The 72,089-nt window shown below is 38.3% G+C and overlaps 1 protein-coding gene and 1 long non-coding RNA gene across 2 annotated transcripts; one reads left to right on the forward strand and one right to left on the reverse strand.

Annotated features, from left to right (window-relative positions):
* Positions 1-13,775: 13,775 nt before the first annotated feature.
* LOC114025383 lies at positions 13,776-46,622 on the reverse strand. Its single transcript, XR_003567018.1, has 3 exons — positions 46,546-46,622; positions 15,431-15,540; positions 13,776-13,853 (listed from the first exon to the last, which is right to left on the reverse strand). It is a non-coding gene; the product is annotated as an uncharacterized LOC114025383 (long non-coding RNA).
* A 16,742-nt stretch (positions 46,623-63,364) lies between these two features.
* Positions 63,365-64,862, forward strand: LOC114025382 (non-structural maintenance of chromosomes element 3 homolog). The gene has a single exon (XM_027838821.1). It carries the CDS (start codon positions 63,462-63,464, stop codon positions 64,464-64,466), a length of 1,005 nt encoding a protein of 334 aa, XP_027694622.1. The 5' UTR covers positions 63,365-63,461; the 3' UTR covers positions 64,467-64,862.
* Positions 64,863-72,089: the final 7,227 nt, after the last annotated feature.

Genomic DNA, 72,089 nt, shown 5'->3' on the forward strand with positions numbered 1-72,089 from the left:
TGCCTAATAAAAATTCAAGTGAAGCAGGTGGAAGACCTAGTTTTAAAAGGTTTTACTGAAGGATACAGGTCAGGTGCTAAGGCAGTTTTGTAATTCATATTCCACGTGGTGTCGAGCTGGTAGCATGACTAACAATGCAGCCCCTGAACACAGAACATGACAAGTGTTAAAATGAAACGCTGTGGCAACCAATTCCCAGAAAACTTGTACGTCTGCTTTTCTGCTTTGAAAAATAAGGAAACTGAAGCACAGAAGGAAAGAAAGTCTTCTTTCTTCATTGTTCCTGTAGAACCACCAAGGAAGCGACTTGAACATCTTGAGTATTCTTTGTGTGAGTATTTACTCCAGAAATCCCTGCTCCAATGTCTGCCTCATCAAGGCATGGAAATGCCCCTAGATTCTCAGAGGCTATGCCAGTAGAACATGCAATCTGGAAGATTCTTCCATGATGGCAGTTCTCCAAGGATGACCCCGCACAAGAACTATGTAGATTATACTTTTCTTTCTCTAAGGAACAAGTGACTTTGCTAAGTAATAATAATGATTAAAACAATTAGCATGTATATAGTACATAGGCACTGTGCTAGGCACTTCATAAATATTATCAACTTTGATCCTCACAACAACCCAGGGAAGTTGGTGCTATTATTATCTCCATTTTATAGATGAGGAAACTGAGGCAAACAGAGGTTAAGTGACTTGCCCAAGGTCATATAGCTAGTAGATGGCTAAGACCAAATTTCATCTTCCTGACTCCAATAGGATGATAATAATAATTATAACAATAACAACTGAGATACAGCAGGATAAAGTTAAAAGCACTTTACATACATTACTATCTCATTTGATCTCATAATAACCCCATTATGGCAGGGATTATTTTACCTTTTTTATGTCACAGATCCCTCTGAGAGTCTGATGAAGCCTGTGGGCTCCTAGGAATAATGTTTTTAAATGTATAAAGTAAAATACATTGAATTACAAAGAAATCAATTATATTGAAACAAAGATGCAATTTTTTTCCCACTCAAACTCATGGATCCCCTGAAATCTACCCTTAGACCCAAAATTAAGAACCTGTGCTGTAAGGCTGGTACCACAGGTATTATTTTATTCATTTTACAAAAGATGAAACTGAAGTTCAGAAAAGCTAAGCAATTTGCTCATGGCCACATAGCTAGTAAATATCAGAGGCAGAATTTGAATCCAGATCTTCCTAACTCCAAGTCCAGCATGCTGACTACTACGTTATACAAGAACTGTATAGACTATACTCCTCTTTATCCAAAGAACTTTTCTCTATCAGGAAATCACTTTTGCTCTTTATGTGGTCTGATGCTCAGACTCTGGAACTTGGGAACTCCCAAATTTCTGGATATCTATAAGTAACTCCCAAAGCTGGTGCTATACAGGAAACACTCCTCTGGCAAGAAGAACCCCAAATTCTCCCTGTTCTACACAGGAGTTTGAATTGATCATGAATTATACTTTGGGGCCATGTGTAAGGTCTACCTCTATTCTATGCTTCTGGTGCAAGTTGCCATCCTTTGCCCCTAGCAGGACAGGCAGAGAAATCCTCTACTCCCCATTCTTCCTTCCTGCTCTCCTTTCTTGCTGCTCTACAAAGAAGCTATAAGAGAAAGAGTAAAGAGGAAGTCTTAATTTAAAAAAATGATTCAATAAAGCAAAATGTTGTCTTAAAGGATCTCTTTCAACAGGAAAATATCAAAAATCATACAAAATTCCATGAAATATCTAACAACAGCGGTAACTTTGTTCAACAATCCTCTAATTGTTCATATTAAGTGAGGCATAAATTGGAAAGACATACACTCACCAAAAGCATTTGCCATTGTCATGGATGATATCCAGTATAGATAGAATACTAACACTCAAAACAGTTGAACCTATCCAAAGAGGAAAAGGAAAGTGGATAAATAATGCATGTCCAGACTATATCTAATTAGATAAATGACCAATAAAGCTAGTTTGTAAGTATCATAACCACTGCTGTATGGCAGATACCAGGTAAGTAACATTCAGAGTAATTGTGGATGGACAATAAGCTTGGACCCAGAATTCAACATAAAGGGGAGAATATAATAAATAATTTAAAACATCAAGATCTCTCTGAAACAAAGGTAGTTCTTTATAATATGATCTTTTTTTTTGAAAATGTTTTATTGATGCTCTTTTTTCACATTGTTCTCACTTTCCAATGATAGTTGTTCCCTCTCATTCAATCTTTCCCTATGACAAAGTAAAATTAAGCAAAATAAATCCATCTAATGGACATGTTTGACAAGGTAGTCTTTATCTTGTACCTTGTAGTCTACCACCTTTTTATTTACTTATTTTACTTTAAAGTTCTCTGAAGTCATGATTGTTAACTGCATTGATCAGAGTTCTGAAGTCTTTCACTGTTTCTTTCTTTGTTTATTTCCCTTTACAGTATTATGGTTGTAGTACAAATTCTTCTTCTGATTATGTTTTCTTCTCTCTATATCATTTCATATAAGTTTTCCCAGGTTTCTCAGAATTCTTTATTTTTTTTGCTTCTTAACACTGCAATAGTATTGTATTACATTCTATTACAGTTTGTTTAGACATTCACCAATAAATGGACAATCATTACTACTTTCCTTCCAGTTTTTTGCTACTGCAAAAAGAATTACCATAATTAATTTTATATCTATGGAACCTTTACTTCTACCTTTAACATCTTTCAAGTATATGCCTAGCAGTAGTATCACTAGGTCAAAGGATATAAAATCAATACTCTTCTGGTGATGCTATGTGGCTATGAATCATGCAATGCCACAGCTTCCAAAGAGTTAAATTATGAGTCACCTAAGGTACATAGTAGGCATGAGTAGGCTAGAACATGTTGCCAAAGAAAACTTGGACAGAAGCAGTATAAAGGTTATCAACAGAAATGTACTACTAAAAAGGTAGGCTGGTAGTAAAAACGAGGTATGGATGACTGGCAAACATCACTAGTATACCCCTCAACTCCACATTAAGAGATCTAAAGGAAAGACCTCATTCTGGGTGGGTGGAACTCTTGTGGAAGATTGACAGGAGAACAAAGACAAATGTTCACATCATGAGAAATCAAGAATGGGTTATGACCTTTACCACTGTAAGGAGCAACAACATCAGTGAGATCACAGATCCCTTGAAATAAAAAAATACTAATTGACATTTTAAGGAAACCTATATTGTTTTCCTTTCCAGTGAGCCAGGGAAAGGAAACAGAGTTTTTACTGTACTATTGAGTCAGTTAATCCAGAGCTCACTGGTTTAATTTCTAAAGGAGAAAGTGAATTTTAAAGTCAATTCAAGTATTGATATCTTCTAAAGAAATCAATGAAAGGCCTCATGATCAAAGTGTGTAAGAGGAGGAGCTGACCAACTGATGCAATGCACAAAAACACTAACAACTATACAGAATTTGGCAAGCACTTAACAATTTGCTTTAAAGGTTTCATTCAATATCACCTCCCCCTCAACTACAATCTCCCTTCTCCCCTCACAGACAAAGAAAGTCTAATAATTAGTCATTCAGATGAAGTATTTAATTGACCTTGTTAGAGTACAAGCTTGTAGTTCACAGGCTCTTAAATAATTCACAGAAGCTATTTGGAAAACTAAGCTGCCAGTCCAGTGTGTTGAAATACAATTTGCATATAAGATGATATATAAAATAAAAGATGAATATAATTACTACCACTCCCAAATAATGAGTAAAGACCTTTGAAAAATTCTAGAAATAGTGAATTAGCAGACTCAAGGTCCACCAAGGAATAAAAGAGCCCACCTATTCTGTATTCATTACAGAATAACCCTGTTTGTTGTTTGAGGCTGTGCCTACAACAGGTAAAAAATGGTGAACAATTCCCTAGTCTTACACAATACCTCAGAAGTAATGACACTACATTTATGTGAAGTTTGCCATCTTACCTTTCTTTGTTCCAAAGCAATGAGATTAAAGTGATTTCAGTGATAGAATAAATCAATCAACAAGTATTTATTAAGTGTCTACTATGTGTCAGGCACTGTGCTAATCTTTGGGGATATGAAAACAAAAGTTAAATAATCACTGACCCCAAGGAACTTATATTCTAGGGACAGGAGACAACATGCAGGAATATAAATATAAATATAAATTGAAGATACAGGATAGCTAGATAAAAATATAAACTTAGGGATTAACTCAAAAGACTTGGGTAGTTGTTTATATTTTTCACCCTTTTTGTTCTTCCTATGTGGACTATGCCAATAATTGTGTATCTTGTTGAGGACAGCCTGTATTACTTTAGGACTTGCAGTCATCCCCTATACCCATTTTCACATGGATAAGGATGGAGATAAAGACAAAAGCAGGTCATCACCCTCTTTGCAACTCCGTTGACTTTCCCAGGATCACAGGGCCAGGCTATGTCAGAGGCAGGACTTGAACCCATGTCTTCCTGTCTCCTAGGTTAGCTTTTTGTCCACCACACCAGAATGCTTCTCCTTTCACAATGAAGTCATCAAAAATCAGAGTACATATTGATTTGGTTTGAAGGATCTTGTTAAGTTCTTTACAATTTCTTCTCCTTCATCATCTTCTATAACATGTTTACACATAAACTGCAATCATCTTCATCACGGTCATTTTTAATATGCTTACCACAAGAAGCATAAAGCTAATAGCCCATGAAATGCTCCTTGATGCTTTGAGAAGCACAATGAAAATCCCACCAATTCTTGTCTCTCCAAGAATACCTCTAAGGTAGTCCTTTCATTTAACTACAATTTCCTCATGTCGTCTGACTTCATTAACAAAAGAATGTCAATAATGACATTTTTCATAATAATCCATCAAGGAGCATCTGAATTTGTTAGTCATTGGATAAGTATCTCACATTTAGAATTATATTAATGTATAGACAATCTAAAAAACTGTGATTCCTAGAACTCTTGCTTCCTTTTCTTATACTCTTATCACTGTCACTGCAGAAACAGATAAGGATCACACAAGACTGTCTTTTCACTGGCTTTCCGCAGTGTTTAGCACAGAGCCTGTAAACAGTAAGAACTTAATAAATGTTTGTTGACTAAAAACAATTTTGTATTTTACTTTGTTTCACAGGTCACCATACTCAAAGAATTCATCACCTAATTTCTCTTCACTACCTCATAACTTGCTGGTGATGGTCCTTTCAATACTTAGGTATTCTAGTTACTTGAACTGCAGAGATAGTCGATAGATAGTTATCATACTCAAAGCTTTCCCATGTTGGTAGAACCTGAAATCCACTAAACTTTAGTGTTATCTTCACTACATTGAGACTTATGAGTTAGGACGTTTGCATATCATTATACAATGTGAAATCCAAGATGATTCTCTGACCTCTTGCTGAAACTCTACAATGATTTTTAGATAGAAAACATGACCTTAAATCTAAGGCTTTACTTTGGGGAATAAAGAAAAATATATTTTAAAAATTATTTCATTTCACACAGGCTGCAATTCACATCAGTGAAAGAAGTGTCCACACAGATGAGATCACAGAATTATTGAAGTATTGGACAAAACAAAAATAGGTCCAAGCCTACAACCTTCAGATGTAATTAAGATTATAGATTCATTGAATGTTAGGGCTGCCAGGGACTTTAAAAGTTCATCTAACACAACCATCCCCCTTAACAAACGTGCCCATTGCACTCATTTGCCACCTTTGGAATGTATGCCATATGTTACCAACCCCTGCTTTATAAAGTTTCTTCAAGTGAAGTGGAAGATTGCCATTCAGGACCAAAATATACCTATGCCATTAATGTAATTCCTGGCAGATAATTAAATTAAAAGTAAGTATTGGGGGCCTGAATTATCCCAATAGATGCTTCAATTTTTTAATTTATACTGTGTAAGTTATATTACAAAGATAGCTTTTGATCTACTTTAATTTAATTTTCCAGTGCCTTTGCTTTAAAACAAACCAAAAAAATTAATCTTAGATTACATGTTATACACAATCATTAAACACCCAAGGCCTTGGCATTCTTCAGATACAATACACTTAGACATAAAATTAAGAAGCACAGCACAGTTAATATTTATGCATTTTCCAGAGTTAAAGTGACTGACCAGGCAAAATGAAGGATTTTCTGATGGCATTTAACTTTTGTCATATGTTTTAGCAAAACTTTTTGAGGTAGTAAAAATAAATCCAACATTTTCTTCCTTTTCATTTCTCCTCTTTCATTTTCATCACATTTTTGTGGAAAATAATTTGTACTAAAAGCTTTGAAGTTAGACTGTGGCTTATAGGATCCTGTGATCCTATGATGAGGTTAATAATACAGTTTATTGTTTCTTTAGAAGGTAATATGCTTATGTTCTTCATCTTTGTCTCTTGGAACCTGGCTTTCTCTCTCATGTTTTTCTTTCTTTTTTTTTTAATTTTTAGGCAATTGGGGTTAAGTGACTTGCCCAGGGTCACACAGCTAGTAAGTGTCAAGTGTTTGGTCTGAGGCCGGATTTGAACTCAGGTCCTCCTGACTTCAGGGTCGGTGCTCTATCCATTATGCCACCTAGCTGCCCCCTCTCTCTCATGCTTTTCCAGTGATCCACTCATCTTCCTCATAAATTACATTCTTCAATCTTGCACTCTGATTTTTTCAGTGAAGATGCAGAGTGCTGTTGTGGGAAAAGCACTGGTTTGGGTCCTGGCTCTTCTGCTAACTACTTGTATAACCTTGAGTGTCAGCCTTCCCTGATGCTTGGTTTCCTTACCTGCAAAAGGAAGAGGACTGGAGAGCTAGAGATCTCTATAATCTCTTATAACTCCAAATCTATGATCTGATTGGAGGATTTTAAAAAGTCATTTCCTTCCTCCATCGCTATGCCCAGCCCCACAGCCAGTCTGAGAAACAATGAGAGATTCAGGATTAGAGGGAGATAATTTTGAGAATAATTTCAGGAAAAAAATAAAAGTACATTTAGAAACACAGTTTAACATTGCTATAATCATATCATCATCATGTCATGCTGATCAATTTATTAGTTGTCAGGGTTTGTCAGGCTTTAAATCTTCTTATTAACTATTGCTAAATCAAAATTTTAAGTAAATAACAACAAACACGGATAGAACGGCCTGTCCTGGGATTTAGGCAGACTTGGATTCAAGTTCCAACTCTGATTCATTGGCTATATATATGAACCTGATCTAGTTACTTAGCATCTACATGAGAAATCACTGATCTGCATTGGCCTGACAGCTTTAGAGGCAAAATGGATAGAGTGCAGACTTGGAGTCAGGAAGATCTGAATTTAAATTCCATCCCTTCTCTGGACCTCAGTTTCCTCATCTGTTAAATGTGGATAAAAATAACATCTATCTCACAAAGTTGTTGTGAGGATCAAACAAGATAACACTTTGCTATATGAATGCTATTATTGTTACTATCATTATCATTTTATAATGAAAATTATCAAAGAACTGTATAACCAAAAGAAAAGATGGGTTGGTCACAAGGAAGGGATCACAGATGAATAATCAAAGTTCTTTGTTTGTACTCCTACATTATCAGAAAAAAAGTGAGGAGGGCCTCTAACATGATGGGTAGATCCCCTGTGGTCAACTCTGGGAGGACATGGATGAGTAGGCATAGATGAGTGATGATCTGGATCACTGGAAGCAACCCCTGAAGCAGTAGGATCACAGGTCTGTCTGAGCATTTTGAAAGTAAAGTTTCCTACAATCATGAGGAAAGTCTTAAACTTAAAATTCTTATTCTTCTTTCATCTACACCAGAAGCTATGAACAACCTGAATACTGGTATTTCTAAATATTCTTTAAGAGATACTGCCCTAGCATATCCCTTACTGATTAACCACCATATCATATTAATCATTTCAAGCCAGTAAACATTTAATCATATATCTTGATTACAAATTAAAGAGAAAGCACATTGTAGGAGATCAATTTTATATTGGTCCCTCAAGGATGGAATTTATGTCTGAGAGTAAAGAATTAAAAAGGTCTGTAGTTATAGTATAGACAAGATTATTCATTCAGCAAAAGTTTTCTCTTCATTTACCTGTCTCCTTATAAGGAAACCAGTTACTACTGTAATATAAACTTAAATGGAGACTCTTTTCATGCTGTTAAATAAATAACTAAATATTTTACTCACATCAGTCATATTTTAAAACTAATATGCAAAATATAAGTAGCTATCACCACAAAAATCTAGCATCTGCTAAAAGGAGGTTGATACTTTTTCTAAAAAAAAGTTTACCTTTTTTTTACATCAATTATTTCTAGGTATACAACCCCAGCTGATTTTTGTTGCCACAAAAGGTGTTGCCATAAATATTTTGCTATATACTTCATCTTTGCTTCTGTTTTTTTACCTCCTTGTGTTATATGCCCAGGATTGGGATCTCTGTGTATAACAGGTCAAACAGTTTAGTCATTTTTACAATTCTACACTGTTATCCAGAACAGTTGAAAAAAATCACAGCTCCACCAACAGTGTATTAATGTCCCTGTATTCCTTCACCAACATTGACTGTGTCCATTTTTTGTTACTTTTGCCAATTTTTAGGATGTGAAAGGAAACCATATCAGCTATTTTAACTTGTATTTGTCAAATTATTAGTGACTTGGAGCACATCTCCATATGGTCATTTATAATTTACAATTCTAATTTAGAAAAACATTTGTGCTTATCATTTGACCCCTTATCTATTGGGAATGCTCATAGTCTTTCGAATTTGTGCTAATTCCCTATAAATCTTGGATATCAAACTTTTGTTGATTTTTGATGCCAAAAATTTTTCTCACTCAATTTCTAAAAAGACCAGTCCTTCAAACAAGAGCCTAATATGCTTCACCTCCTAATAAAAGTCTAGAGCAGCACTTCTTAAACTATTTAAGAAGCACTGAAGGGGTCACAAGTGGAAAAAGTTTAAGAAGCTCTGGTCCAGAGCAGGAGGGTTTGTGAGCACCTAGAAAGAGACGCAGTTACCACTAAGAGTTCTCATGGGTTCATCAAGAATAAGTTATCAAGACCAACTTCATTTCTTCTTTAGACAGGTTTATTAGACTGGTAAATAAAGATGATATCATTGGTATAGCATACTTGTAATTTGGCAAAGCATTTGAAAATCTCTCCCAATACCTTTATGACAACATGGAATGAGATGAACTGTAGAGTACAGTTAAGTATATTCAAAATTGGTTGAACAATCAGAGACAAATGGAAAAGAACTCACAAAGTGATGTTCCACATTGCTCTGTTCTTTTCAATATTTTTATAGATGGTTTAGATGAAAGCATAAATGTTATGATTATCAATTTTTCATATAACATGACACTAGGAAAGATAACTGCTTTGTGGGATAACAGAATCATGGTCCAAAAATATCTCAGTACGCTAGTATGATGGGACAAATCTAATAAGACAAAATTCAATAAGGATAAATGTAAAGTCTTAGAATTGGACTGAAGGACTCATTTATATATAGGATGGGAACACATGGCTGGATGATGGCTCATGAGAAGAAGACCTGGGGGATTTTATGGACAAGTTCAATAGAAGTCAACAAAGTGAAATGGCAATCAAAAAAGCGAATACAATCTTAGGCTACATTAAGACAAGCCACGTTCCCAGAACAGAGGTGAGAGTCCTGCTTCACTCTACCCTACTCAGACTGCATCTAAAATACCTGTGTTCAGTCTTGGATACTATACTTTAGGAAGGATATTGACAAATTGTGACATACCCAGAAGGCAACCAGCTCTAGACTGAACTACTGCAACAGCCTCCCTGATTCAAGTCTCTCTGCTCTAATCCATCTTCCCCACACCTACCAAAGTGATGTTCCTAAAGTGTATGGCCAACATTGGAATTCGTTTCTCAAAAAATTTTAGGAATTTTTTATTATCTCTGGATCAAATATAAATTCCTTTGTTTTGCATTTAAAACTCTTCATAAACTGTCCCAAACTACCTTTCTGGCTCTAATATACATTTCTTCCCTTCACACATATTAGGGGTAGGCCTCATCCTGGCACCGTATTAGTCTAGGTTCCATACTGGATGACATGAGGTCATTGCACTTAGCTTCAACTTTGGTAGACATATCTTCCTGCTTATAGAAACCTATCTGGTCAGCATGATAGGGTATGGTGACTCCTATGGTGTCAGGGCTTCTACCATGTCTGAGAGGCCTAGACTCCTTGAGCTTGGCACTTTTATTCCTTTGGTGACCAGAAAGCCATGTCAATATGGCCAGAGGCTAGCAGGGAGCTGTGTCAAGAGAGGCAATTAGGTCCTAGGGACACGTTTGTTACTTTTTAGGGAAAACTAACCCATGACAACAACAGTAAGTGATAAGGGGCATGAAAACTAACCTGAACCATATTATGGGGCACATAAGGGGAAGACAAAGGAAATCTTGCTAGGTATTAGTCCTATCACAATTCATTCTATGATCTAATCAAATTGGTCTTCTTACTGAACTTATACACAACACTGTCTCGTACCTTTGCACTTGCTGTCCTCCATGCTCAGAATGTACCAGCTCTGGACCTCTACTTCCTAAGGTCAGTAGTCTCTTTCAAATTTCAGCTCAAGTAAATACCTTGAACATGAGGCTTTTCCTGATCCCTCAGCTGGTAATATTTCCCCACAAAAAAAAAAAACTTTCATCTTTTTTGTGTCTATTTTGCATATGCCTATTTATATGACTTACAGGGGCCATCCCAAAAAGTGTGTATGTGCCTAGAAGTCCACTAGAAACTTTCCGGGACTCCAGAGATAGGGTGATTCAGTGCTTCTGTCCTTTGGGAATGACAAACTTTCTGGTTGCTTCTAGCCCTAAGGTAAATCAGTGGGGAAAGGGCTTTGTGTTTGGAGGCAGTCCTCTTATTGGTTGTTGAACAGAAAGAGCTGATGACTCAGTGAAAGTGACCCAGGGATGAGCTGGAGCCAATTGAGCCCACTGTTAAAGTTTCGATGTGAGCATTCACACTTTACTACAAATCAGGGCTTGATTTATTGTTTTGTTGATTATCTAGACTTAAGAAAGTGTTAATAATGCAGATCAAACTTAAAAGTATGTGTATCCTTTTTTTTTTTCTTTCTTCTTTTTCTTTTTTTTGAGAGCCCAATTGTTACATTTACTAGCACACTACTGGAGTGACCCCACTCTCAGCACTCTTTGTCTGTTCCACCTTCATATACCTAGGATACGAAGTTGCTTTCGTCAACAGGTAAGGTAGGGGTACTACCTCTGTCCTACACCTCAGCTACCATGCAGCTGTGAATAAATGGCAGATAAAGGACATAATGTGCCTAGAAGAACCTAAGCCTCAGTTTGGAGATGCCTCTTTTTTGTTTGTTCTTTCCTGATCTTAGGTGAATTAGTATCTATTCCTGGATGGACATGTACAAGGTTGGATGTGACCTTGTGAGTTTGAGAGGTCTTGCATCTCTGTCCACCTGCCCACTAGGCATCTTAAACTGGATGACATTTTAAGACACAGACAACTTAAACTCAACATGTCCAAAATAGAATTCCTTATCTTTCCCTCCAAGCTCTCCCCTCTTCCCAACTTTCCTATCTACTGCTGAGTACACCACTATCTTTCCATCAACCCAGGCTAGCAACTTGAGTGTCATATGTGACTCCTCATTCTCACCCGTCCATGAGCAATATGTTGCCATGTCTCACCTTCACAGTATCTCTGGTGTACTCTCCCATCTCTACTCTGACACTGCTACCACCCTGGTACAGGGTTTCTGCACATTTCTGCTGGACCACTGAAAAAGTTTTCTGGTTGCCTTCCTGCCTCATGTCTCTCCCCACTACAATCCATTCTCCACTAAGCTGACAACATGATCTTTCTAAAGCACAGAATTGGTCATATCACAAACTCCCTTACTCAATAAACTCTAATGGCTCCTTCAGGAACAAATATAAAATCCCATGGCTTTAAAAGCCTTTCCACAACCTAGTATCTTCCTACCTTTCCAGTCTTTTTACACTTTACTCTTCTCCATGTATTCTATGATCCAGAAACATTGGCCTCCTGGATGGCCTCACTTATCTCCTGATGCCATGCTTTTTTCAATGGTTATTCCCCATGACTGAAATTCTCTCTCTTCCATCTCCACCTCTTGGCTTCCCAGGCTTCCTTTAAAGCTCAGTTAAAATCCCACCTTCTGCAAAGAGCCTTTTCTGGTTCTTCTCAATGCTAGCACCCTCTTCTCTCTGAAATAATCTTCAGTTTACCCTGTATATATCTTGTATATATACAATTTTTTTCAATGTGGTCTCACCCATTAGACGGTGAGCTCCTTGAAAACAAGGAGGGGTTTTGGGTTTTTTGTTTTGGTTTGGCTTTTTGCCTTTTTTATATCTCCAGTTTATTCTGGTGGTAAAGGTGAAGAGTGACATTAAGTGCCTTATAAGCACTTAATAAGTTCATGTTGACTTGACTTTTTATTCTGATGAGGTTTAGATATCAGCCTCTCAGCAGATTGTAGCAGTAGTTATGTTGTTACTGAATCCTATTTTTCACTGCATGTCATGAGTATTTTATGTCCATTAGTATTTATTTTCTGTGCATGAAAAAATATCTGTCCCATACCTGATTTATATTGTATAATGAATGCTTTTTAATTCCCACTTTGGAAAGACACAGACATGAGTCAAAAAGAACCTAAGCCTTAAAATAACTTTTCTCTGGGGCTCCAAGGTAAGAGGAATATAATTAGCCAAAGAATGTGACAAAAGAAAAGCTAGCCCCACTCTTTTTAGAGGCCAAGCTTCTCCCAAAGTGAACCTACTCCACACCACATGCATGGGTCCAGAGTAGAAGTACTTGTTAGGTACAGGAAGTGAGTACGGTACCCTAAACACTTAGGTCCAGCAGTAATTTGTTAATGTTATTAGACATGTTACCTTCTTGGAAGGAGAGACAGTTTCAATTTCTTCTTTGTAGTCTATTGTGCTTAATGCTGATTAATCAATTGATTGATTAAATCAGAATGGTGAGGGTGCCTGAAACCATAATATACAAATGTTGGTTGAAGGAACTAGGGATATTTATCCTGAAGAAGGGAAGACTTAGGGAGGATGTGATAGTTATCTTTAAGTATCTGAAGGGCTGTCATGTGGAAGAAGGATTAAACTTGTTTTGCTTAGCCCTGGAGAGCAAAACTAGGAGCAACATGTTGGAATTGAATCAAATTTCAGTTCAATATGAAGGGAAAACTTCCAAACAATTAGAGCTGTCAAAAAGTAGGATGGTTTGCTTCAGGAGGCAATTAGTTCCCCATCAGTATAGGCCTTAAAACAGAGGACAAATGACCATTTTTCAAAAGTATGTTGTGGAGAGGCTAGCCTGCTAAATTGGATGAAATTACATTGGAAGAAAGGGACAGGTTGGGAAGAATGTCAGAGTTAGAGTTGGAGGACATGGTTTTGAATGCCCTCTCTGTTGCACATTACCAAGTGACCTGGGAAAAATCATCTGATCTCTCTAGGATTCTGTTTTTCATATGTAAACTGAAAGATTTAGACTGGTGTTGCCCAATGGATGTAGTGATGGTGGGCAGTTTGGCTGAGAAGCACTTTCCTCCCTCTCTTTGGATTTTGGATGCAACTGATTCTCCCTCACTGTCCAATGTTCATCCATCGGGACCACCTCTAAGTGTGACCTTTTTATAAAATTCCTTCTTCTAATGACTTTCCTTTCTCTTACCTGGGGGCTAGAGAAGACCAAAAGTTGAAGAGTGACATGCCTACTTTAAGTTCAAAAGGTCTCGATTTCTTATGGCTTCCTTTTTCTGCAAAGTTAGAAGGATTAAAATAAGAGAATTAACAAAATTCATAAAATGTTCTGAGCCATCAAGAAATTTGTTGAGTGCCAAGCTAGGACGGTATTCTCTTAGCTGGTTTAATCCAAAGCACATCATTCACTACTTCCTGTCCCACCTCCCTGACCTACAATCCCTACAGCAAATATACTAACTCAGGATGCACTAAAAAGTATTCTAGATCTATCCAGAACCATCACTAAAATACAAATATCCAGTAAGGAAATTTAAACAATCAAAGAAACACTTAATGGTAACCATTGTTGACTTTATGTTGCTGTTGTTCAGCCTTCATTTTCAAAGAGAATCAATGACATCACAGGTGTTGTCTTCACTTGTACATGAATTGGATTTAAGTGAGGCAGAGTTTATGCAAAGTCATCATCCTCACCCCCTCTTCCAAAGTCATTGACGTCCAGTGGTAGGACAAAAGATGACTGGCAATGGGCCAAGATGCAATGGACGACCTTGGCTTCAGCCACCTTCATGGTAGTTGAAACAAATTGTTCTTATCCATCCATTCTGCTGGAGGAAGTCTTTATGTGCTTGGGGGGGGGGGGTAGACATCCCCCTAATTCACTGAGGTATTTGAGGCCTGTTGGTTCCCTTTAACCTGGTTTAGCCCATCTGCTGAGATGGTTTTACTGGTGTGTGGCTGCTCCACATGCAGCATCTTGGAGCCATGAGTGAGAGCTGGGTGATGGGTAAACACCAAAGGTGGATGAGCAGGGTTGAAAAGGCTCAGCGAGCCCTCACACTAGAGGTGCTGGTCCTCCCTGAACACCCTATACACCCTGACTATATGTAGACAGCAATAAAACAAAAAAGAGGAGAAATAGGGAGAAAGTGGTTCATCATTAATTGAGTGGTTCCTCTGAGGAGACAATTCTTTTATCCCTTGTTGGTTTATGTAATAAGCCAAATAGGGAATAAGAGAAAAAACAAGATTCAATATGGTACAAGGCTGAATAGGTATCCTAGAAAGCATCTTCCAGGTACTACTACCATCACCACTCTCATCTTGACTCTCTCTCTCCAACGATCTCTCTTCCTTTCTCCAAAGAGAATTAAAAATTGCTGCTACAACAGAAGACTGTTCCCCCTTCCCACTCCAACTGCACAATAGCTTTTGTCTCTACCTAATCTGGGAAGAAATACAACTGCCTGGCTCTTTAGCAACTTAGCCTCTCCTCCCCCAAAAGGTGGTTAGACCAAGTTTTGCCTAAAAAAATCATTACTCTAGACTCTAAGGTCCCTTCTAACTCTAAATCCTATGATCATTTCCAACTCTTTGGACAGACTATGCTGTCAAACTCTAATAGAAATGGAGGACACCAAACCATAATAAGGATCCCTGCTGGCCACATATTGACTTAGAAAACCACATGTTAACATTATTTATGTTCTCTTGTATTTTTATTTATTTTGTTAAATATTTCTCAATTGCATTTTAATCTGGTTCAGGCTGTAGGCAGCAATATTTAACACTTTTGCTCTATATTATGTCCATATTCTTGAGGATTTATGCCATGAGTTTAAATGCTTACCTGCTAGGTGCATAATCTCTGTATAATTGCTACAGAAGTTGTTTTTCTTCTAAGAAGTCTTGGGATGGAGAATTTTGAATTTGTCCAAGATTGTAGAGTCTGTCAGGACGCTGAAAGATCACAACATATGACAGACAGCTATTTAGACAGTTTTTCCTCTTTGGCTTTGCTCCCCCTTGACTCTCCTCTTAAACTTCTGATGATAGGTAGTGATTCAAGGAAGCAAAAAGAAGTGACCCACTATCACTTTATATTACAAGTGAGTAAAGGTTCAGATACATACAACTACTGCAGAAATGGTACCAACACCATTTATTTGCAAGCCTCATTACCAGCCACTTTCCTTTTCTATTCCTTTCCCATTCTCCAAGTCAGCACTCCATACTTTTGTGACATTTTTCTTCCTTCAAAGTTGACCTCTGAAGCTAATTTTGGTCTCACTTGTATAGAAATGGAAAAGAATATAGAAAATAGAAAGTGGCAAAGAATAGAAGGCCAAGAAACATGGTATAAGTTGCTCCAAGCTCCATACTGGACTACAGATTGATGTCATCATAAGAGTTAGAGGAGGAATATCAAACTCATCCCTCTAATTTGTTTTGCCAAAATAAGGTTTCTTATACATTAGTCTGATCATGCTACTCTTCTATTCAAAAATCTTCACTAACTCCATTTTGTCTCCAAAGGAAAATTCAAAGTATGTTTCCTAGCATTCAAGGTTCTGAGTACTATCTGGCACCAACCTACCTCATTACTCTCTCTTATGTTCCAATAAATGGTACTACTCTTTGATCCCTAAAAGAACATACCCTTTCCTGCTTATGTTGCTCCCTACACCTGGCATGCCCTTTCCCCTTCTTCACCTAATGAATTTCTGTTTTTTTTAAAGCCCAGTTCAAATGTCAGGTCTTCTGTGATAGGTAGAAAAGCTACTAAGATCTCTGCCTCATAGGCTGGTTTTTCTCTAAAAGGTTATGAAACCTTGAAACTTAATCAGTCAAGGAATACAGGTCTCAAACTGGTAACATATTTATTGGTTGCCTAAAGCATAAAAAGTCAAACTCACAAGGAGGTGGGGCTATTTAGGTTTGATACATTCCTCTGACCTGGTAAACCATCATGGCAAATGAAGAAGCAAGGGAGCTATGCCTAGCTGAATCAATGATGTATGCTTGCTGAATATTCTTTCCATGTTATTGTTAAGTAAACCAACTTTTGTCAAATGTTTGTCTATGAATGTCTCATTTTATTCCAAACTCAAGCCTGAACTTCTGGACTGTTATGAGTCAGGCCTGGTCATAATATTTTCCTTTATCATTTACATCAGGGTTTCTTAATCATCTTTTTTGTGTTATAGACCCCTGTGGCAATCTGGGGAAGCCTATAAATATCAGAATAATGTTTTTAAATGTATAAAATACATAGAATTACAATAAAAAGCAATGATACTAAAATGCAATTATCAAAGTATATTTTTTAAATTTACCGACACCTTGAAATCTATCCACAGACCCCTTTTGGGCCCATTGCCCCAGATTAAGGACCTCTAATATATACAGACATAGAATAATTTTATTCAATAAACATTGTGTGAAATCAGAGGCAGGAATGACCTTTCTTGAGACCTCTCATAGCACTTTGTTTTGTGACTCTCTAACACACATATCACATATTATATGTTATAGTTCTATGCATTTCTGCCTTCTCTGTCTGCTAGACTCTAAGTTCTGTGACAGCAGGGACAGTATCTTATCTGAACTCACACTTCTCTAGTGCTTAGCTGGGTACACTATACAGGTAAAGTGCTCGATAAATGTTCGTTGTATGAAGGACGAATGAACGGTTTTAAAGAATTCATTGGTGAAAGAATTCTTTAGTATATTTATTAGTGGAGCGACCACTGATAAAGCATATGATCCTCTAATGGCTGCCCTCTGGGAGCACCTCAGAATTTGTATAACATCTGCTAGAATTATAATGCTTATAAATCCACACGGGCATAACAGAAGCCTGGACTACCAACTTATCTACTTGTTACCAAAAAGCAATAAATTCCCCCATGGCAGTGCCCTCTTGCTTGCTTAAGTTGTTCCCTATGCCTGAAATGAAAGCCCTTTCCCTTCTTCTTCACCCAGTGAATTTCTATCTATTTTTAAAAGTTCATTCAAATGTCACTTCCTCCACTATATTAGCCTTCTGTGATAAGAACAATTAACTACTAAGATCTCTGCCACATAGGCTAGTTTTTCTCTAAAAAGTAATGAAACCTTGAGACAATTGGTCAAGGAATCTAACTGCTAACAGCTTCCTGGATGCCTGAAATTTAAAAAGCTAAACATGGAGGTGGTTTGTGTTACGGCAATTTTTTTTTAATCTCAACCAGTGGAGTCAAAAATAATAGCAAAAAAGCTAAGAGTTTTTGCTGTAAGAAAAAGGAGTTGTGAAAGGCAGAAGACTAGAGCTTCACCAATGTTCTTAAGCAGCTAGCTAGTAAAGTCACTCACATTAAACAGTTCCTTTTCATCCTCCTTTTCCCCTGTTCTGGCTTAGGGAGCTCACACTAGGTAGCACAAGATCCTGCCTTCGCTTTCTTTCTTAGCCCTGGACCCCATGAAAGGGGCTGGCAGGTCACTCCCTATGGCTAGACCACACTTTGAGAGTTACAAAGGTAGAGCTGAGAAGCTTGACTAGTATTCAGATAGTGTTCAACTTATACTTAAACCTGAGCTTAAATATAATTCAAGTGATTATTCCTTGTACACAGAAAGCACTTAAATTTTTGTTGAATTGAATTAAACCCTCCAAAGTCACTTTCTCAATCACTTGAAGGTAAAGACGTATAAGGTAAAGATAAAAATTGATACTAGTTATACAGGGACATCCAGGTGTAGAGGAAAGAGCATTTAAAGTGCAGCCAGAAAACCTGCGTTCAAATTCTGGTTCTGCTACTTTGTTACCCATGTAACTGGTAGTGAATCACTTAAAACTCTCTGAGACTGCTTCCTCATTTGTACAATTTGGGGAGAAGGGAAAGATTAAATAACCTATAAGGTTCTTCCAGCTATAAAGTTATGACCCTAAAAAGAAGGAAATCTGACTCATTCTCAGTTATTTCAAAATCCAAGTCAATGACCCTTTCAAAATTTGGCTTCACAGTCCCCTGACCTCAAAACCAATATAGAAAGTTCTTGTTTTATGTAAATCCACATTATGCAAATTTAGAAATCTGCATTCAAAAAAAAAAAAAAAACTCCAAGTGAAGGAGAAGAATGGAAGCCTAGAGAGACCACCACTTCAGCTGCCTAATGGGGGCTTGGCTTGAGATCTCCCCTGTGGAGAGAGGAGACCTTTGCTGGGCTCTGGGAACCCATCCACATCTGCCCCTCTCCACTCCCCCCCCCCCCCAACCCCCCCCGTGTCTGTGTCTGTGCCTGGCTCCCCCTGTGTGTGCCTCTCCTCCTTTCCTCCTTCTTTTTGGTTCTGACCAGGCTCCCACCTAGCTGGCCTCATGTTCCTCCTCCTGCTCTGGATTGTCTGTCCATAGGCCCTACAATGGCTCCCTCCCTCTCCTGGCACATGGCTTCCTTCCTGCCTCCTTCCCCCTCCTCCTTCCCCACATCCATGGGCAAATTTGTATTACTTAAAAATTACTTTCTACTATACCCAAATGGCTATAAAACCTTCCGTACCCTTTGATCAAGCAATACCACTACTAGGTCTGTATTTCAAAGAGATCAAAAACAAAAAGGAAAAGGACCTATATATGTACAAAAATATTTACAGCAGCTTTTTTGGTGATGGCAAAGAATTGGAAATTGAGGGGCTATCCATCAATTGGGGAATGGCTGACCAACCTGTTGTACATGATTGTGATGGCTGTTATGCTGTAAGAAATGACAAGCAGGATGCTCTCAAAAAAAGCTGGACAGACTTACATGAACTGAAGCAAAGTGAGATGAGAAGAACTAATATGGTATGGTGATCAACTGTGAATGACTTAGCTATTCTCAGCAATACAATGATCCAAGACAATTCTGAAGGACTTATGATGAGAAATGCTATCCATCTCCAGAGAAAGAACTGATGGAGGCTGAATGCAGATCGAAGCATATTTTTTCTTTACTTTCTTTATTTTTCTTGGGGCTTTTTTGTCTGTGTTTTCTTTCACAACATGACTAACATAGAAATATGTTTTACATGACTGCACATGTATAATCTATATCAAATTGCTTGTCTTCTCAATCGGGGAGGGAGGGAGAGAATTTGGAACTCAAAAAATTCAAAAAACAAATATTAAAAATTGTTTTTGCATATAATTAAGGAAAAAATAAAATATCAAATTACTTTTTAAAATTGCTTTCCATAGAGGTCTAAAGAACTTATAAAAAGCAAGAACTGTCTGTACATGAATAAATGAACAAATAACAAAGCATTTTTTAAACACTCACTATATGCCAAGCACCGGGGAAACAAACAGAAAATCAAGACAGTCCCTGCTTCCAAGCAGTCATACTCTAAATGGGGGAAGATAATACATTTATTTCCTTTATAAGTCAATGGACTTTTAGCATTCATACAAAATGGACAACTTAGAGATTCTTTAACTCTCCTTCCTCCGCATCTTTGCTAATACTGTTCCCTCTGCCTGCAGGGCCTTGGCCCTGCAATTTTTTTTATTTTTTTTTTTTGTTAAAAATCCTACCAATCCTATTTGTTAAAATCTTACCAACCCTTCAGGGCCCAGGTAAAATATGAACTGTTCCATGGAGTTTTACATGATGTGGATCCCTAGCTGGGAGTGACATCTTCTTCCTCTGAAAGTATTGGGAACAAGAAGACCTGGGTTTGAATCACAGCCTGACCCCATGCTGAACAAGTTATCACAGCTCTGGACTTCCTTTTCACTTTAGCTGTCAAATGAAGAGATTACACTAGATGACCTCTAAAGTCCCATTATAGCAATGAATCCTATGACTCTGTTATAGTGATTTAACTACATCTTCTCTCTCCCACTAGACTGCAAATGAATTCACATCTTTTAATTCTTGTTCCAAATCTGCCCAGGGGACAACAAGGGCTATAACTAGTAATATTTTCACCTAGGGTAAAAGTAGGTGGGGGAATTGAGGACAAATCCAACAGTGGATGCAGAGGGGAGAGGATGTTGGTGGGAAAAGTGGGTCCCACAAAAAAGGTGCTGTGGCAGCAGGGCCCTGAGGGGTTGTTTGAGACCAGCTGTATCAACAGATGAGAAAAGGGGATGGCAGTTACCCAAAGGACCATGCACAATGCCTGACCCATTATTTCAGCCCCCTAGTATAAAGCTCTGACTGCCTCCTTCATAACTGCTACATTTCTGCCTAGCCCTGAACCTAGATCATACTAGGCTTTCAATAACTATTTACTAAGTAAAGGAATGAATTAATTAAATCAACATCCCACTAAGAAATTTTTTAGAAATCTATGCATCAGTCTTGGCAATTTCAAATACCAAGTCCTGATAGTAACTGGTTTGTCATTTTTTTTTTAAAGATCATGAATTTTATAACATAGCATACATGTTTATGAAAGGGTAGGACCTGTGAGAAGTTTAATCTTTTCAGTGATTTGGATGCAGCACTCTCCCCCATCCCCTCCATTCATGACACTCCACCCCCCATTTGCAACACCTCTATCCCACTGTTCTTTAGCTTCTCATCTCTGAATCAGAGCTTTTGTGTCGAATGACCTTCAAGCAGATGTCCTAAGCAAAGGTACCAAGGAGAAGAAATGTCACAGAACATAGAGCCCCAGCACTGAAAAGAAGGTTTCTGAAAGGAACGACAGATGGCATTGAGTCTCCCCCAACTCCATGGTGAAGACACTTGGCAGCCAAAAGAACAGGGACAGAAGTGGGGTTGATTTCATTGCTCACTGTGCCTGACTCAAAGGGGTAAAAAAATCAAGTGTGTTTCTACTTTACTTTCACCAACTGCTTCCCGTGAATATGTTGAAAATCCTCCAGAACAGATTAATGTCACCTCTGCATCTGCGACTCTCATTTTTTATAACTTCATTGGAACAAAACAAAATTCAAACCCTAACTATGGCTTATACCTATCCTCATTTCCCTCCTAAATAATCTGAGTTATTTCTTCAAGTAAATAAACATACACAAATTCTGTGATAGCAAAAGAACATTTGGATTAAAGTATGACGAATTACAAGACAGATGCTCTACCAAAGAGATGACCCTGAAAACTTGTCCTTGGCAAAATGGATGTGTCCCTTAAAGCAGCCAATATCTTTATCCTTTATTTTCCATGTCCTTTTTGGCTCTGTATCTGTACTCGTGTAACAGAGTGCAGAACCTAGTATGCCAGATATCTTGCAATCAGTGTAAACCGTCAATCTACATAATTCAGGGTTCTCACTCCTACACATACAACATACCCCACCCCTCACCCTCTACTCCACCAAAAAAAGAAAAGAAAAACTGTTTTGTTTGTTTTTTTTGCCATTAATAGACAGTTTGGATCCCCAAATTATCTCTGCCTGTGTAGACACAGCTACCATCCACACCCTAGCTTGTGAACTACACGCTTTCTTTACTTTTTTTTTTTCCAGAGCAATCTCGGTTTAAATGAAGAAAATGCCAGGTACTCTGGGATGGGAAGAGGAGTACTCTGCAAGCATCTGCTCATGGCAGGCAACTGGAGCAATTTAACTCCAGGTTACATACTCAGTTTGCAGATGAGCCACCCATGAAACAAGAGGAGGCATGTGGAACATAGCTGTTTCACAATTTCCCCATGTCTGATACCAAATCTCAAGGCGTTCGCTCTTCCACGTACACCAGGCCCAAGACCCCTTAAGGGGATGTTGTCATAGCTACCACTTTAAAAATACATGATGATTGAAACGTATTTAAAGCCTTATCACCAAAACAAAAGTGTTTGTGTCTTTTTTGCCATATGCAACCATTGTTGTTGTTTCTCTTTTAGTTCATTCAAATGTGGATGGGGTGTTTTGCAATGAGTTTACTTGAATATGATTTATTTAACCTTTGCAAAGAAAAGAAACCATAACTCAGGAGACAAGAATGATGACTACCAGGATTACTATCCCTAAACTGGTATTTTTTTTTTAATCACAAAAGCACAAAGGACCCAGAGTCTCTGATAATGAACATAATATATGATTGCCATAAAAAAGTTCACTGTCCTTTCAATTTCAATTTACTCTACTATAAATCAGTGAACCACTTAATCAAATATTCTTCCACTTTAATTGTTTTATCTTGCTTTTATGTTAAATCTCACTGAGTTACTGCTGGCACCAGTCTTCACATTATAGAAAAAATGTCAGTGATTTGCCCATAATTAGTCTAAAACTCAAATATTGCATCTGAACATTAACCAGATTGGAGGAAGCCATCACAATTGTACTGGACCAGTAAGACCAATCCAAGTCAAAAAGTACATTTGGATTAGGCCAGCTTGCAATCCATCTATAGTCAAACTCAGGAATCAGAATCTCTGCTATTGAGTTACCCACAATTTTTAAAACAAGTCTTTTCTTCTTTTCTCATGGCTGTCTCTCACACTATCTTGGGAGAGGGTGTCTCTTCAATTCCTCAGCCCCAAAACTGTCCACTTAAGATGCACAGACACTTGCCTGAACTGGCCCAACAGTTCCCATGAGAAAATATGTCAACACAATATACTTTGTAAGTCTGAAGTCAAACTTTAGTGTTTGCAATGGAGGGCACTTTTTGGTATTGTAAAAGACAAGAAACTGTCCCTGGTGGATAATTTGGGTCTGTAAACAAGAAAGGGAAAGAAAAATTGAATTCCATGTTATTGATTGAGAAACACCTTCCTGAAAAGGCCTACAGGGGCAGCCTGATGTAAGCATTACTACTGAATCATTTAAACCAATATATTTCTGGGAAAGGAGGGATCATAATAATGACAACTCGTAGTACTCTCCTTGCAATCAGACTGTGAGGTAGGGATGGAATGAATATTATTTGAATATGCCCTGATCTCAGAAACGAGCACCCAAGATCATTTATATGCTTGCGTTGCAGTTGTAAAATAGTCTAAAATAAACTGAGAATGAACAGATCTCCAAACTTCCCCATCTGCTGTATGACTGTTCACCTAATAAATGAAAATATTCCCAAATGCAAAGAGTTCCCCCACCCCTACTTGTTCAGGATTAAGCAATGAGAATGAGAAAAGCTGGTTCTCAGCTCACAGTCATTAATTATTCACTAAGCATTTTTTTTTGGAAAGTAAAAACTCATAACCCTAAAGTAAGCATAGGGATTAGACACCCAATGGGGAACTCTCAGGTAAGGAAACTTCCTCTACCAAATGGAGGTCAGTCAGCAACTTCTCTACATTTTGAGTCTTAGTGAGTTGCCTAGACTATCAGAAGGTTAAATAACTGGTCCAGGTCACACTATCAGTACTCAGGATTTGAATCCAGGTCTTAATGTCTCCAAGGTTAGCCCTCTACCCGTCATGTCAAACTGCCTCTCTCCCAAAGCGAAAGTTAGAGAAAAAATTAAACATCTTCCACTTTAATGATCTAACACTAAACACTATTTCAATATTTCAAGGTCCTGTGATTTCATCAGTTTAATTCACTAGACATTCATTTAATGCTAGGTGCAAGGCACCTAGTCTCCAGGACTATAAGGATAAATATGAAAAAAAAAAAAAAACAACTATGCTCTCAAGAGCTAACATTTTAATAGGGAACTATGTGTAATTAAATTTATTCCATATGAATACTCAAGTCAATCTGTCAATCAATAGACATATATTATGCACTTTCTATGTGCCAGACACTGTACTAAGAGCTGGGGATACAAAGAAAAGAAAAAGACAGTCCCTGCTCTTGAAGAGCTTATAGTCTAGTGAGGGAAATAACATACAAATAACTGTACACAGGATAAATTGGAAATACTCAACAGAGGGAAGGCACTAGAATTAAGGGTGATTGGGAAAGGCTTCCTGTAGAAATCAGGATTTCAGCTGGGACCTGAAGGAAACCAGGACATGGATATGAGGGTAAGCATTCCCTGCATGTGGAACAGCCAATGAAAATTCCTGAAGTTGGGAGATTCAACAGTAAAGAGGTCAATGTCACTGGATTGTAAAATGTGGGGGGGTGAATGGGTAGATGACTGGAAAGGTAGGGGAGGGACAGGTTATGAACAGCTGGAGGTGATAAGGAACCACTGGAGTTATTGAGTGGGGGAGAGAGGAGGAGTGATGATATGGTCAGTCCTATATTTTAGGAAGATCATTCTGACAGCTGAGTAGAGGATGAATTGGAGAGGGGAGAAACTTGTGGTTAGTAAACCAACCAGCAGATTGTTGCAATAGCTCAGTGTGAGAGAAGGCCTATATTAGGGTGGTGATAACATCAGAGAAGAGGAGGCCTATATGAGAGATGTTAGGAAGGCTTTTAAGTCCTCCACACACCTTGATGGTTTTCAAGAGTTGCTAGAAGGACCAAAAGTTTCACCACCCTACTTCTAACTTGGTAATTAGTATCTCCAAACCAGGCTTGGGGCTGCTCCTAAGATAATACAAACAGAGTCCATATCTTGACCTGGTCTTGAGAAACGAAGCATTTTTATTATTTCCACATTAAGAGTAGCACAGTTTTCCACAAAACTTGAACAGTATAAAACATTTAAATTCATGGAGGAAAAGGTAATATTCATTTCTGAAAAAAATAACTTAAATGTATTATTTGAGCCTACTAAAAAAGTGTATCAGTTTAGGGGTCTAAATCAAAGGAACACAAAAGATACCCAGTAAATAATGGAAAAACATCTAGCCTCTGATTTTGAAATGACCACCATATAGTTTATATTTCAATACACTGAAGATCTAAACCTTTGTTGAGTGTGGGTATTTCCTCTTCTAGTTAAGATCACAACCTCTCCGTAACTCGGAAGTCTTCATAATTCTGTGGTCAATCCAGTGATGAGCATCTCTGAACTCTTAATTAAGCTGCTCCTTGGACAAAAACTGTCACTGGGTCCATATGTGCAAAGCTTTTGCCAAGAGAACTATAAAAGCTTGTGCTCCATTGACATTTACTGTTAAACCCAAGGTCATTTCTATGGCATGATAAGGCACCAGAATAGGACTTTACTGAGGCATAAAGCAATCAAAATTTAACACATTTAAGAAAAAATAAGGTTTTTAGGGGTGGGATATTATACATATACATGTTAGTCATATAACAAACTTATTTACCAATAATTTTCATTTATACAGTAGTTTGTAAAATGCTCTGGGGCCCTTTGAGATGAAAGGCATTATATAAATGCAATGTGTTATTATATTAATTATTCTCATTTTCATACCTACCACATCAGAAAGGTGTGGTCAAACTATATTTATTACAGAGATGTAGTCGTAATTATCACATCAGTGTGCATCTATAGAAAAGAAGCAAAATACATCCCATTAAAGAAAAAGCCTTTATATTATTAATATTTCTGCTAATGGAATTTTCTGATTAACAACCATATATTATAATGTTTGAATAATTTTTAGAAAGATTAATTCCCATGCTGTATCCGAAGCAATATTTTTTCTGGCTGAAATTAGGCTTTAAAAACAAAGTGTCAGCAAAATGAACTGACTATTCCAGTTACGAGTTCCAGAAACTTCTAGTATGGGCAGTTAAAAGTGATTTAAGAAAGGCAAAAATCATTCTTTCACCAATGTATATGTTAAACCTGTAAATTGATATATCAAAACCCTGACCTGAATATAGCAATTTGTCTCTCTTTGCCTACTGTGGTATATTCCACAGCTGCCTCCCAGATAATGTACTGATTGTAACTTTCTTAATTTACACAGCCTTTAAGTCTAATCTCATGAGCCAGCCTAAAGGGTTTCCTCATCCATTGAAATGCCAGAATAATTGAAATTGTCTTCAGCAGACAGTCAGGCAATAATGAATATTTTACTCTGCTGATTGCATGTCAAGGTTACATATAGTACTGCAAACAGAAGTAATCCCAGGGCTCTTCCGAACCAAGCTTTCCCAGTGCCTAGGAAGCACTAACCTTTGGCATGGGGTACAATACCTACAGCTTCCCCTTTCACAGGATCCCACAAGTTAGCTGACGCCCACCAAGCTTCTGAACACTGAGGAGCAGCCCAGTTGCCAAAAGAACAATACCCTCACTGGCTTCTCTAACTCTCTAGAGGCAGATTAAAGTCTGGGAAAGGTTCTGTTTGTCCAGTTTCCCTAGAGGAACGGCAGCAGGAGCAAGGGGTAAGGGTCTGGCTGCCTGTGGGATTAAGAGGAAATACACAACTAGTTAAGCAAAAGAAGCAGCAATAATGCAACCTGAGAAGATGTCAGCCTCGATAAGCTTTTCTTGTCCCTCTAAAATTTTTAGCCTAGCCTCATCTAAAATCAGCAGCTGTGTAGTGGACTGGTGGCAATGCACTGATTTTTTTTTCTTTAAAGGAAGGTCAAGGGGTACAACAGAATTTTAAGAAAGTCTAAACATTAACATAAGGAATTATTTTTTGGCTTTGAGGTTAAATTTGTAATCCCCAATTACTTTCTAACAAATTAATTAAAGTAACACATTCTGTATCAGAGCTGCCATGAGGGGAAGAGAAGATTCTTTGTTATACATCCCTTTCTCACAATTGTGATCATGGACACCAAAACCCTGTACTAAAAACCTCTCAGGATGCCTCCATCTTCCACTGCATCCTGGCGCATGCTTTCTGCACCATCTGGGTTGGGGGCAAACAGAGCTAGAGATAGGGGTATATTCATTATAATTCCCTTTGTCCTGCATCTAGGTCATATTAAATTTGCTTTCCCCCAACACATCCACACACTCCTCTCACTGCTCCTCTCTCCCTGACAATCTATGCCTTCCCCAGGGCCTTTCCAGAGTAGCCCTACCTGCCTGCAATCACTCCCTCCTGTTCTTTGTTCTGCCCTACCTTGTGGCTCCCCACTCACAAGCCACCCAACTCTGTGCATTTAGAGTTTTTTCAGGTTTGCCTCTTTTGTTTTGACCTTCTGTACATTTTCACAGTTCTGGATAGGTACAAACTGACCTCATTTCCCACATTAGGCTACAAGCTGCTCCAGAGCACTGACCAGGTCTTTCTCACTCTTTATTATTCCCCACAGCTCCCGGATCTGGGCTCTGTGTACAGTGGAAACTACCTAATTGTTGCTGGCTGGCTGTGCCACAGTTGAGAGAATTTTTAAGACAAAATGGCAGAAGGTTAAAAGAATCAGTCCTTGATTAAAAAAATACAAAACAGTAAAAAAAAAAAAATCAGTCCTTGATTCAGGAGATATTTTTAGGAAATATTTAATAGCTAATATGAACAAGAAAAATTTGTGAAACATTGAAATGATAATATCATGCACTTGCAATAGAGAATTAAAAGTCCATATGGAGGATCATGCACAAACATGGGTGGAAATGCTCCCACATCCTTATATTTGGTGTATCAAAGTGACATGTTTTCTTCACTGTTTCTAACACTTGGTAAAATTAAGGCAGGGGAAAAGATAACAGTCTCGCTGAAACCATCGTGTATTTGTCCACTACATGTTGTTAACCTAATATAATTGTCACTGAACAATGCATAAACGCGTTTCCTTTTAAATCCTATCAAGCATCTCAGGATTACAAAATTCTGACTAGGGGCTAGAATGGACAGCTGGTCACTCTCCATCCAGCTCCACATTTCTCATCTCTAAGCAATTAAACCTGACCTGTTTGTAGGTCCTGATAACCCATCAGGAGAACATGAGAACTCTTCAGTGCTGAAGCCCCTGTTCCTGAGCAGCTGGTAGGATTAAATAAAAAGGAGATTTTATTCCCCTCAGTACAATCATATTCTCCAAACACATGTCAACTAGGGGAAGGTATAATTCTTCCTACTTGATTAAGATGAATCATTCAGCATTTTGTATGCACACTAACGCCATGATACAAAATAATCTCGAAGAGACAGGCCTCAGTTACTCTAAAATATTGATTATCCCAAATTAGCAATTTTATCCTGCTACCATGCATACTATACAACCTATTTGATTTCTCCAAAATCATGAGATATATAAAATCATTCCACATCCCTCATTTGTTCAGCCAGTAGATAGGGTGTACATTCAAGGTTCTGATGCTGATCTGGATTAGCAAGATGTTCCCTCAAATTCCCTTTGATTTACTGCATGAACATTTGCTTTTGGTTATTTATTTTCCAATAGTCTTACGAAGTCTATGACAGGCAGCTTCACTATAACACATTTATTTCAGATTTAGAAAACTCCAGCCAGCTGAGCAACATACCACTGTCAAGAATGAGAAATCTTCTGCTTGCTGACCACACCAGATTGGCATCTCAAAATTGCCTGAGGGGCTCCTATGTCCACCCAAAGGGCCATAAAGTTTTCATTTTATAGTTTAAGAAACAGAGACATGCTAAAAGAAAATGATTTTAGTTTAATCCAACCAAAATCAATCATCCATAGCCAAGGTAATCTCAGCCTGCCTCCATTACTTCAGAGCTCCCTGGGCAGGGTTTGCTGATTGGACATATTCTATGTGCTTTGGCACTGAAGCAAAACAGTACTGGGAAATGGTGGATTTTCACCTGTAGTTTGATGAGGGAAGGGGGAATAATGTGTATACACATGTTGCTAAGTATGTATGTGTGTTCATATATGTTTAGAGTTTGTCTTGATGTTTTGCTGTGATGGTAGCCTAAGAAGAGGAAAGTAAGTATGATTTTAATCATTGATGACAATAGAGAGAAAACTGAAAGGGAATATATTTAAATTTTATATGTGGATTTATCCATATAGTTATTGGAGTCTTTCAAAAGCAAATGGACTTCATTAACCACTATGGAAAGATATTCCTCAACTCACAAAGTAGATTTTATCTAGTAAATTGTAACAACTATTATGAACTATTAACAATATAAGCATCTACATGAGTATTTCAATGGATCTAGGATATTATTCATGTGGGTATTCCCTCTACTAATGCAAAATGGGATCCAGCTATGCCTTCCCATCCTATATAATGTTTGTCCATGTCTTTCCATAAATCTCTTACACAATATCCTCAGGGCCTTCCTCTAGTTCTTTTAACATTTCATAAATACCAATCCAGCACTAGGGTTATCTCAATACATGACTGGCCCACGTACTTTTCTAGTTCTATGTATTTATGATGATGTCATAACACTTCTGGAGTCATTGCTAGCAATTATGCTACAGTTTTCTTACACCCACCATGAGTCTTCTCTTTTTCCTTTAAGTCAGATGCAATTTTGATTCTTCTAAGACCATGATTTTCCATGATTTGCAGCCATATAGCATCAATGAGAGAATACTTGTATTAAAAATGCAGGTTTTTACAGAAGGAAGAAGCTTGATATCATTGAAAAAACTTCACTTTTTCTCAAATGTGACCCCCCAAATCCTCTTGCTGTTCAATTCTGGGCCCAGATCAAGTCCTATCTGTAGTACTAGTCCTAGGGATATAGACTGATGGACTAACTTAGTGGGTTTATCTGCCCCATCACAGTGATAATCTGGCAATATGCATTTTTCATCTACTTTATTTTTCCAATATGGATGGCTGGGCCAGTATCTTTCAAATTCCTGTCTCCTTGAGGAGGCCCTGTAACAATACAGAACATGACGCAATTAGCGAGGTGCTATCCAGGAAGAATATCTAGAGAATTCCACCGCTGATGAGGAATTACTATTGTATTGGGGCCTTGCACATGATAGCCTCCATGGCACTGGTGAGCAGGTTAGGTTAGAATGCCTCTATGATATGTTGCTTGACGCTAATCATAAGTATACCATTTAACAAAGTTAGGTCCAATAGCATCTTGCATGACTAAAAAGTGGGAGGAGAACCTTATTTGACAAAAGCCTTTAAGGCTGCATTTTGATCTTTGAAAGCTCAATGCTTTTTTTGAAATAAAAAAGACAGCAGTTATGCTCGCTACACCTATCAGCTGTGACACTGTGAAGATGTGGTCTGCTACAGAAAATAATCTACAAAAACCTGCCTGTTCCCTTCTCACGTTTTATCAAGCATGGTGCAGGTACATGGCTGATGTCTTCTTGGTCACTCTTTTTTGGGGGAATATAAATACCATCTGAATTTTTCCATCCTTTTTTAATCTTCCCCTCTTTAAGAGGTTTTGAAAATCAGTCCTTGAGTGTCTGTAGAAACCTGTCAACTCCAGGATGAACTTCTTGTGTGCTTGATCAGAAGGAGGGTGGTACAGTGGAAAGAGCTCTAGACCTGGGTTCAAATTCTGCCTCTGACACTTGTTACCTCTGTGACTTGGACAAGTGATTTAATATGTCTGGGACTCAATTTTCCTCATAAAAATGAGAGTTAGACTGGATAACCTCTAAGAATCCTTCCAACTCTAAATCTGTGATACTGTGAACTTGACTTCACCTTAAAGTGTCATCACTACTTAATTCTTCACATAGCACTTTGGGTATTATTCCATATTAGCTAACTGGGATAAAACCCGTCAGAGATAACTTTGTCTTCAGAATCTATATGCTAAACTGTTAGATATGGTCATGCATCAGATGTTTGTGTTTAATAATTATTATACTATAACAATGGGATGAGAGTTAAATCTGGACCCTAGGAATGACTGATGTAATTTTAAATAAAAAGTGTAGCTGGTACATAAAATAAAATATTCTTGGCAGCACATTTTATGATAACAAAGAACTGGTTTAAAAAAATAAGTGCCAATTAATTGATTAAACAAATAAGCAATAAGAAATTATCAAGCCATGAAAAATAACAAATATGAGGAATTTAGAGAAACATGGGAAGATTCACATGATGCAACATGACATCTGCAGAATCAGGAAAATAATATCTGTAATAAAAATGATGTAAACCAAAACAACAATAAAACCACTAAGTGCTATATAATTATAACCAAGCTTGGCTCTTGAGAAGATATGAGAAAATGTACCTCCTTCCTTCTTTGGAAGGAAATGGATGTTGCATATACTGTCAGACACCACTAATGTGACTTGCTTTTGCTTGATTGTTATTTTCTTAATCTTTCTTACAAAGGAAGGTTCACTTGGTAGGGAAGAATAAGGACTATATTCCAAAATAAATATCAGGTTTTAAAAAAAAGCAGCAACTAAAAAAAATTTTTTTAACACAGCAGGCTATCCAAAACTCCCAATATCAGATTATTGGTATAGAACCAGAAGCTATTTCAGAGTTGAAGATTTCACTGGGAATCTGAAGTTCGGGTAATGCAAGCACAGGAGCTCATTTCAGTTTCCCTTTAATTACCTGCCTGACTCTATTTTCTTTACAACCAAATAAAATTTATTTGAAATAATTGAAAAAAAAAAACACAAAATGATATGAGGATGCTAAATAAGTCTCTTTAGGATTGCTTAGTTTTAATAAGGGAGGCACCGGGTTGACCTAGTCAAGAAGATCTAGTTTTAAATCTTGCCTCAGGAGACTTAATGTATAACTCTGGGCAAGTCTCATTTCTGAGTCTCATCTTCCTCATCTGAAAAATAGAGTTAATAATAATACCTCCCTCAAAGCATGGTCATTAAATCATGGTTATCAAATGAGATAAAGTTTGTAAAGACAACTAAGACCAAGAGGGGCACTTGGAATATCCAGTTAGATACATGGTGGATTGGAAGCTTAACAAACTTCTCCCCAAAGCATTTGCAGTAAACAAAACCATACAGCTCTAACCAGTCAACCTTTTAAGTATTCTTTCTCATTCACTTTTTAACTGGAATTATTTTTCCCCTTGCAGGTATGGATATCTTCTACCACAAAATTCTAAATCTAAGACAAAACAGAGAAAAGAAAATACCACCGGCAGAAATCTTTACAATATGGAGAAGTGGTAGTAGCCCCTCCTCAGATCTAGACTAGTGCTTACCAAGAAGGGCAAGCATTTTGTATTTTTTCTAATTATTCAGTGCTACTTTATTCAGGATAGTCACAGCTTAAAAGCTAATTTGTTGTAGACTTGCTCGGTTTAGAGCCTGTCTCTTGCTTTGGCTTTGTTGTTCACTGAGGTAGAGTTTAATTTTCTGACTCTTCCCAACTCCTCCATTTGAGACAATAATCCACTCTGTCTCCTTTTAATCAAAGCAAATAGCCCAGACTCACAATAGCAGTTCAGAAAGGCCTTAGTCTCCTCATTCCCTCAGTGCAAGGAGCTAATTGATTTCCAAATGATAATGGTGTTTACATTAGAAAGCCAAACGCCTAGTATTTAGTCCTCTGCTCTCCTTAAACCTTCCTAGTCTCATGAATATCAAATGGCTAAAATTCTTCCATTGTCACTGACGCCTCCTAATGGGTAGAGTCTCCGGCCCCAAAATATTTAACAAGCTAATTGAGTGATTTCTGATTTTCATGCTAAGCTTTTAAACTATGATTTGATACCAGCTAGGAGTTTCTCTTGGAATTTGGGAAGATTGCCATTGTTTTTGTTGCTGCAAATCTTCCTGGATGTTTTACCTACATTCCCATTGTCCTACCGGGAGGAGTTTACTGTAAAGGCCTAAAGGCAAGACTGGAAGGAACATCCCCAGAGTGCTGAATTTTCAGGGTGAGTGGAAAAAGTCACAAGGATCACATTTTTTTATAGGAGAGAATGAAATTATATGGACTTGCTGAAAAATTGTGGATGGCAATTATAAACCAGAAAACTTGTTAAAATAAGAGCAGTATTCACTGCAATGGATGAGAAATTATTTCTGTACATGGCACTTAGTCATCCCCACTAGTCACGTTCCCAGTCTCTTCAGAAGGCAAAGGGACAGAGACTAATAGCTTAGCACTGTATATTTTTATTCTTTCCTATAAGCTTTTATAGGATCATGGCACTGAACAATGCCAGCAGCCTTCTCAAAAGTCCTGGCTGTCAACTTCAAGTATTATTGCAAATAGGCTGTCCTTCAAAGCCCTAAGTTATATGCTACCACCTCCATGACGCCTTCCCAAAATTCCCTAGTAAGAAGTGATTTCTCTCTCCTCAAATTTTTCATAGTATTTTTAAGGACCTCTCCTTTGCAGCATCATACAATGAAAAGAGCCGGAGTCACAAGAAACCTGGGCATGAATTCCACTTCTGGCAAATCATTAGCCTCCTTTAGCCTCAGTTTCCTCATCATTTCAATACTTGTAGTACCTACCTAAGAGGACTGATGTGAGGATCTAATGAGATAATTATATAAAATGTTTTGCAAACCTTAATTTGTATTACACTTATCTGTATATATTTGTCATCTCCTTCAAGGTATCATAGCCTCCTTGTGGGCAGGTACTATTTCCAATTTTTTCCTTGTATCCCTAGCACAGAGCATTGTAATAAAAGACTCTTAATAAATTCATTTATTTACTCATTCTAAGACTGTTTATTTATTTATTTTGCTTAGGCAATCGGGGTTAAGTGACTTGCCCAGGGTCACACAGCTAGTAAGTGTTAAATGTCTCAGCCTGGATTTGAACTCAGATCCTCCAGACTCCAAGGCCAGAGCTTTACTCACTATGCCACCTAGCTGCCCCAATACTGTTTATTATTGAACTGAATTGGAATATTTATCTTTCATCATTTCCTTAGACTTGAATAGAGCTTTTGCAATTTTGGAGATTCACTTCTTCCTATCAATCTTTGAGGTGAAAGAATCCTGACAAGAACTCAAATACATTTACATGGTTTCTTATCCAAGAAAAAAAGCAGGACTTCAGGTTTTCAGAAATTAGAAGGTTGTTAGGGACTACATTTTCTATATGTTCCTTAGCTCTGTAAAGTGTTCGCACAACCCAAAATGGGAAGGGAAGAGACTCTTTATATAATCACTTTCCAAGTAATTAAAACAGTAAGTAATTTCTCTCATAATTAAAAAAATGTTTGCACACACATCCATCCTAATGCCATATTTAGCAAACAGTCTCATGTAAAGAGATAACACTTTGGGCTCACTAGTCACCTCTTATCAAGAAAAGGTATTGCAGCAGGAATAGGGTTTTTTCTTTCGATTCTCAACCCAGCTTTTAGTCATTCTTTCTTTAAGCCACTATGGTACTTCACCATTTCTAAGGCATTGTCTGGCCTGTTCATACTTTCTTTGTAAGCATACTGTTCAACACTATTAAGTCTGACATCTGACAAACCTGACATCTGCCAAAGTGTTTCAATAATAATCACAACTGACATTCTTATAGCACTTTAAGGTTTTCAAACTTCTTTACAATATATAATCTCATTTGATCCTCTACCCATTTCATATATGAAGAAACTGAGGCTCAGAAAGCCAAAGTGGTGTGCCCACATAGTTACACAACAGCTAGAAAGTACCTGAGGCAGGATTCAAATCCAGCTCTCCTCTGGCACCAAGGCTGGTAGTTTCTGCCACCATACTACAAGCTGACAGATGAGATTTAACAGAGTGGGCAGGGTAAGGAAAAGATACTTCTTTGATCACAGAATTTTAGTGTCACGGAGCTTTAGATGTCATATAGTACAAACTCTTTATATTACAGATGAAGAAATTAAGGCCCAGGGACATTAAGTGGGTTATATTCACAAAAGTAGTAAGTGACAGATCCCAGATTGGAAACCAAATTTTTTGATTTGGGAAAATAGGAAAATCTCACCCTTTTCCCACTGCATTCCATGATGCAGTTTACAGAGATACAATCACATAGCATTTATTACACACACCAGTAATATTATACCTGGGTTTTGAAATTAAACTTTGCATGTTTGGAAATGTGTCTTTTAATATTTAAGGAGAAAAAATATAATGTGCATAAGACAACAATTCTAATCCAACAACCTTGAATTCTAAGGAATTGTTCAAATTCTTAGGATAAATTAGAATGTTATAGTACCTTATCTGAAATTAGAAGAGCATTAGCTGGGTGTTAGAAATCTTGAAAAATAAAAAGACTTTCATTGCAATAATATGTCTTATGATGGGATTTGTATATTACATATTAAAAAAATCAAATTATGCTTTGCATTGTGTAAAACACAAGCAACAGTCTTGCCCTCAAAGAGATTAATAAAAAGAACTAGACATGAAGGAGTTTTGAGTGATACAGTGAAAAAGGAATCAAATTAAAAGAGTCCTGAATTCAAATCCCTGATTTGGCCCTCACTAGCTATAGGCCCAGTCCAGTCATTTAACCTGAGTCTCAGTTTCTTCATTTGCAAAATTTGCAAATAATACTTATATCACCTACCTCAAAGGGCTGTTCTGGGCAAATTGCTTTGAAAACCTTAAAAACACACCCACATATGCTATTATTATAATATCTAAGCTTTTGCCTCTGGTCGGTGAGAATAAAAACTATTGTACAAAACCGAGGCTTGTCTACAGGTCATATTTTTATTTAAAGAAGGACATAGGAATGGAAGGACTCTGAAGGTAGCTGTGATCTAAATGGAATGGGGAAAATATTAGCTGAAGTGCTATCTCGTGATAAATTCACCAACAACTTAGTAAATTAAGGCAGAGAGAGAAGTGAGGAGGAAGAGGATAAATGAAATGTAAAGCTAAAAATCACAGTAAGTCATGATTCCAAGGGGGAAATTTATGAGAAGCAAACATCAGTATCAATGCTTTAAGAGACTTGCAAACTAAAAAGCAATTTTCATAAACTTTAAAATATAGCTCTAAATATTATAAAGCTTAAGCCCTCCCATACAAAGGGAAGTCTCCTTTGAAAGAGTTCCATAAAACCATGAAATGCTGTCGATAAGGCTGTGCCAATTTGTAAAGCTTGCTACAATCTCAGGCTCACTGTTTTTTTTTCTTTTTCTTCCCTTTTTTCCCTCCTTTAAAATAATTCACTGAGCTTTGTGAGTCAGTGAGCCTGCAATGACAACAACAACAACAAAAAATCTTTTCTGAAGCTAAAACATCTTTTTTTCCCCAACAAGGGCAATGTGTAGCTGAAGCATTTGATTTATTCTGTGGAAATAATGTCAAAGTGGCATTTGCAAAGCCAGATAAAAGATTTTTGATGGAAAGCTCCTAGTAGGGAAATGTAAGCAAACTCACCAAGTTTTCTCTGCCTTTATCAAACCATTGTATTCAGGATTAATTATAGGTTTGCCTGAGCTTCACACTCCATCAGAATGTTTATCTACCAAGATGGACTTGGTTGATTAGATTTTTTTTAATGAAATTTTTTGGCAGAGGTTTACTTTTCCTGCTTAACAATTGTTTTAACTCATTTTTTCTCTTTTGACCAATTATGCCAAATTAAGCCTACGGCTGTATGGTTAAAAGACCTAATTAATTTTTTAAAATGTCAAAATGTTAAGTGAGAATTTTATATTTGGTTGTTAATGTAATAATGATGGCTTACACATTTATGGAACATCTTTTACAAATCTAACACATTCCTTTCCTAATTATAGGACAGGCTCATCTCACACACCCCTAAAAGCATCTATTTGAAAAATAGTCTAGTAGAACAAAAGCAAAGAATCTCTACATTAACAATGAAGAAAGGGAAAGAAATTTGAAATTCTCCTGTCCAGTTGAGTCACTACACTACAATGGGAGAACCAGGAGCTGGAGTGGTTTTTTCTTCAAGAGTTGCTTCTTTTTTTTCTTTTCAGTAAAGCAACAAATTAGGATATAGGCACTGCAGTTTGCAAACAAAAATAACATGTGAACTATGAACATCCCTTTTCAGTCAAAAAAAAGACGATCCCATGATACTGTGGATGGTCTGTAATTCTTCACTTTCCAATAACTACAGCAAATTCATCGCAGCAAAAAAAAAAAAAATGTTGGCCCTCTTTTCAATGCCATTCATCACATTCCATGCTACTCCATCATTACCTAGGCTACCAGGTAGGTGCATGGAAAGTGAACTTACTGCAGGATCTCAGTCAATCTCAATGAAAGTGTCTGCTTCCAGGCAGAACTTATATATACGGTTATGAGAAAATACCCCACCTGTCCAATGTATTGTGACTTGGATTGCAACCTATCTTTACTATAAACCAAAAACTTCATATGCTTATAGATGTAGAACCAGAAGTAAACTGAGATCTTGTCTACACCAGAGACATCAAACATGCATCCTGTGAACTACACCCAAGCACAGCCATAGCCAAATTAAAATGTAGTTGGAAAATATTTAACAAAATAAATAAAAATACAATAAAACACAGATATCATTACATCTTAGAACTAGATTTAGTGGCTCCTATTTCTAATTGAGTTTTTAGAGCACTGATTTAGACAATCTCTTCACTTTACAAATGAGCCTGAGGTCTTAACTAAGACCATGAAGGTAGTAAAAAGTAAAGGCTAGCCTTGAACCCAGATCCTTTGGTTCCAAATTAAGAATTCTTTCCACTAGACTACCTTGTTCATGTGAATGCAGAACTGGTTTCTGCTAATATTTGTAACAGTGAAGGAAAAAGGCCAAGAAATACACATACACACACACCACATATATATGTGCATGCATATAAGTATATATCACACACATATACATATACATAAACATACATAAATATGAAATTAGGATCACAAAAGGGATATAGATACATAGACATAAGATACAGATTGGAGACATATATAGATGTAAATGTAGGTATAGGCATATATGTTTATATATATAGAAACACACACATTCATGCATATAATTTTCTAAGTCTCTTCCCTCTTCCTATAATTACTATACACTTGTGCCAATACTTACACAAAGACCAGCAAATCTGCATATGCTCTTACTGCACATGACAGTCCCCTGACAACTAACTGCAGGATCCTATAACCTCTGACAAGGCATATTCAAAAGAAAAGGACCCAGAACGTGTAGCTGGACACAGACTCATCACTGCCTAGACCTTTGGTACATTCTATGCCTAAAATATCAAGCAGTTATAGCATAACCTAAAGTATGATTTTTCCCCTTGGACACTCACAAGACCAGAAAATACAAACACAGACACACAGAGAAAACTCCTCAGGTAAACCACACTCCTCAGAACGGCATTACTTTGCCACAGAGGTGCCACCCAACTCTTTTCCCTGATTCCTAAACATAATAGCTGAATCACCAAAGTTATATGGGTTAGCCTAAATACCATCCCAAAGGTTACATCTGTTCTTAGTATTATCTGCCATCTTTAGATAGCCTCTGAGTAAGGACAGAATATGGCAGAAAAAATACTAGCTTCCCTATTAAGGGAGACTCAGACTTAAATACTGCCTTACATTTTCCAGAACACATCACTCAATCTCTGAGTCTCAGTTTTCTCATCTTTAAAGTGGAAATAATAATATCCGTATCACTTACCTTACAAGGTTGTTAGTATCAAATGAAATAATTTATATTAAGTGCTTTGCAAAATGTAAAGAGCTATATAAATGTCAATTATAATTACCAGAGCCAATGGCTTTATTAGTATTAGGACTGGTAGCTACTGCCTTCTTACCCCTTATATAAATTGTTCTGCCTTCTGATTGTGGTCACAAGAGAGCTAGTTATGCAGGAAGAAAAAGATCCTTAATTTTTTTGGTGTGGGTATTGTTTTGATCCAGGTAAATAGCAATTCCCCCATATTTTAGTCTTCATGAGTTGCTAAAACCAAGGAAGTTCATCATCTGATGGCTGATATTCTGGTGATAAAACTTTCTAGTATTTATCTAGACTGGCCTTAGGATAACAGAAACACAGTGTGGCCTTTTCTTTGTAGCCCCAGAACTTAGCACAGTGCCTGGAATATAACAGGTTGCTTAATAAACGCTTATTTATTGTGGACCTCCCCAGGCCTATGAAGGACAGTTAAAGTAACTAAAAATGTGAATCCTGGAGGAGAGAAGTCTTAAGAGACATTGGATAGTGGTATTCAAGTGTTTAACAATTTTGTCATATGGAAGAGGAATGAGGTTTTTTCTGCTTGGCTCCAGAAGATAAAACTAGAAACAATAGGAATGTTTCCATGGATTCAGCTATCTCTCCAGCTCCAAGGGGGTTCAACCTCAAGTGTCCCAAATGTAGGTAACTGGATTCTGAGCTCCCATATAATCATTCAAGGCAACAACATGAATACTGGGTATGAGACAGAATTTACTACACACACATAAACACACACACACACACATACACACACACTAAAATAGTCCACAAGCTCCCCTGTGAAGGAACTGAACTTGGTATTGCCATTGATTGGTATTGCCAACTCTTTTAACATTCTGGTGAATCCCTCTCCCCCAAAGAGTTCTACATAGTCACTCCCATATTCACTGCCACTCTGTGGTATAAATCCCCCCAGAAGCAAAAGTCATTTGGGGGCTACCCCTTCCCTCATTGGACCTACACTGTCCAAACAATTTACTGTGCTAATGGAAGATGACAAAATCCAATTTCACTTATGTTATCCCCCCACCCCACGCTTTACTCCTCCAAGTACAGGGGCCATGTGAGCATTCTTCTTTCTCAAAAGGTCTGATGCCTGATCTCTCTAATTTATGAACTCTTGACCTTGGTATCATCTACAACGCAACCTCAAAGGTTAATGCTGCCCAAGAAATTTACCTTCTTTGAATGGAAGCTTTGACTCCAGGATCACACTACCTACACTTCTAGATGTGGTTGGGGTTCACAAATATGATATGTGAACTACCTGCTTAAGTCAGTCACATGAGTGAGCATATCTGCTTCTGTCACATTCAAGAATACCACCAATGCCCTAGCTGCTGCCATCTCTTGGGCTAGAAAAGTCAGCTCTCAACAACTTCAGTCTCTCACCTCTGCTCAAAAATTCTGGGTGAAAACATCAAAATCCTATGTGTTCTTGCCCTAAAGCAAGGCAACTTGCCCCCAGTTCTTGCAGCGAGAAACTGTAAGTTGGCATGAGACTGTCCTCACTCTTCCTCTGCTCTGCTGTGTGGACTGTCTTCCGAACAGGACAAAAGTCAAAATGAGCAAAAGAAGGAAAGGGCTGAGACATGGTTGTACTTTTCTTTATAGGCCAACACAAGTGGTATCTCTTAAAATAAAACTGTCTTTCTGAATTCTAGCCAGCCTATTATCAGGGAGACAACCCCAATCTCTCAAACTCAAGCAGTACCTCTCAGTATCCTCTTAGCCAGGCCCCAGTGAGTACTCTCCACACTCTCCAAGGAGAGGTCCATCTCAAATGCCTCCAAACAAAAGTTTATCTCATTTTTGTTTTTTTTTTTTTAGGCAATTGGGGTTAAGTGACTTGCCCAAGGTCACACAGCTAGTAAGTGTCAAGTGTTTGGTCTGAGGCTGAATTTGAACTCAGGTCTTTCTGACTTCAGGGTTGGTGCTCTATCCACAAAAGCTTGTCTCAACAAAGTGATTGGTATTACCCCATCAAAAGCCCCTGATCAGAGTCAAAAGCTCTTGATCAACAGTCCCCCACCATCTTGCATAAGCATATACAAAAATAGAGTAAATACAAGTTAATTTTGAGGAGGAAGAAGAACATTAACAGCTGAAGACAGTCTGTGAGAGACAGTACCTGAGATAAACTTTGAAGGAAGCTAGAGATTCTAGAAGATAGAAGTAAAGAGGAAACACGTTCCAGGGACAAGGTCATGAGATGGAATGCTGGGTACAGGGCATCTCAAGTAGGCTAGTTAGTCCAGAACATAAAATACCTGAGCAGGAATAATGTGAGATCAGCCTGGAAAAATAGGTCAGAGCCAGATTATCAAGGCCTTTAAATACCAGAGGAGTTGGTAGTTTATCCTAGAGGTGTCCTCTATTTCAACCTTTTATCCCACACACATCCCTACTTCTTTTAACTAGGAAAAGAATCGCACTCACCTAACAGGGATATATCTGAAAGACAGCTCAGAGATCAATATTTAAATACATCTGAAATCCAAAGAGAGGCATTTCTATTGCCTCAGGTTATGCTATTTCTTTCTTTAAATTTAATTAATGTTTTTGTTTTTCTTTAGTCTCTGGCAATGAATGCCCCATTATTTGTGAGACCAAACTCTACTATACGTATTCTACACCTGTTAGCATGTGACATCCTTGTGTTTACACACCGGCATCAAGAAGAGGCTCGCTTGATTTTCTTTACCTATCCCTAGCACTTGGCACAGTGGTTTGTATTCAATAAGAGCTTATTTTTTTTTTTAATGCATTGAATCATTCACCTAAGTCGCCTTATCAATGATAGGTAGTACACATTTAAAACCCAAGGCAGTTGGCTTCCCTTAGGTTGGGTTGTTCCTGGTGAATACATTTCCTTACCCATCCCTGGGCAGGCTCAGAGGCAGCAAAAGTTTATCCCATGAGATATTGTGGCACCTGCTCTCCACAGTCCTCCATGAGTTTTTTTTTTTCTTCACTGCTGAATTACAGAATAAATAGAAACTTTTAAACCTGTGCATTGGCAGGTTTGGAATTTTTTTCAAAGCACTTTTATTTCTGTCTGGAGATTATATCACCTGAGCTCTACTCCCCTTTTTATGACTTTGGCACATACATCTCTCTGGTGAGTAATGGAACATGGGGAGGAAGGGAAGAGAGATTCAGTTTTCTACAAAGATCTTTGGTTTAAATAATTTTTAAGTAAACACATAGACAGAGTTCAGGGTAGATGGCATAAAACACATGGAGAGAAAGGGCACAGCTACTGAAGAAGCCACCACCAAGACTGGATATTTGCACCAGACTAGGTGGAAGCAGGGGGAGCTAGATAGCACAGTGAACAGACTGCAGGGCCTGGAGTCAGGAAGACTCATCTTCCTGAGGTCAAATCTGGCCTTAGACTCTTACTAGCTCCATGAGCCTGGGCAAGTCACTTAACCCTATTTGCCTCATTTCCTCATTTGTAAAATGAGCTGGAGAAGGAAATGGCAAACCTATCTAATATCTTTGCCGAGAAAACCCATGAAGAATCAAACATGGCTGAAAATGACTGAAGAACAACAAAAAGGTGGAAGCTCATCTCGGATGCAGTGACCAGGCTGAGGAAATGCCTAGGTCTTGCTCTTTTAATTAATTTTTCTTGCTAACTGGATGCTAAACTTAATTATTTCTATGTTGCTGAAAGACTAGACATAATGTTAGTGCCCCCTAAATATTGGTGCCCTGGAGCAAAACCCTACCTTAGTTATGGCTCTACACAAAGGAGTCTAAGGTAAACATTTGTTAGACCCTTGAATGGAGTTCTAAATAGTCAGACTGGGCCTGACAACACACAAGTTGTTATCATAGTCAACATTTACTGTTACTTTCTATGTATGTAGGTCACTGCGATAAGTCCCTTAGAGGACACAAAAGGAAGTAAAAGAAATTGTCCTGTCCTCCTGAAGTTCACAATACAATTGGGAAGATAAGAGATAAGTATGCAGAAAAAAATGAAAAGTCATTCTATGTGTCCAATGAATAGGGCAAACAATAAGTATTGAAGAAGTGCTTCTGTTTGGGGTGGTAAGAAAGCTGGGGTCTTCTTACTTGGGGCTAGAAGAACTGATCATCATGAAAGGACAAACTGAGACCCCTTTCCAAATAACTTAAGCGAACAATACATTTGTGCCTCATTGATCTGACTATTTCAAGCTTTATGCATTTTTTAAAATAACAAAATAATAGCATCCTAGAATGAGAGAGCTGGATGTTTTAAAAATCAACTTGCCTCTTCACATTCAGCCATATCACTGTGTATGGGAAGAAATGGCAAAATGTGAGGTTTCTGGTCTTGGAAAGGGGAAAGCCATAAGGGCTACTGACTAATCCAAGACAAGTAATGTTTAAGGCATGACTAGAAACACGAAATGACTCACTTATCACAAGAATGTAAGTCTTCCTAAAAGAGAAAATTGAAGACCTACCTACCTCAGGTTACTGAAAATCACATAAAGTCCTTCAGTAAAAGAAAAGCATTATCATGGAAAAGAAAGAACAGAGGCCTGGAAATCAGTTCATATCCAGCCATTAACTTTGTGGTTTTGGACTAGATTGTTTTTAAGATTCATTTCTGCTTCAAAAAATTCCTCATATGCAGTAGAAATAAAGTTTTTTGTGAAAGAGTGAACAATAAATTGATAGACAGTGATTCATATGGAAGAGATTTCAATTCTCCCTAGAACTGAATTTTAACATCAAATAATGTTAAAATCACTAAGAAAAAGTAAAAGTCTCCCGATTTTGCAGAAAGGTTAAAGTGTGAACTAGATAAAGAATTAGATTTAGAGAATTTACTTTGTCCCCAGAATAGAAAAAACAAAAACAAAAATAAAAAAAACTAATAAATACAAATTTATAATGAAAATTAGGAGAAATTTAACCATACTCAACTGGATTTGCTAACTTTTAGAACTCTGGCCCCCACAGATAAAATCTCTGTTATTCAGACTGGCCCTCTGATAGGTAAGTACTTTCAAACTGCTCTCAAATGTTTGCTTTATCTTTAATATCCTCTCAAAATCACGTAGACAAACAATATAGAAAGGAAAAAACACCTAAAATTAAAGTGGAAAATAAGAGCCAGTTAGGACAGTGTTTGCCTATAAACTTTTTTGAACCCAGAGTGGAAAAACAGGGAATAGGATGGATTTAGACCCCACTTGCAGCAACAACTTGTAGGCTTCTTTCCCTACAAAAATTTTAACTTGTTTCTTCCTAGGCCCCAGTTTCCTCACATCAATAAATTCAATACATCATTTACTAAATATCTACCTTGCTAATTGCTAGGGAAAATACAAATGTCAGATAAAATATGGTCCCTACCCTCAAAGAGCATATAGCCAATTAGGGATACATGACACTTGTATAGATAGCTACGATGTACAATATTATATGCCAAATACAATATACAGCTGAAAAAGCAAAGGTTGAAGGTCATATCTGTGTGGGTGGTGAAAACATACAGGATATGTCGACAGAATGAAGCCTTGAAAGGGGCTAATGAGAGGCACATGGAGTTATACTGGGGTGGTGGCAGCAGGAATAGAGAGGAAGGCATGGCTTTAAGAGATGCTGAAGTGATGGAATCAAAAAGACCTGGTAACTGATCAGATATAATAGGTGAGGATGTGAGAAGAGTCAAAGAAAAACTCAAGGTCAAGAATATGTGAGACTGGGTAAATGGTGAAATCAAAACGGGGAACAGGTTTAGAGGGAAATATAAAGAGCTCAGTTTTGACCTGCTGACTTTGAAATGCTAGTAGGATATCAAGGTGGAGATGTCCTGAGGGGGTTGAACTAGATGGTTTCTAAGGACACTTTCAGTTCTAAAACTCTGTGACTATCTATTTAAAAAAAAAAAAAAAAACTTGAGACCAACATTTTCTTTAGAGGACTCATTAATTTAAAGTTTGTACTTTAAATGAAATAAAAGATGAATAAGACATGAGGTTTCTGCTCAAGGACCTTAAAATTTAATAAGGGAGGTAAAAATGTATACAAATAACTAATACAAAGTAAAGTGATTTTTTTTTTTAATACAGGAGAAGAAAGTGCTACAGGAGTTCAGGAAAGGAAGATCACTTCTGACCATAGGGATCAGGGCAGCAATATCAGAAGTCAAAAAGCACTTATTTTCCAGGCACTGTGCTAACCACCAGGAATTTTAAAAAAAAAAAGGCAAAAAAAAGTCCCTGCTCTCAAAAAGCTCATAGTCTAATGGGGAGAAAACCAGCAAACAACTAAGCACAAACAAGATACAGATGGGATAAGCTGTTGATAATCAACAGATTATCTGCAAAGGCAATTGATTGTGCAGAGGACAGAGGACCGGGTCTAGAGTCAGGAAGAACTGTGTTCTAATCTAGCTTCATATACTTATTGGCTGTGTGACTTTGGGCAAGTGACTTAACCTCTGTTTGCCTCAATTCCCTCAACTGTAAAACGGAGATTATAATAGCACTGGGTGGTTGTGAAGATCAAATGAAATAATATTTGTTTTTTAAAAAGCTGACCACAGTTCCTGGCACAGAGTTGGCCCTATTTAAACGTATATTCCCTCCTCTCCACTCCCAGGTCCCCCACCCCAGTCAACAGAGAGAATATACTAAGATTAAAAAGCCTTCTTATATAAGATGGGATTTTAGCTGAGGGTAGAGGGTAAAGAATTGGAGGCATAGGGAAAGAATAAGTAAAAATGAAGGGCGGAGGTAGTGATGGGGCGGAGTGTCATGAGATAGAGAGTTTCACTGTTTTGCAGAGGAGCAACCAGGAGACCAGTGTCTCTGGATCAAAGAGTACATGGTATTAAGGTGTAAGCCCAATGGGAGCAGCAGGGGCCCAGGTTATGAAGGGCTTTGAACACCAAAAAGAGGATTTTATATTTGATCCTGAAGGTGACAGTGAGCCACTGGAGTTCATTCAGTGGAAGACAGGTTATCTGAACTGAGAATTGATGTATAGGACTTCAACAGGTGAGGAAATTGTCATGAGCAAAGCCATGGAAGTTAGAAAATGCAGGGGACATGCACAGGAGAATGATATGTAGTCCGGTCTGAACGCAAGAAAGTGGTGTGCTTGCTACAAGGCTGGGACATTTTTTACAAATCCTCAAAAAGTCCATTCGATTGACCTTTGTTAAACAGCTGAATTTGTCCAGCTGAAGGTGGAAATGACAGCTTGCCAGAAGCCAGGGCTACTAAAATATACACAATATAAAAATTGAGCTTCTAAAAACTACAAATCCCAAGATGCAGTATTCTATAACTAGCAAAACAACATGATAGAGAAGTATACTTTCTTCATGTAATAACTGTAAGCACTTTACAAACTTCAAAGAACTTTATATAGACATTAATAATCTTCCCTGCACCTCATAAAGTCCATACTATTATAACCTCATCTTACAGGTGGCAAAGGAATGCAAAAAGGTTAATTTCATTATCTGATCTAGGTTACAGAAAAAGGCTGTTATCAGGAAGGAACTGGCTCCCACAGATGTTCCTTGAATCCTTAAGGAGTCTAGTCCCCAAACAATGTCCAGGAGCTAAACACCCAGGTTTTATGATCAGCTTTGTTTCAAAGAAAAAATGTATTAAGAATAGCAGTGAGTACTGACCTCTGAATCTGGTTCTTCAGATCCCCTGAGTTTCAGGATTTGCCAAAAGGGACATTCCCCTGAAGACTGGTAGGTCTGTTGCTAGAAACAGAAAGCTTTTCAGTTAAAGATGTAGTTTTAAAAAGAAAAAAAACATAAAACGAGGAAAGCAAGAGAGATTTAGAAAGCTATATTCTAGAAAGATCAATTGCTAATCCCCAGAAAGCACCACAAGGAGGTTGCCTGTCAGAGTTGAGCCATCAAAACTTATTCCCCACCAAACAACTCTCCCTAGAATTAAGGCATCCCTCAATATAAATTATTTCCTTTGGACCATATATGTGGGAATACCACTTATGTCCTATCATAGATCACTTATTCTTTTAAACTGTGTCAAAGACCTTCATACCAATTCAGGATTAGACAATGGATATGCCACTCATAAAAAAAAAAAAAAAAAAAACAGCTAACCATAAAAAAGAGTATCTACATCAGCATCACAGTTATTACCTAGCAAATTAATTCACAGCATGTCTACAGTCCAAAACTTCCTCCCCCTCTTTTCTCATTTTTCTGTTTGTATTTGTTTCTGATTCAGTTATCACTAAAATACACATTTTAATTGTATTGTGCAAGATTCAAACTTCCATTGCTTTGAACATTCAGGTAAACATTTTCACACAACTTACCTACAGCAATGCCACAAATCCTTGCTGGAAATGGTGTTTGCATCTGACAATCCCTCAGTATGTAGAATTTTTCAAAACTTATAAATGACTTCCCATTGCAAACCTTCCCACTAAAAGAACTAAGATGAAGTACATCTTTTCTCCTCTGTATTCTCCTCGCATTTTCTCCTCTGTTTCAGCTTTCTAAATCTCTCTCCTCTCTGTGCTACCAAACAGCATACAAACCCAGCAGTAATCCTCAGTAATCATAATCTTGCCACTGGTTTCTCTTTTCACCTTTTCACAGTCAATGACACCCAAGCACTAAGATTAACTCCTGTCTCTCCCTCCCTCTCCCAAATATATAACCCATTTTTCTAATCCGTCCTTTGGCTTTCTCTCTAACTACCTTGTCCCATTCAAAAACCTTGCCCTCACCTTCAAAGCTCTTTAGTAGGATTCCCAACATGCCTCTCTCATAATTTCATTCCAGGTCTTTATTGCCTCTGGGATCCTCTTTTTAGTATGATGTTGGTCCTGTTCCTTAGGACTCCATTTATTCTCCCCTTCATCTCAGTCTCTCCTTTTCTATAGTTGTCAAGTTCAGACAGCTATCTTCACCTTTTTTCTCCATCAAATTCCCTTTCAAGTCTTACTTGCCTTCTGAGTATCTCCTGTGGCACCACACAAGTAAGAATAACATTTGTGACTGAACCCCAAATCAGAGGGCAAAAGTTGCTCCCAACAAAAAGGAAAGCAATCATGTCTGATTGGGTTAATTATATTGATCTGTTAACCCCGCCCTGATTAAAAAAAAAACAAAAACCTTTGTTCTGTGCCCAGAGATTGCATCCTTAATCTCAGTCAGCCGTCTTGAAACTGTGTGACTTCTGGTTAGAGGGGGACAAGGTAAAAAAGCATGGGGATGATTCAGTGCCAGTTAAAACATGACTCTGAATCAGTGGGTCAGTAGCACTAGTTTCATAATGAAAAGACTCAATATTTAAACTATTCCATAGCCTAAAATTACTTCAGAGTCACTGACCTAAATGTAGCACTTAATGCACTGAGCAGCATTGATAAACTGAAAACTACAATATTAAATATGCCAAAACAGGATAGAAAGATACTAACAACACTCTTATATTGGTTCACCAGCCTGATGTCAATAAAGAGGAAAGCAAGAAAATATATCCAATGGTGGCCTCAAAGAATTCATGTGGCTTCCAAAAATGCCTCAGATATTGTCAACAATTATCTTGATGTCACTGCATCCCCATTCTAACTTTCCCTAGGCTACAGGAGCAGTCAACTAATTTTGTGATGTTTTTAGTTCAGAAAATGCTGTCTCAGTAGAATAATTTATTCATATACAGTAACTGCTCCATTATCCATGCTCATGGAAGGGAGCAGTACGCACTTTGAGAAACTACACAAGGTAAGATATGCAGATTCTCAGGGTTTTTGTAGGTGGCATGTACAAGTAGGATAACTACCTCAGATTATAGCCAACAATGGCACAGGCTGAGCAGAGAATGGGTAAAGGACTTCAGGGCTCAAAGTTGACTGATTGCATAGGGGGCCAGACTCAGTTTGTGGCCTGTAAAAAAGGGTAAAGAGATCATACTGCTGAAGAAGTTTGGACTAGGGGATATTACATAAGAGTTTAGTTTAGGTCAAGGTTGGGGTACCTCCAGCCTTGAGGCCACATGTGGCCTTCTAGGTCCTCGGGTGTGACCCTTTGACTGAATCTAAGTTTTACAGAACAAATCCTTTTATTAAGGGGATTTGTTCTGTGAAGTTTGGATTCAGTTAAAGAGCCACATGTGAGGACCTAGAAGGCCACATGTGGTCTCGAGGCCTCAGGTTCCCCACCCCTGGTTTAGGTCTTTTCCCCCATTATAAAAATAGCTACTTAAACCTCCTCTACCTCATACCTTTCCCCAAGGACCAGGATGATAATTATTTGTTTTGATTTAAAATGCCTTTCTTTTCACTTCCCGCTGTGCTCAAAGTAACTTCATGCAGGGCATAGAATACACAGAGATGCTGGAGAATGAGGCACAGAAGTACGTAATAAGATTTGCTTGTGATAAACCCCCAGTAAACACCGTATTTGTCATTTATACAAGTAGTTTAGTTAAGTTCCAATCATATGTGTGTGTATATATATATATCATTATGCATACAGTAAACATATTTTCATGGAAGCTAAATATAACAGAAAAGTCAGATATTTTACTCTTGTGATACCCTTTAGTATATCCTGGCATATCCCAAGCTGAAAAGACTTAGAGAACACTTTAATCTGTATATAGCCTTTTTGTACATAGCTGTTTGTGTTATTCTTAAGAACAAACTCCAAAATCTGAAATGGTTTTAGAACATTTGCATGTTGTCTTCCCCCATTAGACTGTGAGATCCTTGAGACGATGGACTGTCTTTTGCCATCCTTTGTATCCACAGCACTTAGTAGAGTGCCTGGAACACAGTAGGCACTTAATAAGTGTTTACTGAATGACTTAATGTTGAATGATTGAGATATAGTTATGGCCTATATGCCTGTTGTCCATGAAACGGTCTAAATTCAGAAAGGCTCATCACCAGGATGACTGACATGAGATGAATTTTTTGGCTAGAGCAGATCTCAAATACCAGCTACAAAGGTTTGTACCTGTGTACTTAGTACAGATCTTAGCAGAAAGAGGAGGAAGAAGAGGAGTACGAGAAACCTTTCAGCAGAAGAATGAACAAAAGGTACAATGACAGTCTCTTCCTCTGCTTACTGTTTTTTTCACAACATTGTTATTTAATTTTTTTAATTTTTAAAATTTTTTTATATTTATTATTTGTTATTGTTATTCACAACATTGAAACTGGGCAAACCTGCAGTGAGTTGAAATTGATAGATAATTTTACAAAATGAATCAGATGAATTTTTCAAAGGGTTGAATGCTAACATACATCCTAGGGCTAAATGAATCCAGAAGTCAACTGTCTTCTAGCATGAAACTACCTTGGGCAATTTAAACAGGGGAAAAAATACATCTGCTCAGTAAACATGCAACATTACACTTTTTTAAATTACCTGTATTTTAAGATTCCAAATCACCACCTATCACCCCAATGGCAAGGTGAGGAATAAGAGTGTCCGCTTTGTAGATCTTAAACAGGAGTATGCTAATAAATGCTTAACAATGAAGTCTCCAGAAAAAAATGCATACATTATACTTTTAAGTTTAATTTGAATTATGAATATTTTCTCCATCACTTTGTCTAGACAATCAACAAAACACTAAATCAAGCCCTGATTTGAAGCATTTGACAGTTTCCAAGACATAAATGCTCACAATGAAAATTTAACAATTGGCTTTTAGGAACCAGTTTGAGCTGGCTCCAGCACATCTCTGATATAAATCATAATACTTACATTAACCTCAATCATCAAACAACATGATGTATGAGAAAGTACTTTGTAAAGTATAAACTGTTCCATAGATCCATGGTATTATAATTATATTCACACTTAACCATAGTTTAAATATTTTTTAATCCCTGGTCATATTTTATTTCTATAATAAAAAAGTAGGGGGGGAAATGTGGGGGTGTGGAAGGGTATATTTTCAAAGGTAAATCCTAGCTCATTCTAAAACAATTTCATTTTATAGCTATTTAATGAAGTCTATTAACTTCTGGCAAGCCCTGGAGTCAAAAAGACTTGGAAAGTCATACCTGTGATACATACTAGCAGGGTGATCATGGCTAACCTTTTAGGGCCCCCAGGCAACTCTCTAAGAAGGAAGGGAAAGAAATAAGTATTTACATAGCACCTACCTCCCAGGGTTGTTGTGAAGATCAAATGAGGTGATATTTGTAAATTGTTTATTAGCACAGTATCTGGGACATAGTAGGTGCTAGTATTTTCCCCTTTTATAGTCAAGGAAACTGAGGCAAACAGAAGTTAAGTGTTTTGTCCAGGATTACAAAGCTATTAAATATCTAAGGCTGCATCTGAATTCAGGACTTCCCGACTCCAGGCCTAGCACTCTATCCATTGTACCACCAGATGCTTCTTATGAGAATAAGTTACAGAAGAATTGAGGATCTGCATCAGATATACAGGTTCTTTTTACTCATTTTGCTTATATCTACACAAACAACAGCATCAACAATGGTGGGCTCCATGACTATGAAACAACATTCTCAAATGAACCAGTTTATGCACTACACATATCTGGCAACTCTACCAACTTGATATTATTCTTGCTTTAACTAAAAAGTAAAGGACTTCAGTCACATTAAGACATCAAACTAGTCTGACCATTTTTTCTTCAGACCTAGGCTCCCAAACTTGTTCCCAGATTAGCTAGTGACTGGAAATGATGAATAGGTGAGGTAATGCATAAACAGAATTGGTGGCCATGTAAATACAGTATTTGTGCTAAGATATTTCTTTGACTTACTTAAAGGCAAGGTATTAACAATTTTCACAAAGAAAATTGTTCATTTTTCCCTAATTTTTTTTCTGTGTAAATGAGTGATGAAAAATGTTCCAAACTTCTGAGTTGGTAGGCCTTTGGCTAGTTGGGAGTGACATGAAAACATTTCACCTTCACTAAATTATTAATATATTTCTGATAAGCCTCCTGGGAGAGCCATTTCATAATGAACTCTACAGAAAAGTTAAATTGCTTTCGTAGTATCATAAATTTTCAACTGGAAGGGACCTTTGAGGTCATCTAACCTTAACCCCCTAATTCTATGAAAGAGAAAGTAGAGGCCTAGCACAGAGGTAAAGCTATGTGCCCAATCTCTCTGGGTAGTCAGTAGCATAAGCAGTGTTCTTTCCACCCACTATATAGATAGAATGGAACTTAGAGACCCAGTCCAATCCCCTCATTTTACAAATGAGGAAATGGTCATCTCTCTCACAAAACCAACTCCTCCTTCCAACTTCACTATTTCTGAAAATAGTACTGTAATACATTGTTCATTATCGAAACTCTAAGCTCTCATATACTGTTTAGTCTCAGAGGCCTCTTAATAATTATTTCTTTGGCTCATGCCCTTGCCCAGGGACTTCTCTGAGAACATAGCTGATTTTATACCCTAACCATACTTTCTTCTAGGAACATAAGAATTTGGCTCATTTATAATTTTTATTCAGGTGCAACTGCAACTTTTTACTCTAAACCCAGTCCTTGACTTGGTAGAGGAATTCTTGCCCCAATCCAAGAATTCCTTATTCTTCCACTATCCCTCTACCCAGAATCAATACCTTTGCCTTCCATTGGCTTCCCACTGCTGCTATTCCTGGTGCTACCACTTCCTTGAAGAAATGTCAAAATTCTCTCAGAATGGGCCAGCCCAGGACAACATGCCAGGCAAGTATTTAAAGGGATACATGGGGCCCAAGTCCCAACTGGTAGGAAAGTAGGGAGCTCCCATGTGCTTCTAAAAGCTAGGCTTGCTCCTAAGAGGCAAAAAACCGGCACAAGAAACCAAAGTTGGGGTCCTCTGTCAATGCTACTGAAGTAAACTCCAGCTCAGGTTCCCTATACCCTTGCCAGGGAGCAGCACTCTGGGAGCATCCCCCAACTTCTAAGGGAAAGCACCCTCTATTGGGTGACAAACTGGAACACTACCATCAGAAAATAGTGAGAAGGGATAACAGAATCATAGATTTATATCTGGGAAGAATCCTGGAGATGATCCAGTCCAACTTCCTCATTTTACAGATGCAGCAGTTTTTTCACAGAAACACCAGGAGTTTCCCTCCTAGGGCCATACAGATCACAAGTAGCAGAGTCAAGATTCAAACTGAGATCCTCTGGCTCCAAACCCAGCCCCCTTTCTACTGTGCTATAGTTATGTGACTAGTACCATCTTTTAAGCAACATGTCCATGCAGATTAGAAACACTTTAGAGTAGAACTATCTCAATAAACATGCCAATCCAACCTGTCACTTCAAACTTAACACCCAATTAATTTTATTCACTGGTTTAAAAAAATCAGTATAAAGAAAAGGAAAATGTTACCCATCTCTTGTCAAAATCTGTGAGGACATCAGGGTTACTATGCAGAGGAACTGAGATGGGCTCCAGCAGCTGAGAAATGCATGAGAATGTGAATTATCGTCTGATAGACTTGAGGAGTGATATGGAAGACATGACACAAAAAGAGGCAGGACCAAGACACTATGGAGAAGGGATGTATTTATTGAAGATCCACAGAAGGCGTGTGCTGTAAATTGCTTAAATTACAAAGGCTTCTGGGGAAAGGTTGGCTCATTGGTAGGCATTATCTCCCTGGGGTCTAACATATATACATATGTATTTTTTTTTTAATTTGACGTAACTGACCAGAAAATAAAACTGTTCATTTTTTGAGCTTTTTAAACAAGGTTCTCAGAAGGAGAGTCACCTACTGCACAGATGGTGTCAGACAGGAAATCACCAGATTTTGGGAGGCAGCATAGCTCCCTGAGAAGAGAGCTGAATTTGGGATTACAAGGGCACTAATCTTGATTCTGCACGTCTTACGGTAATGGACACATCATTTCACATCTTCCAAGCCTCAGCTTTCTCATCTGCAAAATGAAGGGGTTAGACCAGAACTCTAACCTCCCTTCTACCTCTGTATCCCTGCTACAGGGAAGGGCAATAAACCAGAGAAGTGAAAAATCCCACTAACGCATCCCCCAGTCTTCTGTGTCAGGAGGAGACCTCTGAAACAGAGGTTATACATGGCAAGACTTCTTTTAGTTGGCATCATGTTAAATGGATTTAATGATCATTTAACTTGTGTGAACTATATAATAACACACCATGTGCACTGAGATTTACCACCTTGGTTAAATACACACATTTTATTACTTGCTTGGTAAACCTAAATAAATAGGTTTATAATAATTTGTAGATAATTCCCATGCAATAACTATATTATTAAATCTGAGGAATTATTAAATGTTAATTATATTTAAAATTCCTGAGATTTAACAATGATGTAATATATATAGTAGATATTTATCTTTTACTGTATGTGCTATAATTATTAAACCTCAATGAATTTCTCTCTTGAACTTTGCCATTCTCTCTGCTAAATAGCTTCCCTGATTGAACCCTCCGCCTACAACCTAAGATGACTCTTCTCCACTTTTGACTCCTAATGGCTTCCTCATATATCTCATTATTTTTCCATCTTTACCCAAGATCTTGTCAATTTCTTCAAAGAGAAAATTGAAGCTGTGTGGTAAGAGTTCTCACCCTTGCCTCTAGTCCTATCCTCCTTTACCCCATATTTGTTTTAAAATTAACACAGAAAAGGTTTACTCCATCAAATTCAATTCTATGCTAACAACTAGTCTTTTTCTCCTTCTCATATCACTATTTCTCTCACCACTTTTCTACTCACAGCTTTCAAATGTATTATGTTGTACATTCATTAATTACACTTTTGGGTCCAATTTGCCTTTCTAATTTTGGTCTCTTTCTAAATTTACCTGGAAGATCCCTTAATATTCAGTGTGACCCTTCACTTTTTTTTTTCCTTTTCTGAATGTTCATACTGTACCTCATTCCCACTGCACTCTGTAAAATCTGGTTTTCTCCAGGTCAAGTCAAGAAGCATTTATATGCTAAGCACTGGAGATACAAAAAAAGGCAAAAACATGGTCCATGGCCTCAAGGAGCTCACAATCTAATGAGGGAGACAGCATGCAAACAACTGCATACAAGCAACATATAGACAGGATAAAACGGAGGAAATTTCAGAGGGAAAGCATAGCATTGAGTGGGACTGGGAAAGGCTACCTGCAAAAGACAGTGTAACTAAAGAACCCAGAGAAGCCAGGAGGTAGAGAGAAGGGACAACACTCCAGGCATAGGGATGGCCAGACAACATGTCTCAAGTCAGGAGATGTTGTGTCTGGTTCAAGAAATAGGAAAGAGAACTCTGTCACTGGAGCACAGAGTTCATGGAGGGGAGTAAAGTATAAGAACACTTGGAAAGTTTTGGAAGTGGAAAGGGGGCAGGTTACGAAAGGCTTTAAAAGCCAAACAGAGAATTTTATATTTGATCCTGGAGGTAATAGGGAGACACTGGAGTTTATTGAGTAAAAAGGTGATAGGGTGCTTTAGGAAGCACCACTTTGATAGCTCCTAGGGTGGGGAGGCACTTGACAGCAGGACCCACCACCAGGCTATTGCAATAGACCAGGTAGCAGTGATGAGGGCCTGCAGAAGAGCGGTACCAGTATTAGAGGGAAAGGGGGGGGGGGGCGTTTTATGAGAGATGGTGCAAAGGTAAAATCAACAGACTGGATATGGGTGAAGAGAGAATGAGAAGTCAATGATAACACCTCAGCCATAAGCCTGAGTGACTGGGAAAAGGGTGAGGGGGAGCACCTTACCAGTAATTGGGAAGTTCAGAAGAGGGAAGGACTTAAGGTGGAAGTTAATGAGTTCTTTTTGAGCATGCTGAGTTTAAGACATCTACAGAACATCCAATTCAAGATTTACAATAGGTGGTTGGAGATGCCTTCTAAATTCTATTAAGATTGGAATTACATGCTTAGCTTCCTGTAACTCTCTTTTTTTTGTCATTTATTCATTCTAGTTTCCTTTATTAGAAATAAGGGGCAGGTAGGTGGCACAGGGGACAAAGCATTGTGCCTGGAGTTAGGAAAATGAGTTCAAATCCAACCTTAAACACCTAATAGCTGTGTGACCTTGGACAAGTCACTTAACCTCTGCCTGCCTCAGGTTCCTCATTTATAAAATAGGGATAACATCCTCCTCACAGGGTTGTTGTGAGGATTAAGTGAGATATTATTTGTAAAGCATTTAGCACAGTGCCTAGCAATAGAGGAGCCACTTATTAAATGGTGATTTCCTTCCTTATTAATCCTACGATAATCTTTATCTCCTTTTATGCAAAATTACCACCTTTACCTCCACCAGATTCCTCACAAAACTCTTCTGACATTTCCACATGTGCTCAATATTCTGTAGTTACCATCAGATTCTTTGATCTCCATTTGGTCCAAATGTTTCAAGTCTCAAAGTTAAACTTATCCAAACTTTAATAAACTCATCTGATATCCCACTCCATTCAATAAACTCTAACACATCACAAATATCTCTGTCACCATCATGTACTGACCTCCTTCATTTTCCTTGATGACACAGCATTTGACCCATAGTTTTTCATTCTGTCTTCTGTGATCATCCTCATGGAGTATACATTCACTAATGATGCTCACAGCCCTTTGAGCTTCTCAACTACAAGGGTCTTCATCTCCACTTCATTCCAGCCCCCACCAGCACGGCCATACATAGAACTTCATCATCTATCACTCATGACAGGGTCACCAATAAGAACTCAAATTCAGAGTACCAGGGGAAAAAACATATAAATCTGGTTACTAGGGAAACAGGGAGCTAGGCAGAAACATGATTACAAAGAACAAGTTAATAACTGGGATACAAAAATCAAAGCAGTACAAGCAGCAAAGCTATTTTAATGCAGTTATGGATATATTTCCTGTCTGTAACTACAAGTGATAGTTATGGCCCCAGCTACAGGGACTAGAGCAGAGATTATTAACCTGAGGTCCACAGATGCTCAAAGAGATCTGTGGATAGATGTCAGGGGGGTCTATGAATTTGGATATGAAAACTATATTTTTATTTCAATATAATAGGTTTCCTGTGTAATTCTATGTATTTTATTTTATACATTTAACAAGATTGTTCAGAGAAGGTACCCATAGGCTCTACCAGACTGCCAATGGGGTCCATGACAGAAAAAAGCTAAGAACTCCTGGCCTACAGAGACATACGAACAGGAGACCAGGTTCATCTTTAAATATTCTTTTGCTTATGATGCTCACCATGTCTGGAATGTCCTCCTTTCCTATCTAAACCCTCTCTATCCTTCAAAATTAAATTTAAGTACCACCTCTTCTGTGAAGCCTTCTCTGATCATCCCAGACCCAAGTGATCTCTCATTGCTCTCAACTTCTGCAGTTCTTTGTACCACTTCCATGGCATTTCGTACATATTGTATTATATACAATAATTATGGTTGCCATATTAAATTTTAATCCCCATGAAGACAAGGAATGAATAATCATCTTTATTCACCTTTGAATCCTTGAGAACACTTAGCTTATTGTTCTGTACATAGTAGTTACTGAATAAAAGAATGAATTTGGATGAAGGAGCCTTACTTTCAATAATCATCAAGATAGCCCACACTTTTCAGAAACTAAAATCTCTCCTAGAATTCAAACTTCTTTCTCTCACCTACTTTATCCTTTTATACTTCTGTCCACTACTCAGCCATGTCATTCACTCACCTCCCTCCCCCCCCCCCCTTCTCACCACAACAAACATTAGTTACTCCACTCTATCCAGTTAGGCAACCACTGTGTATACTATTGTGCACCAAAACATCTTGAACACTGAATACAAAAAAAAGGGAATTTACAATCTGAATGAGAATGATCTGGCAAATCAACTAGAAAAAGAGCATCAAAAATTCATTAAAAAAAAGATGTTTTAAATTCTTTAATAATCAAATAAATGCAAATCAGGACAACTTCAGGATGCCATGTTAGAATCTTTAAATTGGCAAAAATAGCAAAAAAAAAAAAAAAGGATGAAAGTTGATGGTAGCAGAACTACAGAAATAGAGGAAATCTATTATATTATAGTTGAGACTACAGAGTAGAACAATTGTTTTAGAAAGCAAAATAGCAATAGATAAGTCATATAAAAGTGATAATCCCCAATGACTCAGCACAATCCCCTTGATAGAACTTTTTCCCAAAAAATTTCATTAAAATAAAAGGGGGAAAAAAGGACTCATCCGTACAAAAAAAATTTACAGTAGTTTATTTGTAATATCAAAAAAAAAAAGGAAACAAACTACATGGACAATAAATTATGGTATGATAATGAATTGAAATAAATCAGTTAAAAATGACAAATACAAAGACTAGAAAATATTGAAAAACCCAAAATAACACAAGAGAAGATCAAAAAGATAAGAATATACATACATTATACATATTGACCAAAAAAAAAGAATTAAAAAAAAAAACAAATAAACTCAAGGACAATAGAACTTCAAAACTACAGACATAAATTTGGAATAGAACACAAAGCAAATAATTGTTTCATATTTTTATTTTGTTAAAATGTGTAAGATATTTGCACCGTGGATAGAGCACTGGCCCTGGAGTCAGGAGGGCCTGAGTTCAAATCCGGCCTGGGACACTTTTCACTTACGAGCTGTGTGACCCTGGGCAAGTCAATTAACCCCAACTGCCTTGCCAAAAAAAAAAAAAAAAAATGTGTAAGATTTTCTTCTATTTAATCAAAATATAAGTAATGTAAATTTAGCATTTTAATTGAAGGTTTGCTCCATATTCAGTTTGAATATTTCCATGTTGATACTTACTAATGTCAAATATATCATGATAATACTAAAAAAAATTAATATAAAGAAATAGGTAGCTTTTTTCTTGGAACATGGCTAATGCAGAAAATTATTTTGCATGTCTGTTCATATCTGTAAAGGTTTTTATTTTTCTTGTGTTCTCAATGGGTGGGGGAGGGTAAGAGAAAGGGAGAAATTTTGGAACTAAAATAAAATAAAACTGAATTTAAAAAATTAAAAGAAATAGTGCTCAAACATACATGAATACAACTAGGTACATGAGCACAATTTCATATCCCATTGGATTTCCATGGGTAGTTGAGCTTCTACTTTGTCAAATCAATGGGCCTTGGTTTGGTGAGTTTCCTTACATTACTGGTGATTATTCTTCCTAATATATGGGGTGACCTAATTCTTCTTTAGCAGGGATACTGAGGTAGTGTCAGTTCCATGGATGTATAGATATGACGGTACCTGTATAATTCCACAACACAAGAGTTAACATGTAGTTACATGTAAACGATGAAACCAATTGTACTCAGGCCTAAAATGCTTTGGTATTAAGGACACTGTTCATATTTAAATGGTATCAGAACAAACAGGATGCTGCATGTAGAGTGAAACTTCTCCAGCCCTTACCTAAAGAGATAAGGGCTGAAGTCATAAACATCACTCATATTTTAAAAATAAAAGCAGGGCTCAATTTCAGAGACTTGGATCTATATGGAGTCTTTCCAACAAGGAAACTGGAAAGAAAAGTGATTTGCCCCAAGTCTGACATTACTCACCACTGCTCCTGATGACCACATTAAGACAACAGTAGATTTAATAGTTATTCATTGAGGAATAAGAAAAGGGAGAGATATTAAAACATTGTTTAGCAGTATTGGCAGAAAGATCCAAGCTCCTATAAAAATTCTCCCAAAGTGTACCAGCTCAGCCACAGTATAGCTTGGAATTGTTTGAAGGATAATGATGGCAATAATCATTGCAACTTAATACTTAATCTTCCCTCAAAGGAGTGTTGTGAGGATTAATGAGTTAATGTTAATAATGCGCTTTGAGATCCTTGATGAAAGGTACTATAAAAGTATAGAATGTTATTACAATCATTGTTGTTTATTTATTTAGATCATTTCTCCAGAAAGGCTTGCTCCAGGTATATTGCCCCACTATGTTTTCTATGATGAAATCTAGTCTTAATAATAATAATAACCAACACTTAAAGGGAACTGGAAGGTTTACAAAACATTATAAATACTATTACATGTAATCCTCACAACAACCCTGTAAGGTAGGTGATAATAAGGTGGGTGTAATCCTCTCCATTTTACAAATGAGGAAACTGAGTCTTAGTTTAAATAATTTGCAGAGGAATAAAAAAGCTAAGCAGGACAAAAATTTAACTTCCTAACCCCAAGTCTAGCACTCCATGCACTGAACCAGCTGCCTCCCTCTAAAACAGGGGTTCTTAACCTTTTTTAATGTCATGGACCACTTTGGCAGTCTGGTGAAGGCAGTTTGAGCTATGTTTTTAAATACATAAAATAAAACACACAGATTACAAAGGAAAAGCTATTATACTGAAATATAGTTATCAAAAGATTTCTTAAAACAAGTTCATGAACCCCAGGTAACTAACCCTCTTCTCTAAAACTTAAAGCACACATTATAAATTCATACAAAAGGAAATCTATTACAATGTCATTGAGAAAGGCAGGAATCTTTCACTCCTGTAAAGGACAAAAATGATCAAATGTGGCTTAGTTGTCTAATGTTATAGGAAACTGAGTTCCTCTAGCATCTTATTTCTATTTTAGAGCCTTTATCTTATTTGAGCTTTATAACTAATTAATTTTTTAAGCAATGTTTTAATTTCTTCCTTTTTCTTATTTCTCAATGAATAAATATTAAATCTGTTGTTCTCTTAATGGGGTCATGAGGAACAGTAAGTGGGTAATGTCAAACTTGGGGCAAATCACTTTCATTTCTAGTTTCCTGAAGGACACAGGGAAGAGTGGATGGGGCATTTTCTATAATTAAAAAAAAAATTACATGCCAAGGGAACTATTATCACATATTATCACAAAGTAAAGATTTAAAGACCCAGAATTAAGTGTATGTATAGACACATACGCGCACACACACACACACATAAAGAGGTCTTAAGATCATAGTATTTAGAGCTACATGGAACATTAGAGATCACCTAGCCCAATCACTTTATTTTGCACATGAGGAAACTAAGGCACAGGTAGGTTAAGTACTTAACCAAGGTCAAGGAGCAAGCAGCAGAGCCAGGATTCAAAGCCAGGTACTACCAACTCATTTTAAAGACGAGGCATCTATAAGGACTAAGATTAAGTAACTTCGGTAACATAACATTCTATAAGAACATGGGATCCTAAGTTTTAGAGTTGGAAGGGACCTCTGAGCCCATCTAGTCCAAGAATGCAGAACCTGTGGCCTCGAGGCCACATGTGGCCTTCTAGATCCTTATATGCAGCCTTTTGAGCAAATCCAAATTTTACAGAACAATTTGGCCTTTTTGACTGAATCCAAATTTTACAGAATAGTTTGTCAAAAGGCCAAATTGTTCTGTAAAATTTGGATTCAGTCAAAAGGCTGTACTTAAAAATCTAGAAGGCCACATGTGGCCTCAAAGCCAAAGGTTCTCCATCCCTGATCTAGTCTAACCCCCTCCTTTTACAAATAAGGAAACTGAAGGCCAGAGAGGTTAAGGACTTAGTCCAACATCTTTGGTTTGGAGATCTATAAGAGAGGGACTTCCTTAAGACCAAAAGCAAAGGAAGAAAAGAGGAGATAAGACTGCAGCAGCCCACTTAAATCCAATGATATCTTGGGAGATGAGTAGGGAAAGAATTATGGAGGAGTATGGAGGTAGAGAGATAAAAGTGCATAGAGGAAACACTAGACACAAGAAAACATAATTTCAGAAGAGGACACAGACAAGCAGGGAAGTGTTGAAACCACTGTGGTAAATTTATTATCTACCTTGCAAAACAAATTATAAGTAAGAAAGATTCAGTGTCATATACAGCTCTCTCTTCCTGTTCTTTGCATTAGGAAATGTTGATGTTTGTGAAGTTCCTAAATGTTAAAAAAACAAAAATGCAAATCACAATGGAATCATTAGATTGTAAGCTCCTTTTGGGCAGAGACTGTCTTTTGCTTCTTTTTGTATCCCCAGTACTTAGCACAGTGCCTGGCACATAACTTAATAAATGTTTAATGACTGACTAGTGTTAGGAATAGATAAGACATCCCTGGACAGAAAGGCAGTTCTACGTAAAATCGGAAGGCACTGCATTAAAAATCTTTGTATCCCCAGTGTCTTGAATATAGTAGATACTAGAAGAGACCCCAAAAATCATCCAGTTCAACCCCTTCATTTTACAGGTGAGGAAACTGAGACCCAGGAAGGTTAAGTAGTGATTTGCGCAATATCACACTGATGGTAAGCACTTCGAATGCTTTGAAGGATTTAAATCCAAACCCTCTTACTCACCAACAAAAAAACCTGGCAGTTACAAGATTACAGAAGCACAGATTTAGGACCTCAAAGTCCATCTATGCCAACTTCATTTTGCAGATAAGGAAACTGAGGCACAGGGAGGTTAAGTGTTGTACCCAAAGTCACAGTTATTAAGAAGAGACAAGATTTGAACTCAAGTCCTGGCACTTCTGGGGTACCTGACCCACAAAACACCTAGTAACACATTTATGGGATCATAGAACTCAAAATTGAGCTCATCTCCTCCTTTCATTTTATAGATGAGGAAACTGAGGCCTAGGGAGGTTAAATGTTGCATCTGAAGTCAGTTAGTAAGAAGAGGTAGAAATTGAACCCAGGTCTTGCTTCCTAACCTACAAAATAACTAGTTACAAATTCAAGGCGCCACAGAATCATAGTTTTAGGGCCCTTTGAGCTCATCTAGTCTCCTTATTTTACAGATGAGGAAACTGAGGTGCAGAGAAGAGGCAAGATTCAAACCCAGGTCCTGGGACCTGTGTATAGTACCACAAAACAACCAGTTACAAGTTCACGGGACTTCAAAATCCCAGATTTGGGCCTGAAAAGGACCTCTGAGCCCATCTCATCCCCGCATTTTACAGATGAGGAAACTGAGGCACGGGAGGCTGAGTGGGGCGCCCAAAGTGGCAAGGCCAGAGGCAGGACTGGAAGCCGGGGGCGGGGGCGGCTGAGGGCCTTACACGGAGCACGTCCCCAGCCGCCTGCCAGGCTGCGGCGCGCAGGTGCGGGCGTCCAGAACGTTCCACCCCGCAAGGTTTCACCCACCTCCTCTTTATCTCGCTCCAGGCTCTCACGCTGGGGCAAATGACTAGAAAACAAAAAATAACCAGCAGCCGCTACTCCCGCGAGACACAGCGAGGAAGCCTCACTTTGGACTTGGGCCTGGGCGGGGGAGGGGGAAGCGAGGGGGCGCGCATCCAGCGTCTTTCTCGTTTTGGTAGTTTTGTTTTTTTGTTTTTTTGTTTTTTTTTTTTGCCGCCGCCCCGCCCCCACTGCACTTGGCCTCCGACTCTTCTCCTCGAGCCCCCTCCTCACCTCACGCAAAAGCGCCAGGGCGTGCACGTTCCCGGCCTTGCGTGGGCGCGCTGCCAGTCAGGGTCTGCCTCAGAGGGGCTGAGCAGCGTCGGTCCGTTCGTCCGTCCGTCCGAGGCTTTCGTGAGGGGGCGTGTGCTGGGGTGAGGGAGCCGGCGGCCCCGAGCGATCCGGCTGTCCCAGTATCGAAGGAGGCTTTCTCAGGCTCCGGCGTTCGTTCCGAGTGGGGATCGGCATGTCTCAGAAAAAGAAAGGCCGAGGCCTTCCCCGCGCTAGCGGCGGCGGCGGCGGCGGCGATGGCGGCGCCAGCTCCAGCGGCCTGAGCGGCAGCCGCGATGCGAGCGACGGGCCCAGCACCAGCACCAGCGGCGGCGGCCTCGGCTTCTCCCGAGCCCACGTCCAGGCCCTAGCCCAGGCCCTGGCCCAGGCGGGCCCCTCGCAGGTAGATGATGACGTCATGGAGGAGGCGGGGTGCGAGGAGCCCGGGCCCACTGCGACCCCGCCGATGCCCTCCACCTCGTCGTCGTCGTCCTCCTTGTCCTCCCAGGCCCAGAAGAAGCCGGCCAGGCGCACCGAGGCCCAGATCCAGCAGAAGGTGAACGAGTTGGTGCAGTTCCTCTTGGTGAAGGACCAGAAGAAAGTGCCCATCCGCCGTGCCGACATGGTGAAGACCATCCTGCAGGACTACAAAGACCTGGTCTCCGTGATCATCAAGCGCGCAGGCCAGACCCTCGAGGAGGTCTTCGGCCTGCAGCTCAAGGAGATAGACCAGAAGCACCATGCCTACATCCTCATCAACAAGCTGGAACGCCTGGAGGGGGATGGCATGAGGAACGATGAAAGCGTGGCCAAGATGGGCCTCCTCATGGTGATCCTGAGCCTCATCTTCATGAAAGGCAACTCGGCCAGGGAGTCCTTGGTCTGGGAAGTGCTCAAGAAGCTTCGGGTGGATCCAGAGAAAAGGCACAACACCTTCGGGGATGTGAAGAAGCTTGTCACGGAAGAGTTTGTTCGTCAGAAATATTTGGAGTACAATCTAATCCCCCATACCGAGCCTGCAGAGTATGAATTCCTCTGGGGACCCAGAGCTGCCCATGAGACGAGCAAGATGCAAGTCCTTCGCTTTGTGGCAAAGATTCAGAATCGGGAGCCTTCCAGCTGGGTGTCCCAGTATAACGAAGCCCTCCGAGATGAAATGGCATCAGCTTCTGCATCTGGCTCTAATTCGTCTGGCAACTAAATCACCCATGCCAGTTTCAGGTACCAGCAAGCATTTTCCAGTCTGGTATCAAGACAGCAGAAAGTCCCCAAGTTTTGATAGCATACATGCATATGAACCACAGGCTGAGAACCTTTTACCCTCCATAGTCCAACATGATTCAACATTTTTCCTCTTCTCTGTACCTGATCCAGGGACTTTGTGGACACACTTTCCTGAATTGAACTACTACTTCCTCTTCCCCAGATTGGCTAAAGACTTTCTAACACAAACCCATTGCTTCAAGGACCTGGCCTCCCTTAGGCCTAGGGGAGCTTTCCTAGCCTTGAACCCATCCATGGACAGCATTATTAAACTATCTCAGACATATGCCAAGCCTGTGTTTCCTTTTCGGTTAATAAATTTCATATGCATTCACCCTGTGTCTGGATGTCCTTGTGGGCTAGGCTACCCTAGGAATTATTTGGGGAGAAGGGAGGAGTCTCAATGGGCTCGGGTATAAGGTGCCCAGAAAGATAGGATGTTTTGTTTTGAGATCACCAGACCCTGGTGTTTGAGTGGTGCAAATCTCATAGCGGAGAACCATGTTTGCTGAAAGATCTAGGGTTATTTGGGAAAGCTGCCAAAGAGGGATTACCTTTACCTGGGTGGGGGAAGGGTAGTGTTGGGGATTGTATCCTGTGAATGGACCCATTGCTGCTCCCCCAGTGCCTATGGCTTAAATTTTTGGCACCAGCCTAAAATCTGTGAATCGTGGGAAAAAGCCTTGATTGCCTAACCCTGATTACAATTCTGTTGCCTACCTTTTAGTTTCTAGTGTGATAAATGTACTTTTTTTTTTTATTTTTGAGAGTACATTACAAAGGGTGATCACTTTTGCTTAGGGGCCAAAGACCTGGTTGAACTAATATAACCAGCAGGTACTTCCAGGTATGTAAGTATAGATATGTAAGAATATCTATAATCTTATGTAAAGTATATCCATATGTATATATCTACATCTATATGTAAAGATAGCACTTAGGCACAGTGCTTAGAATATCTGAGGTAATAAATTTATTAAATTGCCATTGCCACCAAGGAAATATGAATGACAAAGGAGGGAGGAAAGAAAGAGCCTTTCTCTGTTGCCCATGACTAGAATAGTCAAAACCTAGCCGCTGCTGAAATTTTCAGAACCCTAAAGCTGTAAGAAACCTTAGAAATCATCTTATTCAATGTTATACAAATGTGGAAATAGAATGGGAGAGAGTGATTTGTCCAACATTATACAGTTAAGAAAAGAATTAAGATCAGAACCCAGGTCTTCTGATTGAAAAAAACAATGTTCTTTCCCCTAAACCACAGTACTATTAGAACAGGCCTACTGCCACCCTAATCTAAATCTTCATTTTCTTATGGTTGGACTCCTGGCTGGCCTCCCTATCTCCAGTCTTTCCCTATTATAAAGCATGCTGCATGCCATTACCAGATAATCAAAAAATCATAGAGCTGGAAAGGATCTTGGGAGGTCATCTAGGGTAAAATCATTTTACGGAAGTTTACAGAACCAGAGAAATTAACTTGCCCAAGTGTAAATCAGTAAAGGGAGAGCTTAGATTCAAACTCATCCTGTGACTCCAAGTCCAGTGCTCTTTCCACTGTAACATGCTGCCTTTCAATAACATGGAATGCTATAGTAAATGGAGTGCTCAATTTGGAGCCAAGAAGACCATGGACAAGTCACTCCCTAAGGACTGGAAGTTAAGAGATGGGTTGTGATCTTCATTGATGAAGGAATTTACCACACTAACAGAATAATAATTCCTTCAGATCAACATAAGTATTTTTGTCACTCATTATTCAAAAAACTACAATGGGTCCCTATTGTCTATTACGTTAGACTCCAAACTCCTTTGTTTGGCTTTCAAGCTGCTTAGAAACTTTAAGTCAATACTCCCTATTTCAACCATCCCAATGAGGAGGTAGGGCAAAGATAAAAAAAATAGCTTCATGTGATAGCTGAAGAAATGGATCACACAGAGGGAAAGGTCTCAGTCTTTTTTCAGTAGTGTCTGACTTCATGATCTCATTTGGGGTTTTCTTGGCAAAGTAACTGGAGTGATTTGCCATTTTCTTTTCCAGTTCATTTTACAGATGAAACTGAGAAACAAGCTTAAGTAACTTGCCCAAGGTCACATAATGTCTGAGATCAAATTTGAACTCAGCTCTTCCTGATTCCAGGCCAGGTGCCCACCTAGATGCCTCCAGACTTTTCCCAAAGCAGCCATCTCATCTTTCTTAAAAGAAGATGGTCTAAAGATTCTTACAGGCAGATACTTTCCTAAATGCTCTGGTTAAGGGAAAGGGTTAAGGGAAAACACCAGTAAAAACTATAGGAGTAAAAGCACAATGTGAATTTCAATTTATTATTCCAGAAAGGGAAAGGAGCCAGGATCTAAAATCTTGCAGTGGTTCAGAATACTGAGAGAAAAACTTAGAAGAAATTAGCAATAGCTTCCTTCAGCTCCAGCCAAGATGGCAGTTTGTTCCATAGCATATGTGGTACCTATAGAGCTGCTGTACTTGTGTGGCAGCAAGGATGCGTTGTATATAATAGAGAGTTGTACGTGATTCTTATCAGAGCTGCAGAGGTGCTGGTAGCCATGGTTACAGGCAGAGTTAGGCAGAAGTGGGAAAAGACCTAGACTCCAGGAAGAGGAATGTAGAGAATTAGGTCTGTTTTTCAGTTTGCAACCTAGCTTTGCCTGGCCCTAAATCTTACTATGAGTATGATGTTGACTGTGTCCTGCCAAAAAAACTAATTTGGATTTGCAAAGTAAAGGGCTTTATCCTGATAAATAAACTTTTGAAATTTAATTTTTTAGCTTGTTATTCTTTGCATCAGAATTTATCCTGACCCATTTATAGCCATTTTGGCATAAGAATTTTCCATGTTCTATTTTCTCCCCAGTATGTTATCTGCTTTATCCTCCCTCCTATTTAATTTTACTTTTGAATATCTTATGTCCCCATTTTTTCTCTTCTTCAGAGTTATATTTGCTCTAATTTAGAATAGGCTGGCTCCATTACCAATGTGTGTGTGTGTGTGTGTGTGTGTGTGTGTGTGTGTGTGAAGTCAACAAGCATTTATTAACACTGTCTCTACTCCCTTCTGTGTCCAGTATAACTAAGTCAGCCAATGAGCAAATGTTTATCAGGTACGTACTATGTGTAAAGCACTATGCAAGGTATTATAAGGGATAAAAAAAAAGCATGGTAAACCATTTTTGCACAAGAAGCTTATAATTAGGAAATCAAGTCCTACACATATGAAAAGTTAAACAGCAAACAGTGCAAAAAACAATATGAGCAATCCTCCTTTTGGAGGACTGTTGTTAATTTTCACTCCACTACTCCCTACTCCCTTTCACTTTCCCAATTCAATCCCACCAATTCTCCCTTTCACCCTCCAGCCATCTAGTTATTCATCATTATATTAAAGCAATGTTCTTCTATAATACAAGTTTTAAATGAAGAATACCAGTCTTGTGTAACTTTAATGAAATTAATATTATCCAACCTGGATTTAATTGTGGGAAGATAGCTAGTAGTGCCAAGGAGGGTGGAAGAACTCAATTGAAAAATAAAAGGAAAAACAATTCCAAACAAGCATATATACTATTGTCAAGGAACAAAAAATGTCAGGTGCTCCAGTAAGTTATTCTCAAATAACATTATTAGCAGATGTGATATAAACATACCCACCTTAAAATTGATCTTTATTGACAGGGAAGTTATTTAGATACTTCTTATCCAGAAAGTTCAGAAAGAGAGAGGGTACTTGATTTTTTTCACTAAAAGGGGGAAAAATATTGTAGCTGAATTATAAGCAATTGGTTATCAGGGATTTCTCGGTATTTCTACATAGGACTAGAAAGTAGTTATCCTGGATTCTGTGCCTGGCTCTGCCATGGAATTACCATGTGGAGTTGGACTTACTCAATTAACCTCTTCCTTCTACAGTTTATCCATCTGTATGGGTACAGCACCAACTTCAAAGGGGTCTGAGTCTTAATTAACTACTGTTTGTGAAGTGCCCAGAGATCCTTGGATGAAAGAAAAAAAATCCCTGCAAATATTCTGAGGATACATGGCAGCAGGTGGAAATTATTACTATTAAATGTGACTCTTGATCTCAGAAGCCATTTTTGCAAACTATCCCTTTGGGGCATAAGAAATGTCAAGTTGGTAAGAATGAATACATGTGGCCAATGTTCCTTTTCAACTTTTAAAAGTTGTGCACAGATGGCCAAGTTCTATGAGCAGACAGTTGTGTTCTATGAGTCATAAATTATGAAGACTAAAACACATGAGCAAGATATAAGTAGTGGTTTTTTGGGAAGGTCCTGCCATTTTGAAAGCTTGTTTCCTCTAATCTTGCCCCAACTCTCAAGATGAAGATGCCCTAGACAGGCAGAGTCCACATAGTGAAGGCCTGAGACTTAAGATCACATGCATGCTTGAGTCCTGAAGTAGAGTCTGTGCTTTACTCTAGTTCTTAGCCTAGAGAAGTAAAGAACCCAAATGATTCAGTGAACCATAGCATATGCCCCAAAGAACAAACAAAAAGCAGGAAGCAAAGGCATTACAGAATAAAGTGCCCTCCTCCCCCAAATTTCCTGGGTCATCTGGCAGAAGAATATGTTAATAGAACCAATAGAACCTATAACCAGGATTAGTTCAGAGGCAGCGAAAAGATCCTAAGCTTCCTGGTGACCTAAGGCCATAAAAATCCTATCCATGTGGTCAGGGCCCCTCCAACTTGGTGAAGACGCACAAGTCACCACACCCTGCCCTGCTGACCAGACCAGTTTCTATTTGGAAAGGAAGGCTCTATGGAAGCTAACTGCCACTGTGTCCTTGTTTCATTCCTTGCTATGTTAGGGCTAAATAAACCTCCCTTCGTTAACCATTCAATGACTTTAGAGCGCCCCATTTTGTCCCCAAATCAAATCTGAACTGGAACACTAGTGTCAGTCTCACCCCTATTAATAGGTTTGAATTGTAAAGCTTTTCTGAAATGTCTCTGAGTATAAATCTATAACCTAGAGAAGAGGTTCTTAATCCCTTGGGCAGTATGGTGAAAGCTATGGGCCCCTTCTCAGGATAATGTTTTTAAATATATAAAATAAAATACATAGGATTACAAAGGAAAGCAATTATACTGAAATACTATCTACCTGTATATATAGTTTAGAGACCTCAAATTCAGAACTTCTGGAGGGGGACCCAGGTAGCCTCACTTCTGACACAGTTCATCCACTGTTTAAGTATGCCAGGAGCTGGCCCCCTCTGCTAACAGGTGCCTGACTTCTTGGGAGCTAGAAGATGTGGCAGGGTGGATGCTGGAGTTACTGACCATACTTGGCTCAAGACAGGAAAGCATCACCTCTGCAAGGGAAAATTGCGTTCTTGCTTTCTACAAAGGGGTGAGAGGTCAAGGAAGGAAACCCAGTGAGAAGTCACAGTGAAGCAGGGAGGATCCTAGGGAAAGGCTTTGCAGGGTTAGCTATGTAGACAAAACATGTCCAGCATCTTCTCAGGGAACATTGCATGTGAGTAAGCAGCCCTTGTTCACAAGGGCTATTGTGTAGATTTTCTTGAAATGAAAAACCCCTTGAATCAAGAAATTCCTTAAAATGACAATCTTGCAATAGTTATTGTTCCCAGGATTCTCTTTGTATCATCTATGGGCTAGAATGAGGAATGATGAGGCTAAAATTTACCGTATTCTAATTATCTTGTATATTTTGGGGACACTGTTGCCATACATGGCAAAAGGCCAAGAGAACCTTTACTTGAACCAGACTAGGATTGGATTATTCCTGTCCCTTATTTCATAAGGTAATTAATTGCCTTCTCTTGGTTTTGTTATGCCCACTCTGGCTCTTGCCTACTACAGAGACATTATCTCCAAAGTCTCTATCACTCCCTGTAATCTTACTGCTTCTTTATGCAAGTAGCAGTAAAATATTTAAAAGAATTATCTGAATGTTGAAGACAAGCAGAGTGGAAAGGGCAGCCAGGTGTAGCAGGTCACAGGTTGGATAATGAATTGACCCTAGGTTTTCCAAGTCTATAAATCAGCTTTCCTTCTAAATCTGACTTTCTTTTCTATTTGTATTTCATCCTATTTTTTCCTAGTTATAGGGAAAATAACAGCCACTTGACTTGTGAATAACTTGAATTGGCCAACGCCAACCTTTACCTACTGCTCTCATTGCTGCAAATAAGATTGACATGACATTTAAAGTCATCAAAGAACCACAGGGCTGCTAGACCAAATACATATTCCCAGAATTCATAACTATGCTTGGTGCTTCAATTAAAAAAAAAATGGCTAAATGCCTAAATACCTGGAAAGCAACAGACTCCCTAAAGTTGGAAAAAAACCAATGCCTTTGCAATTTTGAAAAGCAATAATACATCAGATGACCCAAAGAGCCATTGACCTACTTCATTGCTTAGATTTGCACACAAACTTAAGAGGATAACAAGAGTATAGATTGTTGACACTCCCGGCTTCCAAAAGAATGAGCTGGCTTTTGAAAAAAGTAGTGTGCCCCTGACAAAGCTACATTATTTGATCTTGAAAATACTTTTGTTACAAGGTAGAAACTAGTCATGTTTTTTTGTAATGATATGTTGGAGTAAACCCAGGACTCAGAGTCCCAAGATCTGGGTTAAGTCCCTCCTCAGCCATTAACTGATTGTCTGATTCTGACCAAGAAACAATTTCTCTGGGCCTAAAATTATTTAACTGCAAGGTGAGCTTACTGGACTAGATAATATCCATGGTCATTTCTAGCTCTAACATTTTATGGTTCTCAGTATCCATTGATTATGTGGATTCTCTTGGGCCAAGAACTCAGTAATGTTCCTAATAAAAATATTTCAGTCTCACAGTTTGATTCTACAAGATATGCAGGTTTTTATGGATTAAACCTGAACTTGGAAGAGAAGGGACTTCTTAATTTCTGTTTGCAGTTAAGGCTTCAAAGAGCCATGTTGGAATGAATTTCTGGTCCAACAACTGTTCTGAATTTTTAGTTTATCATAGAATCAGTGATTCAGAGCAGGAAGGGACCTTAGAGGTCATCTAGTCTAACTCTAATTTTACTGATGAGGAAACATCCCGACAAATTTGCCCAAAATTACACATTTAATTAATTTCAGAGCAAAGGTTCAAATTCAGGTCCTTTGATTTCAAATCTGGCACTCTTTCAACTGAACCATGCTAATCCCACCCTCTAAATTGAGGTTCTATATCAGGATATTTTAATGTAATTCGTACATAGTTTCTGCTGTCCAACCAATGGTCTAAAAATTTCTCTAATAGTGATCACGCTGGCCTCCACTGCTGTTACATTTCACTCTTCCTCCAGTGTTCTCTACTGTACTTGTTGGGGTGTCTGATTTCTGCTCTTGGCTCTAGCCCCTCCCAATGGTGTTCCCCCAGTTTTAGAGGGTCCTCTACACTCCACTTTCATTTAATTACTTAACATTCAGATTAGCTTTTACAAAGGAATATTTACTTCTATACCTGAACATAATCACTCCCTTACAATACATCATACTAGGGGGGAGGGAGCAGGAGAAAGG

This window comes from Vombatus ursinus, unplaced genomic scaffold (genome assembly GCF_900497805.2).
Source record: "Vombatus ursinus unplaced genomic scaffold, bare-nosed wombat genome assembly UNPS02014830.1, whole genome shotgun sequence".
Taxonomy (NCBI): domain Eukaryota; kingdom Metazoa; phylum Chordata; class Mammalia; order Diprotodontia; family Vombatidae; genus Vombatus; species Vombatus ursinus.

Coding starts and splice junctions, on each gene's coding strand:
- LOC114025382 (XM_027838821.1), top strand. CDS start 63,462: ATGTCTCAGAAAAAGAAAGGCCGAGGCCTTCCCCGCGCTAGCGGCGGC.